Genomic DNA, 69,219 nt, shown 5'->3' with positions numbered 1-69,219 from the left:
GAGAGCCAGCAGCCCCTCACAGACCTCTCCCCCACCACCGTCAGCATCCTGGGGCCCTACGGTGACCCCCTGACCCCCACACCTGAGGCGGAGGAGTCCAGGCAGGGCCAGGAGGGTGCGGAGAAACTGGGTGGCCACGGGAAGAATGCAGCATTCCAGCTCAACCGGTGAGTGGCCAGTGAGCTGGGGCAGGAGGGGCTGGCAGGGGACAGGGGGAAAGGCACACTGAGGCAGGGCAAAGGTGATGTTGGCTAGCGGGGGGTGGGGGGGGTTTGGGGCAGTTTAAACGCTCATTAATTTCCAATTCCCTCTTTCCCCCAGAATCCCACTGGTGAACCTGTGACGCTCCCGGGAGAGGCTGAGCTGGCTCCCCCACCCTCTGTCACCACTGGCGAGCGCGGACTCTCCCCGCCTCTGCTGCCCCAGGAAAAAAAGCAACCTCCTTGTGCCACGGCCCACCACCACCACCTTTATTAACTAACCCCACCGGGATGTGCCTGGGCAAATGGACGAGCTGGGCCTCCTTAGCCTCCTGCTTGGGGAAGCCTGGGGACCCGCCCTGCCCACGCAGGACAGGGTGACGAGAGAGCAGAATGGTGGGAGGGAAGACAGCTGGTGGTGGTGTGAAATCCTGACCTCCCCAGCCCCTCTTCTAGCATATGTGCGCAGACACACTTGGATCTCCATGACTCTCTCACCAGTGCATGCCTGACATCGGGGGTAGGCAAGGTGGAAAGGCATACCCCTGTCCCCGTGGGCCCTCACCCTCCGTGTGTCCCTTCCCATGTCGTGTGCTTTGCAGTGAATGTCTGGAGTTCAGTGGCTGCAGGATTGCCCACCAGGTGAGTCAGATGGTGGCAACTTCGTCTGTTCCTGAGACCTCGGCCCTCCTGAGAGTCCCAAGGGTGGGTGAAGCTGGGGCAGAAGAGGCTCACAGAGCACCTGGGCCCTCTCTACAACCCATTTCCTTGAAGGAAACATTATCTTCCCCTTAGATGGAAGATATTCACATATTTCCAGTTTCTTTCTGCCTAACACTCCTTTGGGGTTTTTTCTCTTCAGCTTGTATCTTTCTTCCTCTCTCCATCCAGTTTTTTCCCCTCAGTTCCCACCCCCATGCCACTTCTCTTGCCACTTAAAGTTGGAAATTATTCCTCTAGCTTTCCAAATGTTTTGATCTTTGAAAACCTCCTTGTTGTCCCTCTCCACCCCTTCAGCCTCCTTCAGCAAGGTTTTTCGGAACGACACCGGTCTGTGATGATGCTTTCCAGAAAATCCGAGGTGAAGCCCTCTGCTCGCCGTGTTTCTTACCAAGTGTCCTGCACACAGCTAAAGCATGGAATGCAGACATTGCTGGGCATTGAATTTTGCTGGGCTCAGGAAGAGATTTGCTTTCAGATACTCCTGGCACAGGCAACAAGGCAGCAGACAGGACTCTACACCTGGGATGACCGAGAGCAGTTTAGAGTTGATCTTGGGAGCACTGGAAGGGTTGCCATGTACTGCTGCTAGGTCTCTCCTGGAGTGCAAGGTGACTGGAAACGCACGAGGCAGTGCTCACCAAGGGCATGAGAGAGGGGTATCTGGGCTCCCAGATGAAGCTTCACTCAGTTCCCCAGCTGGTTAGAAACCGAAAGCAATGGCACAAGTCATCTGTCCAAATTGGTTGCCTGCACATGTCCTTCAGGGCTGTGGTGGTCTGTGGGGCCGGCAGCCACTCTGTCACTTACCTGTGTGAGCAAGATCCATGCATGTCCACCTCTTCCTAGGCATGGACCCATGGGTGTCACTTTGAGGACGTGCGAGATGGCAAATTTCAGCTTAATGACAATAGTTCCTCTTAGCTTTTATGGACAACTTCAAATCAATCAAAACCCCACACTGACAACCACTGAGGTGAAAAGATGCGCAGTTAGATAAGGCTGCCCCTACAGTGTACAAACACCTTTAGCTGCTGGACTGATGTGGCCAGAGGCAGGAAAATCACCCACAATTTGAAGGCCATAATGCACCGTACAAGGTCTCTGACAAAAGTGATCTTGGAGAGAGGGAAGCGGCCTTTCATCCTTTATCTCTGCATAAAAAGCCTGTTCTTCATAGGACAAAGCACAGGGAATTTCATAAGAGGCCTGGTTCTGCCCGTTTACCCAGCTGAACCATTAGGTGTTCTCAGGTCCCATCTGACTCACTGTGAAGGGCATTTAAATCAGAGTGTAAATTACAATAAGCTTCCCAAAAACAGAAGAGATTTGGAGAAAATGACAGGTCAAATAAAATTACCAGCTTATTAAAAGCACAGAGTGGCTGAAAGATGTAGGTGGAAAAGGACTCTGGAGATCTCTAGTCTAAGCACAGGTTGATTCTGTGCTTACAGCAGGGGATATTAGTGCTTTACCATAGATCGATCTGTTGCTGAGCCTGTTCTTATTCAGGATCCATGCAAGGCTTTGGTGGACACAAACTGCAGATGGACATGGAAGGACCAGGTGGCAGTTCCTGCTCGCTGCCCCATTAATTGCTGCCCCTGCTTCCCCTCTCCCTGCTGGGGAAGGACATCTGCAGGAGGCTGCGCTGCTGATTGCTGGCAATTTGCAATACCTTGAACTGGTTGAAGTAATTTTCCAGACCAGATTAATTAGATTGTTCTTTGATCAACAGCATTTGTTGAAACAAGGCCAGAGTTTAGACTCTTCCACTTCAATGGCTGTCCTTGGACTTTCCACATGCTGCATGGAGAGAAGGCTTGTAAGAAAGTGGCAGGGGACCACAGGAGGCATAGTGAAAACATTTTCCAACACTTGATGTGGGGAAGCCTTGCATTCTCCTGGGAAGGCTTTTGTAAATTCTGCAAACAAATCAGATTTTGGCAGTTTGGGGTTTTTTCCTCCCCCTTTTACATGTCTCTGGTTTTGGTAAAAGTAGGGAGAGAAACCTTTCATGGATACTGTGGTAAGGGGAAAGCTGGTGAAGCTATGTAGAGAAAACTCTTACAACAACAGAGGCTTGGGTATAATGAACATCTTTTCTAAGAACAATTTTCCTAGCCAAATACATTTTTATGATAGTCACTCAATTTCTCACACAAAACAGGTTAGATACAGGGATACAACTTCATTGTTCTGCCCAAACATTCATTGCTATGCTTCATCCCTGGAACAAAACACTCAGAACACATGTGGACACACAAGCTTCTTCCAGTTAATAAATAATTTCACTGGATCTGTTTTCCCCATGACTGGAGCCTTATAAACCATCTTCCCCTACAGAGACTGGAGCCAGAGCATGCCTGAGGTCTTTACCCTGGCCCAGAGTAATATTTTGTAGGATGTGCACATGGATTGGTTGACAGTACCAAGCCAGGGCAGGGGACAGCACCTTCTTAGTCACAGCCCATCAGGTTTCCCTGTCTTCTACATGAATGGAGGAGAAAGATTTTTTTCCCTTTCCATTAGAAACAGAAAGTTTTTTCTTTCCATTAGAGAGAAAAGTGTGCAGGGAAACCAACTGGAAGTGTTCATAATCTTGGGCTAATTCTCCCCAACATTTCTATACTATTAAAAGGGGACATCCAGGTGGGCCAAGTGAGATGAAGTGACTGTGTCTGCTGAGCTCCTGCAGAGCCCTGGCTTTTTGAACACAAGGGTGGTCTCTCTGTGAGCACAGTGGAAGGGAGGGAAGTTCCTACTTTGAAGCAGGAACTAGAGTCTCCTTCACTTTACCCAAGAGAGTGGTATGACCACAAGGCCAAATCCTGCTTGGGCTTTCCCATCTGCTTGGTTGCAATTGGTAGGCAGGGGAGCAGACCTCCGGTGTGTGTTTCCACACCTCTCCTCCAGTACAGTTTCCCAAAATTCAGAGAGGGCTATCTACCTCTTCCTCAATGGCACCCAAGTGCCCTTGCAAATCTGGTCCCTTCATTTCCCACTCCACTTCCCGATGAAGAAAATTGCTTGGAAAGGGGTGGTTTGTTCATTCCCCACAAGTTCTCAAACAGGACCACCTTGAGACTGTTCTGAATTAAACTGTTTTGTTTTTCACTCTGACAAACCACATCTATGGCACAGCCTTAGAGCTGAGACATGCAGCACAAAAGTCTTGGGTCAAACTCCAGCTCCCCAGCTGCATCCCTGCTAATGTCCTGCTGTAGTCCTGGCCCTACCCTGGCAGGACCATAGAGAGAGGTCCCCTTCCTTCACCAACTGCTGGCTCTCTACTCCTCTTTTCCTGTTGTTTTCCCTCTCCCACTGTTTTCCCTTTTCCCACTCTTGTCCTGTACCATGGTCTCCCTCTTGGTTCTCTCTCCCTTCCTACTGTTTCACTTTCCCTACTCCTCTCTTGTTCTCCCTTTGCCACTCGGTCTCGTTCTGCCCCACCATTCTCCCCTCCAGCCTCCCTCCTGCTCCTCTGCTCAGTCTCGCTCTTCCCCTGCCCTGCCCTTGTGCGCTGTGATATATATTTTTGTAGGATTTCTCTTCTCCTTGTGGTGAAATATTCAAATCTTGTGGGATGTTAGTTTCAACATTTTTAAATAAAACTTTGCAAAATATTGAAAGCAGACCTCTTGTGTCCATGGAAGGTGCCACACTGGAAAAGCCAGGGCGGGATGAGATGTGCACTCTGGGCAGACCCCATCGGGATGAGGGCTCAGACTGCTGGCATCCCTCATTCTCTTCTTGGGAGCAGAGGGGACAATTTGGCCCCGTGTCCATCTTGTGTCGTCTCTTTGCTGACTGAGGGGGCCCTTTGACCAATGTCATGCATTTCCATGGGAGCTGGCTCCTGGTGGAGGAGGAGCCCTTCTCACGCACTTCCTCACCCAAAGCAGCTGTCCTGCCTGTGGAGCTGCTGCTTCCCAGGCACACCCTGGGGCTGCTTGTCCTGCTGGGGGCCAGGGTGTCCGGGAGAGGTGACAGCAGCCGAGGGGAAGGGAGGGACATGCAGCGCTGCAGGCGCACAAGCCTCCCTCACTCTGTTCCCCGCGGCTGCCTCCGCAATTTCTATTTACAGCCCTGCTGCCTCCCCTCCTGGCCACAGTGCTGCTGCTGCTGTTGCTGGTTTCCAGGGCTGCTCTGTAATTAAGCATCCTTGTCTTTTGCAACTCCTCCACTTCGCAAGCCCAGCGGCAATCGGGGCTGGGGCGCACCAGCCTTGATGGCTGCTCCAAAGGGCTGCTCCCTGGCAATGGTTGGAATACTACTGGGGATGGTTCCCAGCCCCTGCTCCTTCTGTCCTGTCTGAGTCCTTTGGGCACTGGAGGTGTCCCTGATCCTCTGCTTTACTGTTGGAGGAAGGAGCAGGCTTCGCAGACCAGACCTGGCCTGGGACGCTGGGGTTTCTGCCCACTGGAAGGACCCTTCCTGCTGCAGGGCCAGACCCCTCCACATGGCACCCTGCGCCCTGGACAGGATCTCTGTTGGTGGTGGCCCCAGGCCCATCAGAGAGCAGACGCACTCCTGTGGTGGCTGTCCCGGGGTACAGGCACACAAGAGGCTGAACAGCCCCTCTTCTGCCCCTGTGCTGAGTGTGGGAGGGCAGAGACTTTCACCCCTGTTGCTTTAGGTGGAAGATCCTCTCCAGTCAACAGCTTTGGGGCTGGGCAAGCTGGAGAGACTTGACAGAGATGGCAATAGGTCCTCACTGTGCTGAAATTGCACTCATGTACTCATCGATGCAGTGAGATGTTTTGCACAAACCTCATCTGCTTCCAGCCAGAGCTTCAGCCCTTCCTGCTGACTTCTCGCTGTCATCAGATGCTTTTCCTCTGGTGCCCTCTCTGCACAGGCTGGGGCTGCAGGCATTCAGCCAAACATACCCTTTTTCACCAGGACTCACTCTCTGGCTCACAGGAGAAGCTCCACAAGCTGCCCCTTATTCTTCTGACTTCCTAAAACACTGACTCCCTGGTCTAGTCCCCTCCCCTCCCATCACCACTCCCCACTACATCACTCCTATCCACCTGTCCATGTTGACTTCCCACCCTTCCAGTCTGGTCCCAGCTCTGACTCCTTTTCCAGCATCTCCATTCCTTTCCTGTCTGCAGCCTTGCCTCCTTCCCTAGCATCTCCCTCACATCCTGTTCTCCAGCAGGGAGCTAGCCCTGGGAGTTGCATTCTGAATGAGGACAGCAGAGATGGGAAGAATGAACGCCATCATTAAATCAAAGAAGAACATACAAAACCTGTACAATGACTTCAAGACACATAAAAATCACTCTAATGAGTGGCCAAAAACTAAGCATGAGGTGTTGCTGACTGCTGTGATTTCCTAGGAAAGAGAATAGTTCAGAAAAGCATTTTGAAACCATCTCAAAAATCTGGGATTCCCTCCAGCTGAATGCCTTCTATAACCTGCTACAAATTATCCCATTTAGGGGGGGAAAAAATCAGGCATCTGTCAGCTGGAAGAGTCTGTATTGCAGGGATGTGGCAGCAACCAACAACACTTGCTTACCTCCCCTGCTCAAGGACCTTCTCCAGAGTTGTGGCTGGAAGTTAAGACCCCATGTGCTCTGGCTCTGCCCTCCTCTCCAGGCCTGTGCTGCTGGATGTCATTCCTTAGTGCTCCTTTGCAGCACACCTTGTGAGAGAGCCAACCCAACACTGCGTGGGCATGAGGGGAATGGTGGGAAAACACCTGTGGAGCTGTGAGCATCCCTGTGCTCCTCAAGGAGGGTGTGGAGCAGGCAAGGCAGCGTGGACAAGCTGTGCTAACTCAGGTGTGAGCCTTTGTGCAGGGGGAGCGGAGAGCTTCAGTCACAGGTAGCCCTGCACTCTACTAAAGGGACCTGGCTGTGTGGATGGCCATTTAATTAGGAGAAATGCACAACTTGAAACTGCCATAAAGAGTCGCCCTGAAACAAGCAACCTCTCATTTCAGCATCATGTAAAAGAGTTGAGTAGTTCCCTTGGTTCATTCCTGCTTTGATCCTTAGAGGCAGAATTGAATCTTTATTGAGGGCTGCTGTGTCTCCGAGTGCACATTGCACTCAGTGAATAATAGGCCATTCAGTGACGCATTCCACATTGATCCAAAGCCCAGCTTTCTCTGGGAGTGACCAGAATGCAAGCAAAACCATCTTCAGCCTCAGATCAATCCTCACAAGGGATCTGGCAGGGAAGCAAATGCCAGTTCCTGCTCCAGGGCCCTGTCCTGCCTCTCTGTGGATCCTAGTTAGCGCTCCAGTGGCAGGAGAGCAGATGCTCCAGGGCAGCCAGTCTAGTTTGAAGCTCAGACTTTGTCGACAGCTGGACATACCACAAGGGTTCAACAAACAAGCAAGTAAACAAGCCTGGGGTGACTTGTTTTCTATCAGAGGAACATGGTGTGATGCCTACAGCATGCACTGGTCAAATCTGAGTTACAGCCTGGCCTGGCTAGGGAGCCAGTTGGTTTCCTTGTTAGTTTAACTGTGAACGGATGCACCAGAACCACAGGCACCGTGATTCTCTCAGGTGCTCTCTAAGCCTTGGTAAAGTGACACAGACTGCAGAAGCTTTCTGAGCTCTTCCCCAACCAAAGGGGCTGTCAGTGCTGGGTGTCTCTGCTAGTGTCAGGGGAGTCAATCTAGCCAGGTTAGGACCCAGTTTTGCCTGAATTAGTTCATTAACCAAATCATGAATGCAGTTGTTAAATACACCTACAGTGGATGTTTGTGTCGGTCTTAATATGTGGATTCAGACACATTTGGCAATACCAGGATGAGTTGTCTAAGCCTGAAGTGGTTTCTCTCCCATGCCTTTTTTCTGCTTTGCCAATTCTTTTCTTATGTGACATATTACATAAATCACACAAACATCACACAAATGAGATCCAATGCTCTATGCACCCTGCGTTGGCTGGATACACAGCAGGAACCCTAACAGATTCCTTTATAATGAAATTTCTCTTATATCCAACATCAGGGCCTCCATGACAAAACTGAGGACCAAAAATACTGTCCTGGATAAATGTGGGTTTCTTTCTACTCACATTGGCCAGCTTACTTGTAGCTCCCTATGCAGTGCAGTAATTCTGAGTGCAGGATATGGGGAAGAGACAGATTTTCCCCTTGTACCTGCAAGTTAGAGGAGAGCTGGGACAAAAGGGTTACTAAGCATAACACTGCCTCTTCCAGGGTTTTGGTGACAGTTCTTTGTTCATACTCAGGCAGTCCTGCAGAGAGGAACAAATTGCCTAACTAAAATAAAGGGAGCTGAGGGCTGTCAAGCACAGGCCTAAAGAGAGGTATGAGGGAGCAGGAATATGAAGGAAGACAGGAAAAGGCAGGGTGAGGAGAGAGTTGGGCAGAAGCAGAAACTGTGGCTAGGATTAAATGATGGGCCTGGAAGGAGAAGTAGGGTCAAAGCAGGGATCAGAATAGAAATGTAGAGCTAGGGGGCACTGAAAGCACTGGGTAAATGAAGACAAGGTGGGTGAAGCAGGGCTTTGGGAGCTCACAGGGACCAGGGTGCTGCCAACACTGAATCCCAAATTTAGCCTGAGCACTTACCCAGCTCTCCTGATCCTTCCAGCTGTTTCAGGAGCGGCAGTTGAATCCTCTCCTGCCTCCTGGGGAGGGAAGGGAAAGCACATGTTCATGGGTCAGCCCTCAGAGCTCAGCCTCACTGCTACAGTGCTGACCCAACCCATGTGTGAGAGATGCAGGACTGTCACAAAATGTAGGTCAGGGGCTGAAAGTCCCTGAAAAGTCTTTTGCAGGTTTAAAGGTCTCAGCCCCTGATGTGTGTTCCAAAGGATGGTACATTCCCACTTAGGGATGCTGTTCCCTTTTCTTGCTTCCTTATCGATGTTAGTTGTCTGGCCATCATTTTGCAGGAGCTGAGATGGAGTCCACTTCATGTGACCTACAGAGGCACCAGGAACTAAGCCATAGGAACTGTGCCCTGAACAACCACAGCACTGAGACCACCAAAAATGAGGCTGCCACAGTCTGCCCTTGTGCTCCCAGAGTCAATCTTCTGGCCACTGGCCTTTACCACTAAAGGGCAAGGACCATACCACCTGGAGCAGGTACTGGAGCAGTGCCTGGTGAGGGGGGAGTCCCTCACACCTGGAAATCTATACACTGGAAAGCCCAGGAAGAATGATGCATGAAGAAAGTGCTTAGCAAAGCTGAAGCCAAGGATGCAAACGTGAAGGAAGGAGTGAGTAGTAGTGGTACGAAACAGCGAGCACCATCCTCTGCACCAGAATGGCCTGCTGGAAAAGAAGTGCATGATAGCCTGACTCCAAGCATCTATCAGGACGGGGGATGAAGGAAGAAGCTGGTGTTTCACAACTTCTGAGCTCACTTTGCATCCTGGGTGGTTGCTGCCATTTGTTTTCTTCTTTGGTGATAATTGCGCGTCGTTTCTGTGCACGGTTCACTGCACAAATGATTTCACATACCCGCCCGAGCTGTGCTTTATTGTACTTTGTTTAAATATGCGAAATTGTATGCAACTCCATGTGACGTCTTATGCAAATTGCTTCTTGTGTTACTGTGCATATTTGAAATTAATTTGAGTATGATCACAGCCCTGACTCTGAAGCCATTGTTTAGACTGAGCACTCACCCAGCTCCCCTGATCCTTCCAGTTATCTCAGGAGCAGCAGCCTGAGCCTCCCCCGCCTGCCTCAGCCTTGATCCAGAAGCAACGTGCACTGGAGGTGACACAGCTTAGATGAAGGTCATGTTCCAGGCCTCTGCTGAGTTTGCCAGTTAGTGCAGCCAGAAAGTGAGTATTTAATGGGGAAGCTGGAGCACCAAACTCTTGTCCCAGAAGGGTCTGCAGACATGCACTCACGGGGGGCAAATTTTAATCCCTGCAGAGCCAGGCTAGACTCTGGACAAGGACATGCCATGCAGTGGTTCAACAGCTCACCAAGATATCCACAGGCATCTAGGCTTAGAACAAAGCACTGGTGTTACAACGTCAGGAATTAAAGATGCTTTCTGGGGAAGCATGCTAACAATCTGCCCCTTCTGGCAGTGGATCTGCATATATAAGGCAAATGCTCTACACACAGGTGTTCCATGTTTTTAAAAAGATCAGATTCCATTAAGAACATCTACTAAACACACCAGCCATAACACAGGCAGCAATATATTTTCTATGCTAATCTCTGAACAACACTGAAGCCATTTCAGCAACATTCTTCATGCTAATTTTCCCTTTTCTCCTCTTCTTGGTTATGAGTCAGCAGCTAGGCTTGAAACCCCTAACCTTCACCGCTGAGGAATGATGTAGACCTCACTCTGGCAAGGTCTTAATCATCTGTTAAAGAACAGAGAAGAGACAGTCAACCACTGAGTTTCCCGTAACTCCAGTTTTATCCCTGGCTCGTATAATCCACTGTAATCTGGCAGCGAAGTGTTTCTTGCAAGGATTTCTGCCCTGGGCAGCTGAGTGCAGGTGGGAGGCAGGGGTGGCTGGAGCTCTGGGCCACGTCCCAGGGCTGCTGGTCTCCAGGGCTGGCAGCAGAGAGGAGCGAGGCAGGCGGTGCTCCCAGGCAGGTGCAGCTGGTTCACTGTAGCACCCAGCCTGCAGCTGCCCTGGGAGAGCTGCTGTCAGCTTTTCCCTTGACAGATGCTCCTGGGGCATCCCCTTCTCTTGTCCCCTTTTCCCATCCTGTGCCAAGGTGGTCTCATTCAAGTGACTGCACACTCTGAAAGGGGTGATGGATGCACCCTGGCCCATAATCAGTACCCTGGCTGGGCACTGAGCCAGTGGGGGAGCTGACCGCAAAGCCCCTGAGTGTCCAGCTCATTCTCCCCTGTGCTGCAGCATGGAGGAGCCCTCTTCTGCTCATCAGAAATCCCCTCAGATCTGCAAGACACCCAGCCATCACCTGAAGCAATTGGTCTTGGGCCTGCCTGTCACATACTGTCCCCTCCAATTTCTGTGCTTAGCTCTCTGCACGCTGGAGGCAGGAGGATGCACATCCTCACTCCCTGGGTAATTACAGCCCTACAGCACTCTGCAGTATCCCCAGGACACCATCCCACAGCCCCACACAGCCCCACTTCCCAGCCAGCCCCAGGCACCAGCTTGGCTTGAGCTGCTTTGAGGGCAAAGTCGTTACGAAAATGTCCTGCAATTGCATAAGAAGAGAGGACTGGCACAGATCTCCTGGCCTGCGGCAGGCAGCCCCATTGCATCCTCTTGCTCAGAGACTTCCAGTCCCACCACAAGTCATCTCCTGGCCTGCTGCTGAAAGGCTGTTCCAGATCCTTGCACTGGCAGGTGGGAAGCTCCTCTTGATTTCCATCCTCAGTGTACCCATGGCCCAGCCTGTGATAACTCATTCTTGTGCCAGCATTGTCCTCAGGCTTAAATTCAATGTCAAAACCCTTTGTTAACACAGAGTTAATGTTGCTTGGTGATAGCTCATTCATTCCCAGAACATTATGTTCATCAAAACGCAAACTTGTGGAAAAACAGGGCATTTAGAGATGAAGTACATGCCCAGGCAACCTTACTTGTGCACCTTCTGAGCTGGCAGCTGCCAGAGGGACTGTGAGGTCTCTGTCTGCATTCACTGCGTCAAGTAGAAAGTGTTCTGTGATGATCACTGGGAGCGTTACCTGGGACCAGAGGGGGTGAGCAAGGAGGGGAGAGCCAGTCCTTTGGGGGCAGGCAGGGTGGGGAGTTTGGCTGCCAGCTCTGGGATGAAAGGCAAAGTGCTTCTGCCCATGGGATACCGGGTGCTTTCAGTGCACCGCTTTCAAGGACAGAAGGAGATTACATGTGATTAGGATGTCCTGGGGTAAAGATTTCACCAGGCACTCCACTCTGCATCAACACAGAAGGCAGCAACTTTCTGGCAAGTGTCAGCTCATAAAAATGCAGCCGTGTGGCATCAGTGCTTTGGGAAGAGCACAGCAGGGCTCACCAAGAGAGCAGGTCCTGACCCACTGCACTGCAGAGTCTCTGCGGTGGGGGAAAGCCATCTCCAGCAGCAAGCTGAGCTAGCCCAGCAGGTTTGGCACAACCACAGCTGGGGAGGGCTCCTGCAATTTTTGGCAGCATCGGGCTGTTTGCCCTTTTGTGCAGTTGCAGTCATGCTGTTTCTACCACAGAGGCTGCTGTGTCTAAGGTGAAGGATGCTAGGAGGCTGCCACGAGCTTCAGCCCCATCCCAGGCTCCACATTAAGGGAATTCAGACCAGGATTGCCAGCACGGCTACAGAGATGTACAGTGCACAAGGGCCAGGGCTGAAAGTTTTGGAAATTTTAATACATGGTGATTGCATAAGTCTCAAGCACAGAAGCAAAGAATGGCCAGAGGGACTCCCTCTGAACACCACTGCCCTGTTACCCACGCTGCTGCCATTTCCAGCTCACCTTTCTCACTGCATTTAAACATTAGTGCTTTAGAAACTGCTAATGTTTAAAACAAATTTTCTTACAGTGTTTGCTGCTGGGTATGTATTTTCTAAAGAGTGACTTACAGGAAGTTCAATATGAAGGACAGCCACAAATCCTGCCCTAGACAGGCTGCTCAGCATCCTTCTGTGCAGCCAGGCATTGTGCTGGGCTCCTGATCTCTAGAAGTTTTGGGGAGCAAGTAGCATTTCTCAAATTTATTCTCTACTTTCTGAAGTTTTTTGTATGTGTAGTGTGTGCAGTACCTGCCTTCTTACTGACCCAAAAGGGCAGCTGGCCACACTTGCCATAGCAAGGATGTGCAGACCAGGGGAGCTGATCTGGGGGAAGCGAAGGGCTGTCAGCTGGCAGGCCTGGAGGCCTCCCAGAAAAAGGAGACAGGGAAGGAGCAAAGAGTGATTTCTCAGGTGGCAGCTGCTCCTCAGACAGAGCCAAGGCTTCTGTGACAGATGCTCGCTCTGCCTGCAAGGCTGGAGGAAACGAAGCCCCAGGTGACCGTGGTGCTGAGAGAGTTCCTGGAAAACACAAGCATCCTTGCTAAAACGAGGCCCGCCAATGATGCAAAAGATTTTCTAGGAACTCTTGAGTATCTAGGTGAGACTGAGAACTGCCCTGAGGATGTGGAGATCATTATGCCAGCCTGTCTGGGAGGAGGAGCTCAGCCAGCTGAGTGGGAAGGAAGCACTTGAACCTGCAGAACGCTACTTGCTGTATCTCCAGACTCACCTGCCCTGATCCAAGGACTTGCTGCTTCCAGTGAGGCACTGGGCTGGAAACATGTGCCCCTGGGTCCCACACTCCTCCAGGCAGAACACCTGGCCACAGCTGTACTCCTTAAAGCCCTGTCTAGAGAAGTTTCCATGTGGAGAATCAATAAATAATCCAGCAGCTTTTGGGTCTAGTAAGAGGGCCCAGGAACAAGTTCGCAACTCTTGTGCACTCAGCTTGAATAATGGAAAAGTACCCAGAAAGCAGACAGCACTGTGGAGTGTGGAGGAACATAAGGATGGAGAGTACAAAATGAGAAAAGGACAGTGCTCTGTCAAACAGGCAGAACACGCTTATGGATACAGGCAGTTGGATCTGCTTGCCTCTGAAACAGAAGAAATGCATCAAATCCTGATGGGGTGCACCCACAAGTGCTGAGTGAGCCAGCAGAAGTCATTGTGAGGCCACTCTTGATAACTCTTGATTGGTCATAGCACCTGGGAGAAGTACCTGAACACCTGGGGAAAGCAAACATCTCTCCTGTCTTCAAGAAGGGCAAGAAGGAGGATCCAGGGTCAGCCAGCTTCACCTTGATCCCTGAGAAGATGATGGAACAGGTAATCCTGGAAATCATTTCCAGGCATGTAAGTGACAAGAAAATCATCAGGAATAGTCAGCATGGATTCATCCAGGGGAAGTCATGCTTGACCAACCTGACAACCTTCTATGATAAAATGCCTCACCTTCAACAGGGCCTTTGACACTGTCTCCCACAAAATGCTCACAGACAGGCTGCTGATGTATGGGCTGGATGAGCAAACAGTGAGGTGGCTGAAACCTGGCTGAATGGCCGGGCACAGAGGGTGAGCAGGGGCACAAAGTCTAACAGGAGGCCCGTATCCAGCATTGACTGCTGGCTCATGGAGACCCTCTGGGTGATTCCTCAGCAGGGGCAGGCTGGACCAGATGACCTCCAGAGCTCCCTTTTAACCTCAGCCACTCTGTGACTCTGTGGTTTCACAGGGAATGGTCTCTGATGAATGCCACCCCAAGCCGTGCCTGGACTTTGCCTCAGGCAGCAGTAGCTGAATCTGGCTAAAACTGCAGCAGCTGTGTGACAGAACGGGTGACTGCAGGTCCCCAGCCTGCCCTGTGTCCCATGGCTGAGAACTCTGGCACAAATACAGTCATGGCTTCAGCAGATGGCAGGCTTAGCCTCTAACAAGGACAGAATGACTCCTCCATCCCAGGAAGAGGTGGAATGAGGGAAGGATGAAGCTGGTATGGGAGAAAAGGACACGATGGACAGGGAAACTCTCAGCAACTAGCTCTGCTTCTCATCAGGAGCTGTTCCCTCCTGCCATATAGCTGCGTGCCTTGCCTGGTGGGGAAAAAGGAGAGTCCAGGTGTGTGATATGGGGGAGAAACAGTGGCAAGCTTGCAAGATGTGCTGTGACTAGCTAACACTACTGATGCTGAGCTTAGCTCTTTGGGAACTACAGCACAAGGAGGACGATGAAGTAACCCTGGGAGATAAGCTGCCTGCAGTACAGTGAGAGGAAGCAAGGCAGCTGGTGAGTTCTCCCTGCTGGTGTTGTAAACACATCTAAAAAAGTACTTCCCTGAACATGATGTTTACCTGAAACTTGGGAGCCTTGCCCAGAGGGATCTGCTCCAGATGCTGTGAAAACTCTGGGATACAATAAAGGCGCAAGCACTGCTGAAATCTGAAAAGCCACCCAGAGTGATGCAGCCCAAGCCTGTTAACTTTGAAAACCTCTCAGCATGTTTTAGTCCATAATGAATTCCAGAGGGGTTCACGGTGCACAGACTTGGTGCATCTCTGATGTTACACACTGTGAAAACACTTGTAGCAGACCGTCCTTCCACACTTTGCAGTGCTTACCCCCGGGGCTCCTGGCAGACTCTGTTATCCCTAGAAACCAACCAGTAGACTGCTAGTCCTGGCTGGAATTGCCTCCCTCACCTTCAGCTGCCCACAGCCCCAAGCCTCTCTCCCCCAGCCTCTTTCTCATCCCTGTCAGGCAGCAGCTGCATGTATGAATTAGCTTCCCCTCCGATGGGCACTTCAAACCTGAAAAAACCCTCCAACTTCAATTCATCAGGAAGATCACATTAAGCCCATCTAATCTCGCTGTCTGACAGGGTAACTGCACTGGCAGACTGGGGGGGTGTAGTAGATGTGATACGTCTTGACTCCAAAGCTTTTGATAGAGTGAAAGGCACAAACAGTGGGGAAAAAAGCCACGGTTGGAATCTCCAAAAAGATGCACATAATTGCCAAAAAGTATATACAGCTGGTTTGGGGAGATTGCAGTGTCAGGGTGGAAAGGCATTTTTCAACGGGGCTGTGGAAATCGGTAGATTCATTTTCATCAGTGAGAGCTTAAGCTGTGTGGTAGAAAAAGCCTTTTAACTATCAAGCAATAAAACGCTGGACTAGATTGGCAAGGGAGCCTTGTCATTGTAGGCTGTTGAGAACAGGTTCAACAAATATCTGTCAGGAATGAGTTGTGCTTACTTAATCTTGTCGTCGGGTCAGGAGGCTGAATTACATGATTGCCTGAGGTCTCGTCCCAATTTCATTTCCCCCAATTAAATTAAATAAACCTCAGAAATCATTGTCAGAAGCAAGCTGCAGCAAGCTATACTTACTGCAACCCCCCACCCTCAGTCAAGTGTTAGATCAGCACTAATCCCATCCAGGTGTAAACCAGGTTCAAGACCTACCACTCTTTCTCCAGCATGAAAACCAGCACAATGAAACCCTTTCAGTTCTGCTGCAGGGGCATGTGGCATATTTAGTTCAGACTGGCTTTTGTGTATGTCTCCAAAGAACAGAGCCTTTTCTGAGATGCTGGGTTTTAAACTTCCTTTCTGAGAGAGCTTATGGGAGCAGGCATTGTGTGGGAGAAGCACCAAGAAGTCACCTGCATAAAGAGCACAAGACTTCGGACTGATCTCTTACCCTTGAAGGAAAAACTCTTTGGAGGAAGGAGCAGAAAAATGTGGGCTTGTGGGCCTATGTTCAGCACATCTTTTCTTATAATGCTGTGCTTGTCGTGCTAACCTGCTCTGCCTGCCAAGGAAGCACAGCAAATTGCAGGGAGAGGTAAATCTGTGCAGCCTTAAAAAGAGCCAAACTCAGAAGAGAAAAGGACTGCCCAACTAAATCATGGCTGAGCACCTTCCCCTCTATAATGGCTCGTTTCGCTGCCCACATCCCTGTGTATAAAATGGGGTTTTAGAGAGGAGTTCATCCATTCCAGCCTTTTGCTAAGCTAAGGAAGGCTCCATGTCCGCTCACATGGAGAGCAAGGGTAGGCACAGAGACAGACTCTGTTATTCCAACTCCCCCACACTGCTGCCAGCCCCGAGCCCACTTCTGAATATGAGTGACAAATTGTATACAGCATCCTAAATAAGATTAACGTAATGATCTCTTTAAGGCTGTTGTCTTTGTGATCACGTCACATCGGGGCTTCATAATCACCTAGTGAATGATGAATGCACCCAGATCTGTCTCTTCCTCTGTCATTTCTAACCAGCGAATCTCTGTGTGTAAAAGACATTCCTGTTAGCAGGAGCAAAGAACAGGACCTCGCACTTCTCTGCTTCAGACTGTGAGTAATTCTCCTAAATGCATTTAATCAGCAAACTTCCTTTTCATGCCGCTTTTTGCTGAGCTAGAGCCATTACTGCAAGGAGAATTATTCCCAAGGCCAGTGACATTCCTCCATGGTGGCAGTTCCCTTTTGACTCCACACATGATCTGCCTCTCCCCGGCATTTTACCCACCTAAAATTCTCCTACTAATTCCTTTCACTTCAGCTTATCTAGCTGCCTTCCAGCCCTTACTGCAACAAATGCCCTACTGAAATCCAACTAGATTAGATTTACCAATTTCTTTTTTCACCCAGGTAAGGGAAAGGAGGTAAAGAAAAGGATCAAGTTAAGGGCACATTGTGCTTTTGTTGCTAAACCCATTTTGTATTTGATTCCATTTTCCACTTACTACTGTAGCTTTAATTCTGTTTTCCTTCTGTAATTTGTTCTTAACCTTATACTCTGTTGAGACTAGACTAATGGGTTTCCAGCTGCCCAGAGTACTTTGTTTTCTCTCTTCCTGAAATATAGCTCCTTTTTCCCAGGCCTGACATGCTTACTCTGAAGTTGATGGATATGCTGCAAATCTTTGCTCCCAAAACTGCTGCTTCCTCAGACGGCTTTGAAACACAAACAAACCCACAAAAATCAAGGTAAGGTGGTGAGCTCAAGTCTTGCTTTTACAGATCTTCTCGAAGTTTGCTTTTGCCTAATACATCAAGTTACTGTTCTCCACCCTTTCTTCTATCCTCTTCTCCCACCTTTTTCAGCATCATCCTTCTTATTGAGAAATGACAGGAGGCAGCTGTAAAGACCCAGAGGTGTTTTAGCAGCACTGTGGTGAGCACTGAAGGTGGTGTGAGAAGTGCATCAGCCGAGCACCCACCCCTCTGCTCTCCTGGTGAGCTGAAAGCCACAGTTTAGGATATCACAGAGGCATGTTTCTCAGAAAGAGGGGGGCTGAGAAGCGACTGTTTAACTTCTGAAAGGGAACAGAAATCCCCATCACAGATTCTCTGACTGCAAAGCAACATGCAGACACCTAAACCAAGCATTTAAAGCAGTTATTGAAGGTTCTGAACAGGTGAGGGTTTTGTGTAGGGAGGGAACTCTTACATGCTGCAATGTAGTTTTAAATGACATTTCAGTGATTGCCGCTGTTCAGAAAAACATGGGTGTCACAGCTTAAGGAGTCACCCCCAAACCAACCAGATCTTGCTGTTAGGAGATTCATCTGTGGTATAAAATGGGACAAGCTGTGCTAGAGAAGGTGGTGAGCCAGCTGGAGAAGAGACATTCGTGCAGAAAGGCTTTGCAGATGCTAATGCTGCTGTCAGCACAGATGCATTTCCACGGGGCCAAACAAGCACACTGACCTTCTGGCTCCCAGCATTGTGAAGACACTGAACACTGGCTCATGGCAGATCAGCAGCACAAAAACACTGACCCACACAAAAAGTCAGGTAGGAAGGGATTTCTAGAAGTCTCTAGTCCAACTCCCTGCTTATAGCAGGATAACTCCAAAGCTAGACCAGCTAGCTTAGGGCCTCGCTCACACAACTTCTGAACATCTCCAAGGGTGGAGATATCCCAGTCTTTTAAGGCACATCTTGCCCTTCTGAATTGCTCTCAAGGGAAAGAAATTTTTTCTTACACATGTTTAGAATTTCTTTGTTTCAACATTTGTTCCTTGTTTCTTGATCCTTGCTTGCTGCCTTCTCAGAGTCTGGCTTCCCCTTCTCTACAGCATTCCTTTAGGTAGGAGCAGACAGCAACTAGACACCCCCTCGGTCTTCCCTGTTTAGCAAACCCAGCTCCCCCAGCCTTCTCCTTGTGCATTGTGTGCTCTGTCCTCTTCCATGGGGGCCTTTTTCTGGCCATGCTGCAGCTAGGGTGTCATCTTCCAGGTGGGGCCTCACACTGCTCAGGTGGATGGGAATAATAATTTCCCTTGATCTGCTGTCTACACCTTTGCTAATGCAGCCTAGGGGGCCTTCATTGATTGAAGGGCTCACTGCTGAGTCATGTTTAAAATGCATCTTGATAACTTTTGTGGGGATCTAATAAAATACAGGGGCTATTGCCACATAGAACTTATCATCCTACTGGAGCAAGCTTTGCCTTTGCCCGTGTGCTGTGTTTTGGCTGTGCCCACTCAAGAGGGACCCTCTCAGTTCTGATGTAACTGTAATTTTTGGTCCCCATCTGAAGGTCCTCAGTCACTATTGAAGTCCTGACACATCTAATGAGTGATACTTTTTCCTATTTAGAAATTATGGGATTTGTATTCATGGCACATTGGCCAGAAGTTTCAGTAATTAGCTGCCCTTACTACACTACAGTGGCCAAATGAACTCGGCCTGGAGGCAAGGCTGATCCAATTACAGGTTGTTACATTCCTGCCCAGCAGGGACCCACCTCCAAGTTCCCAGTCCTCCCAGTTTCTCCCAGTTCCAGAGAAATTTACTTCTTTCACTGAAAAAGGATTGCACTGTTGCTGCATGTGCTTCAAATTCCAGAGTGTATCCCAGGTGTGCAGTTTCTGCTCCTTGCCCTTAACAGAGCAAGATGACACTATAACGAAATGATTCAGGCAACCAAGCATGTGCAGGATAACATGCATGTATAACTCTCCATTACCGTCTATTTCTAAAAGCTTAAACAACACTAAGCAGAAAAGTTACCAAGCAGGGGAAAATGGAATCTATTTCCATGCAGCAGGAGAAAAACAAAACAAAACAAAACAACCCCCAAAAAAAAAAAAAAATCCAACCAAGAATGATGTGCTGAAATGCTCTCTGCTGTGTGCTGCCAGGGGATTTAATCAGCCGATTGCCAAAGAGATGTCAGTTCCCTGAAAAGAGTGAGGACAACACGCCTTGCTGAGAAATGTACTCTCAAGATTAAAATACCAGCTTCAGAATAAACCAAATATTGTCCTACAATCAGCTAAAAATTTGGGTGAGAATGAGCAGCCGCTGTCCTTAAAATGTGTGTCACTACATCATCGCACCTTCCAAGTCTGTCTGTCCATCTCTTCCTTCTGGTCAGTACCCCCAACAAATTCAGGTACCACTTGAGCCAGCTTAATGATGCCATGAGGCCTCATTAAGCCAGGTTTACCAGCCCTAGGAGCCAGCCCAGCAGGATCCTGTGACACAGAATACCACCTATGTTACCAGGACAGCCACCGTGACCAGTGCAGTTTAAACACAGACAGCAAACAAAAGGTGTTCAAGCACGAGGGAGTACAGTGGCACCACGGGAGGATGGTCTGTAATCACAACTGAAGGGCCAGGGGTGTGTGCTTTGTGTTGGGGTGGTGAAAAAAGAGAGAACTGGAGAAATCAGGAGAGTAGATAAAGAAGGAAAGTGCTGAGGTGGGAACGTGACAGTCAGATGTGATTGTGGAGGAGGCAACAAGGATGGGAGATGGAACAGGCAGCCAGCGTGGAGGTGTGTGTTTGCCACTCTCCCGGGCCAAAGCTGCACAGCAGAAGTTGTTACAAAGGTTGTGAGAGAGCAATTGTCGTGGTAACCGGCTGGCTTTCTCCACACATTTTCTTTTCTAAGCTTGTCAGGAGCTGCAGCCCTCAGCAGGAGGTGGGAACCCGGCTGTGTTCTTCACATGATTCTGCTCCCAGGAGGGAGGCCCCACTAACCTCCACCTACCACCTGCTCCAGGGCTCTGTTACCTCCTGCAGTCACTCGGCATTGCTGCTGGTTTATTTCCTTGCTGCAGAATTGTGAATCTCTCAGTCACACCCTGCCCAGCTCCCAGCCTAGGCTGGCGGTGCTGCTGGGCGAGCCCCACGGCTGGTGCAGCTTGGCCAGCCTTCCTCACACAGCTCCCAGCAAGATGGATAGAGGGAGGCTGTACCAAGGCTGGCCTTTCTAAAGAAATGAGCTGGTCTAGAGAGTGGCCTGGGCCCGGGGGTCTCCACTACACCCATCATGCTGGGGCCAGCTCTCAGCCAAGCCTGTCTCTGTGCATGAGCACAGCGTAAGGAGGGCACCTCTTCATCCCACACTGCTCCTCCTGCCCCCAGCACCAGCGGTTTTACACAGGTTTTTATTCACCAGGCTCCTCAGCTGAGCCCAGCCTGCCAGAGTTATGAAATCCTAGAAGCCCTAAACACACACACACGTGGGACACGGGCATGTCTCACCAGGACAAACTTGTGGTGGCAACCAGGATGCTCTTCCCTTGTGTGGAAAGGAGAAAGAGCTGCCAGCATAAGTAAAGTGAGGGAACAGAGAGCTGGGAAAGAAGGTAGAGATCAGCTGTACTCTCCAGAGACACACACCCGTGTTTCTCTGACTTTGCCTCCTCCGAAGGAAAGGAGATAAGACAAATCAAGTGTCTGTGGCAGATGTTAGTCACGCTGCTTCACGTGCTGCTGAAGGGTGCTCGGCAGTGCGGGGTGGGAGGGGGAGCCGAAAACTCCAGGCACCCTAAGAAAAATTAACCACTTTGTCCCAATCCTCAAGTGACACTCTCCCTTGCCAGGTGTAGGGCATTCTGACAAGCACTCCCCGTTATCAAGTCCAGGCCAGCCCTCTTCGAGGAGACTCATTCCTGTTTCTTCCTAGGCAGCATGCAGGAAGGAGGCTATAAAGGACACCCTGGCAAAGAAGAGAGAAGTAAAAGAGATGTCGGTGCCAGGATGGAGCTCCTCTTCCAAGGCATAAGATTGAATACATTTGCTGCGTTGCAGAACGAGGAGAGAAATGTCACCTTCAGAGGTGATCTGACAATCACAAAAATAAATTACATAGAGGAGAGGAAAAAAAAAAACACAACAAGATGAGCATTTGTGAATATTCATGAGCAAGTCAAAACCCCCAAATTAACAAGGAAATTAATTTCCAAACTGATTAGCCTGCCAACTCCTTTTATTTAAATAAATCAACAATTGCCTTCATGTGACTCCTGCTGAAGAACGCAGAGCTAATCCTGACTCCTCCCAGGGGGAAGTTTGGTGCCGGCTGCGATGACCAATAGCCCAGCACGTTGTGGGGACGGGCAGGCTGTGGCCGGAGCCGCCGGCAGGTTTCCCTCTGCCCGCTGCTCCGGATGCTGCGGTTTCACGATCGCCCGAGCCGATCTAACCGCTGGCTGCTGTGCTTGTGCTCTCCCTGGTCCCACCCTCTTACTCATGCTGGCTCGGAAAAGCTGTTCCAGCATGCCAAGCTGGCAGTAAACTCACGCAACAATTAAAAAAGGAGGTTTCTGTCAAGTCAGAGCACTGGAAACAGCTCAGCCAAAGGCGCGGCGCGCAGCCCCACAGGTGAGGAAGGTAACCCAGCCTGACCTGGAGGTGGGCCCAGCGCCAGAGTTAACCCTGCTACGAGTAGCGGAACGAAGCCTATCTTAGCCTTGAGTGTCCGAAGCGGAGCAGAGCAGCAGCTCGGTGATTTGGCGGGGTGTCTGCAGTGCGCTGTGTGGCCGCCCAGCCGGCCGGGCTCGGCGGTGTGCTGGAGCGGCTCCGAGCCGTGCTCCCGCAGGAGCCGGGGCACCCAGCGCCTGCTGCTCCGCCCGCGGCGCGCCAGCGCCAGCGCACGGGAGGCAGCGGGAGACTGCCAGACGGAACTTGGGTGGGCTGAGGCTGTGAAAGGGAGAGCTTAGAGACTGGAACGAGGGTGAGCTGCAGCCCCCGCTGGGGTCGAGAGTGCACGGTTACAAACGCGAGGACAATTGGTGTTTGGGGGAGGTTACACGGAGCCGCCGGCTGCAGGGACAGGGTTACCCTGCTGCCCTCCACACCCGGCCTTGCCCTCCTGCTCCCGGCAGGGAATGAGATGGTCCGGTTTGCCCATTCTGGCACAAGGCCAGCTGGCGGGAAGTCCTTTCTGTTGGCTCAGCAGGACAAACACGTTTAGCAGCGTGCCAGAAAAAAGCTCGAGCCAGCGCGGGCTGGGACCATCCCAGGCGCTGGCAGCCAAACTTTGGGACAACTCCCCTGGATCATCGCGGCGGGCCGGGGCCGTCCCAGGCGCTGGCAGGCACAGCGCTCGGGAAAACTCCTCTGAATCAGCCTCATTCCGCGCCGACCCAGAGGCGGCGGCGGCCGAATTACTATTCACGGAGGCTCATGAATATTCACGAGGGGGCTCAGCATCTCCCCCGCCCGTGCGTCACGTGACGCTGCGAGGCCGGAAGCGGCCCTGCCGGCCGGGCTCGGGGACGCCGCGCGCCCGCCCGCCACAGGCACTTCCGCCCTTCCGCCAGCCCGGGCTGCCCCGCGCGCCGGCGCCCTCCGCGCTTCCGGTAAGCGCGCGCGCGCGCGGCCGACCCTCGCCCCGACCTCCGGCCGCGGCCGCCTCGCCGGTGCCCCCGCCCCGGGCAGCCTCCCCCGGGCCGCAGCCGCTGCTCCGCTGCCCCATTTTCAAGCGAAACCGCTGATGACGCCGTTCCGCTCCTCTCAGCGACCCGGAAGCGCCGAGGCGCGGCCCGCCCCCTGACCCGGAAGCTCCTCCCCGCTGTCTTTCCGGTGAGGAGGCCGCCGCCGCCGGAGCCGGGCCGGGGCCGCCGCTGGGGGGTAGCCCGGTAATGTGCGAGGCGGCGGGACCGCAGGCGGGGGGGCGGGCAGCGGGACTTCCGGGGCCGGGGCGATCTGGAAGCGGAAATGGAGGAGGGCGAGCTGTCTGTCTGTCTGTCCGCCCGCCCGTCTCTCCCGGTGTTCGGGGCTCCGCCACGGGGTAGCCGCGCTCCGAGCCGGCCCCGCCCTCTGCCGCCGCGCAGGGAGGCGCGTCCGGGCCCCACGGGGAGCGCCTGCCCCGCATATGGCCGGGGTGCCCCGGCCCGCGGGCCCCGCGGAGCGCCGCCCGCTGCCATGCGGGGCCCTGGGCGCCCCGGTAACCGAGGCGGTTTATTTGCAGAGCCGGCCCTGGAAGGAGGAGAAATGCAAGAGGAGGGAGAGTGAGAGGGGTAAGGAGCTCCCGGAGCTGCGTGAGTGACTCCCGCCTCTCAGCCGGGGGCTGCCGCGGGCTGGGAGGAGATGGGACGGGCCGCGGGTGCCGGAGTTGGGGGAGTGAGGGCGTTTGAGCTGTAGGGTGCGGGAGCAGGGATTGACAGCCTGGAAGGAGCTGAGGCGCAGGGTATGCCCGCTGCCAGGCACCTGTTCCAACAGAGGCTTGCCCGGTCGGGGTGGAGGCTACACAAGTGTCGGGGAACGGCACCAAAGTTCTGTCTCTAGTGTGTGGGTTTGGGATCCAGGACTCTGTCCGGTACGTTTGGGATATTCCTGATGTGTGTTCAAATGCACTTGTTCTAAAGGTGTAACACCGTTTGAACTTTCTGGTGCTTATGATTACCGGGGAAACATTTTTGCTTTTGTTGTAACAGCCTGTGTGGCTTTCAGCATCCTTGGTATTTTGCAGCAATTAAGCCTAAAAGCTCCTTGTCATTGAACAAAGATCTTGGGCAGAATGAAACAACAGTCTAAATTGTTCCTGAGCATTACTCTCAGGGCCTTATGTTGACTGAAAACTCCATGCCAAATGGGAAATAAAAGCCCGGCATCTGGAGAATAAAGAAACCCGTGTTAAAAGTCAACCTCTGAACAAATACCTGCACATCCAGCCTTGATTGTGCTTTCCAGAAACACAGCCTGTATCTCACAGTGTACTTGCATGTGCTTTTATCTGTCTGTTTACGATTAAAGTGATGAGCTGCCAAGACATATAAATGCAGCACGTTAAGTACGTGATTCTGTGAGATCTAAACTCCAGATCCCTTGTCCCTTGTGAGTTCTCTGGTTCACTCGGTTGTTTATTTGGTGTATGTACATTTGTGGTGTGTACACAGAAAGTGTTTTTGGTTTATATCAGGAGGGTACGTTGACATCTGTCTGATACTAGACTGGTGAATAGGAAGAAGGTCCCATCTCTGGCCTGTTTGTGGAAGCTGGGATGATGAAGGCCCTGCAGTGGGATCGTGCTGTGGTACAGGGTTGAAGCTCCAGCCCATGTCTGGTAGTTATAGAGCAATTGGAAGGGTTACGAGCAGAGTTCTGGTAAAGTAAGTGTGAGCAGCGTCTGAGTGGGGGCTGCCAATAGGGGTGCATGTTTTCAAAATACCTTTTTAGCTTGAAAATGGGGTAGGGGAGGGACAGCTCTGGGTACTAGGCCGGTAGGTTGGTGGAGGAATCCTAACCTTTGTTTTCTGCCTTTGGAAGATTGGCTTGCTAGTGAAATTGCATGAAAGCTTCAACTTTTACACCATTTCTCCTTTTCCTCCACATTCTTATAACTCCATCACATTTCAGCCTTTCAAGCCAGAAGTTTGAGGCCTGATAGGTAATATGGTCAAGTATTAAGATTTTTGGATGGGGAGGTGGATTCTGAGAGAGTCTAATGAAATCAGTGTAGCCGTCCTTTGAAGAATCAGTATGAGCCGTGTTTGACTTGCACACTTTGTAAGCTGAGCAAACAAAAGTTAGATTCTCTGTGAAGTTCTGGTGGAAGACAAGATGGAGACAAGCAGCCACTGAGCGCCCTGGCCTCTTCTGGTCTGGATTTTGGAATCTGGAAATGGACTTGCCTTTTATTACTTGTTCTCTTTAAATAAGAAAGCTGTTGTGAGTTTTTCTGCTTAAATTGGCATCTTTCTGTTTAGCTCCTGAAGTTTGCAGTTGCATCCAAGGGAGTCTTGGACAACTACAAAGTTTCTCTGGAAAATGCATCTGATTATTATTATATGAGACTTTGTGGTTTTGGACAGTCAGGTTCACTTTGGTGTCTTTGATGTGGAAGCTAAGCAAATAACTGCTTATTTATTTTAAAAACAAAACAAAAACCAAGCAAAAAACCTCAAACTAGGAAATTACAAACAAAATACCCCTCTTGATTCAGGTCGTGCTCAATTGCCAAGGATGTGTTATCTCCTCATGTGTGCCCATCCTGTGGAAGAAAAAAGTCATGTAATTAAGTGTTACATGCAAAGGGCTGTGCTGCGGGCAGTGTACTTAATAATTAATTTGGCTCAGAAAAGAAAGCAGAGGAAGGAAGGTACGAGTCTTGCCCCATCAGCCTCTGATTGAATCACAGCGGTGCAAATCCAGAGTAATTCAGTCAGGCAGCGAGCAGTCTGACTGCATGCCACCAACGTAAGGTAAATAATTTATCCTTAAGTGTGTTTATTGGTTGATTTGCAGTGAGTGAGTGAGGCAGGAGTACTTGGCCTTGCTTTTGCATGAGCAGTTCATAAATACAAAATTATCGGGTAATTTGGTTCATTTAAATACTGCTTCTCCACATAGAGGAAAATTATCTTTGCATTTTGGCTCACACACAGCAATTCCACATGTATTTATTCTGTCTTGATATACTTCTGTAATGTGCTTCATGCTACTGGGGACATCCCTCTGAGCTCCCCTGAGGATTGAGATAGACCCTTCAGAAGCAATATTGTTCAATTATTAGACCACTGACAGACCATAACAGAAATATGAGTAGACAGTTTGCAGGTAGCTGCATGAAAAACCTACAGTGGTTGTGCTCTCTGCCAAATGTATTCTGAGTATAGTTTTTACCTACCATTTTTGCCATATTTGTTTAGGAATAGATGTATCTATTTTCAGAAAATATTGTTTTGTTAATTTCTTTTAGGTTTTGAGTAATGTTTTTGCAAGTGTAACAAACTTTGTCCACTAGTGGTTTCACACAAAGGAATGTAAGGATTAGAAAGGAAAGTGCTTCTTCAGTCAGGTGTTCCCAAAGAGATTATAGCTCTGTGCTCAGGAGACTCTCTTTTGTTGTCTAACTCGTCCTCTGAATGCAGGGAAAGTTGAGATGGAGCAGTGGGCACTTGGCTGGGGACAGATTCCTACAGAATTTTGTCCAAAGATGGGAAGAAAATGGGCAATGAAGAGCCATGACATGATCTTGCTTGGAAATAGGGTATCTCAGGAGCAGAGGAATCAGGTTATTTTCCTACTGCTTAGTCTCATTGGAGGAGAGCAGGATTATTGAATGATATTTCTGTGTTTCTTTCAAGAGTAGGGCTGGGGTGGCAGCAGGAAGTTAGGAGCCCTGAGTTTGACTTCTTGGTCTGCTGTGGCTGTCTGTTATCTTGGGCAAGTCTGTTTCCCTCTCTCTGCCTGTCTTTCTTCCTGTGTAACATAATGCTAATGTCCCTTTGCTGCATCTGGGTCCTTAGTCTTGAGCTGGGGTGGAGGGACAGGCAAGGTCCAACATTTTCACTGCCTGTGGGGTCAGACTGTCTGTGGTGGTGAAAAACAGTTTTCATCTGTATTTGCCTGCTTGCAGATGCACAGACTTCATTTATGCCACATACTTGGGTGGATGATAATTGGGGAAATTTGGATGTGTTGTGGGTTTCTAGTCAGTCCTGTTTTTTGCATGAAGGACTTCTGGGCAAGGGGCATTTCAGATGGACCCAAGCCCATGGGAATAACAGTCACCTTTTTCCCCTGAAAATATTTCTTTATTTTGGTCAGATAGCTCAAAAGGGGGGAGAAGTTGCTCAAGAAAGACAGGGGAGATTAAGGAACTGTCACAGCATTAGACTGAGTCAGTTCCATGTTGGAGTCTCTTTGAGTTTAATGGGTTTTTTGTGTGTGTTTGTTTGTCTTCCTTATCCTCCATTCCTCTTCCCTTCCCCCTTCTTCTTGCCCCCTGTGCCCAGCTAGGATGGAAGAATCTCATTTCAACTCCTCCCCGTACTTCTGGCCAGCAGTGCCCACCGTCTCGGGACAGGTAAGATCTCCCAACCTGTTATATTCAGAAGTTTACAATGCGTGTTGCATGATGCATATTTCTGTTGCATTTCTCGTTCAGCCAAATGCTGGGCAAAGCCCTGCCAGGGTATGCTAAGACCTGTCCTTCCTCTGTTTAGATTGAGAACACCATGTTCATTAACAAGATGAAGGAGCAGCTATTGCCCACAGAGAAGGGCTGCAGCCTGGCTCCCCCCCACTACCCTGCCTTGCTGACAGTCCCCACCTCTGTGGCGCTGCCCACTGGAATCTCCATGGACTCGGACACCAAGCCGGAGCAGTTGACACCGCACAGCCAAGCCCCCGTGACTCAGAACATCACCGTGGTACCAGTGCAGTCTGCTGGGCTCATGACAGCAGGTAGGACACTCCAAAGGCTTCGGCAGCTACAAAGGGGACCATGGGATGGGGAAACAGGAGGTCCTGGAGAATCCTTACTGGCCTGTAGATTATTCCTAGCCTTACTGATGTTGTGGACTGCCTTGGTGTGGTTTCACTGTGAATCTCTATGCGCTCCATACATCCACCCTCTTAATGGAAGTTTGACTGCCAGCAGTGGAGACTGGGAATGCTTTGGGAGGGGAAGCTACCCTTCTGTTTGTGTTGCAGTCAAAAGTAGATGCTTCTGTGGGATAAGGAGGTTGGGCGTAATTGGAGATGTAATAACTGACTTCCTCCACCTTCCTTTGTTTGTAGGTCCTGGTCTGGTGATAACTTCCCCGTCAGGTTCTCTGGTGACCACAGCCGCCTCTGCCCAGACCTTTCCCATCTCAGCTCCCATGATTGTCTCTGCGCTACCCCCTGGCTCCCAGGCAGCCCTTCAGGTGGTTCCAGACCTGTCCAAAAAAGGGACAGCCACCCTCGCTGAAGGTGGCGGGGGTGGGGGAGTTGCCCCCAAACCACCCCGGGGCCGCAAGAAGAAACGATTGCAGGAGTCAGGACTGCCGGAGATGAGCGACCCCTTTGTGCTGACAAACGAGGATGATGAGGACCAGCACAAGGATGGCAAGACATACAGGTGGGGAGTGGGGTTAAACCTTGACTGTAACATTGCATGGGGATGGGGATGTAACCCTTCAGAGGGTTACATGGGGAAGAAGAGATCTCTGCCTTGTACCTAGAGAGTCCCTGAGTAGAGAATCTTTAAGCTGCAGAAAGAGTTGAGTTTTCTTTCTGGTCAGGAATGTACACGCTGATGGGTTGACCCAAAACTAAGGATTTCCTTATAGTGGACAGTTTTGATTTCCTGAATATATAGTTGTTAATGTTACTAGATTAGTTAATGACCAGGATGTTACGGAGGCTAAACTGCATCCTTGATGGCACAGCCAGGTAGTATGGCTGGTGTACTGAAGAGTGCAGTGATGGCTGGTGCAGCTGGAGCACTTCTGGTGTAGCTGAGAGCTCTGTTATACCTGGGTGCTCCTCAGTTAGGACTCCAGTCCTTTACAGTATAAAGACTACAAACTGGAGACACACAGAGCAGGAAGTGAACTGTGGTGGTAGTGTCTGCTCCTGTGTGTATTGCCCCATGTGATCTCCTTCTATCTCAGCACTCCAAACAAAACGAGGGAAATAAAATGTAATTCTGAATTAAATATTAAGGGTATTTCTGAGCCCTAAGTGTGTCAGATAAGAGGGAGGAGAGTTCTGAGCCCTGAGGTTGGGTTTCTGAGCTTGGAGGGATGTGGCTTGAGTTTGCAAGTGATGGGGAGGGGAGAGATAAGGTAGGAGGGAATACTTGAACCAGAGGATAAGCAGTGTGGGTGTTTTAGAAAAGGTGGGAACTAGACAGAGCAGAAGTGGTAGGTAGTAAATGTGATGGTCTGTCTTAGGCCGGAAGCAGGAGCACTTTTGGGTGATCCAATGATAGGTGTTTCTGGTGGATGATTAAGATAAATAAGAGGCGAAGTAGTAGCCAAATTGAAACAGAAACAGGAGATATTCCCTAGGTCTTCTCACTTGCCTATAATGTGCCCAGGATCCCATATCAAACAGTTTTCCTTTTATCATCCTAGATGTTCTTTGTTTTGGTACAGATTTAGTTACCTTTCTGGAATTGCGCCTTAGGAATACGAAGGCATCTGCATAGAATCTGTGCGCCCACCCCAGGCATTTTTTCACTTTTAACTATAGCACTTTTTTAATGTTTACATTTTTTGAAATCAACACAGTTAAATGGGTACAAAAGCAGAGCTTGGATCAGCCTTTTTATCTTAGCCAATGTCCCAGTTCTTCTACTTTGAAAATATAATCAGCGTATGGTGAGGAAGGGTGGGAGTGTTAGGTAGCTTGCTATTTGTAATCCCACCATTTATTTTGGGCCATAGCCACAGATCCATACTACTCAAGCTGCTTACAGTCTGGGTTGCTAATTAGGTTGTTAAATATGTATTTACAGGGGACACAATTGGCAGTGAACACTAGAATTAAAGCTGAACCAGGGCTTTAATTATAGCTCCTTGTTTACTTGTAAGTTTGGAAAAAAAATGCCCAAGACCAGGTGGAGTGACTCAGCAGAAACTTTATGAACATGCATAGTCTGTGTAACAGCTCATGAAAAAGGGAAAAAACAGATGAGTATATATGTGGGAACATGTAATTTCTTTATGTTTAAGATTTCTTTATGTTTAATCTGAGTGTGGTACTTCTTTCACCAGCTCCCACCCTAAGAAGGCCTTCCTCTGAGCAGTGCTTAGGTGTGAGAAAGCTAAATTGAGATTTATTGAAGACCCCCAATAGTAGTACTTCAGGAGGGAGTGCTTCTGCCCTCTTTGAGATCTGCTCTTGGATGATGCATCCCATGTGCAAGTTTGGAACTAAAAATGACTGTTGGAAAAATAAAGGAAAGCACTATCTTCTCTTGGAGCTGTGGGAGAGAAGACCTTTGTGCACCATAGTAAAATCGTTTCTCTATAATATGCATATGAATAGACTCACAAGTTCAAACTTTGAGGAATACTGGGATCCTTCTGTATTCTAGAGGATGATTTCAGTAGTTCCCGTCACTACAGTATGCAGACATATGCTAGCTAAATTAAGACTGTGGGTGAAGTTCCTCTACTCCTTCTTCTTTCTCAGGCTGGAGGAGGAGTTGGTTTTGGCATTCATATGACTACATTTGTATGATTTCACTGATTCCCATGATGAGACACTGAGAATAATGTACTCAGATTCCTGGAAGGAGTTGTACTACATTGATCAGTGTGGGGTTTTTTGTGTTTTTGTTTTTTTTTTTTTTTTTTGTTTCTTTTTTTTTGTTTGTTTGTGGTTTTTTTGTTTTTGTTTTTTTGTGGTTTTTTTTGTTTTGTTTTATTTTGTTTTGTTTTGTTTTGTTTTTTTTAATACCCAATTCCTAAAGCTTGGGATTATTTTGTCAGATTTAGGGGTTTTTTTTTAAGTTTTGGTTTTGAGCTCTGTGAGCTCTCTTGTCATGAGTGTCTGGGCAGGTGGCTAATATTTGTAATTCCTGTCTCCTAGCGTGGTGATAAAGACAGAGTAAGGCCTTGAATGAGGAGCACAGCCAGGCAGATGTGGGAGGTGTTGGAGCATAAACCTTGATACATGTACTGCAGCTCATCCCATTCTCTACTAAATGTAGAGATGCCTGCTCCAGCAAATAGCAACTGTTTTACTGCTGTATCATCTCTAGAAGTGAATTAGTAGGCTGCTGTGGAAGTGGTGGAAGAATCTCTATGACCAGGGTTTTTTTTTTTGTAAGAAAAGGTGCAAGGCTTTTGCTAATGATGGCAGTACTTGCAGATCTTCTACGTCTGTCCTTAAGATTAGTCTGGCAGAGTCCTTGGTGCTTTGCATTGTGCTGCTGGAAGAATGCTTGCACCTGTAGGGGACAGCATCTAAACCCAGTCCTGTGAAACATTTTCTTTCATGAGTAATGTCACATCAGTCTTGTCTGAATTCACCATCAGCTCTTTGTTAATCTTCCCTGACATCTTTGTAGAATTCCCTTTTTCTTTGGAAAATGAAATCAGCATCAAGAGTCTTTCTAGAAAGATGCTGGCACTGTGGAGCACATGGCTTCTTCCCAGTGTTTTAAAAGGTGCCGAGGAAAAGGTAGCAAACAGGTCCTGGATACAGTAGGATTGTTTTTTAGTCCTGGTGTGGTGGCTGCACCTGTGCACTTTTAGAAGTCTGTGCTGTGATGTGGTCAATGGACAAGACTGATAAGGTGATTCAGCCGCTCTGGGCCAGATCATCAATTCTCTTTCTCTTGACAGTCCTCTAAGCAGTTTCTTTGTAAGAGGAAGAGAGCTCTGTATAGGCATTGCAAGGCTTTGGTACTAAGTAAAATCCAGGATGAATACCAGTTTTATAGTCTGGAATGTTTTGCAGGCTGTGCTCTGGAGCCTTGGATACCAGCAGAAAAGTTGTCGGCTTGAGAAGGGCCTCACTGTCACAGTGTAATCAACAAGCTCTGTCTTCTCCACTTCTAGTTTTGGGTCTTCCTTACTTTCACTGGGGAACAGCAGGAAAGTTGGGAGACAATAAGAAGCTGAGGGACAGGAAACTTCAGAGATGAGTCCAAGGTGCAAAAGTGTACAGAAGCCTGAGTAAACTGAGCTGTAGAAGATGAGGAAGCTTAATGGAGACCCTCATTAGAGAGCAAATTATGTACAGAAAGGGAACCAGTGGTGAATACAGCAGGTGGGTATCTTCTCAGACATGTCTTGTTTTAGGCCTGTTTTTTCTCCCCTGTACTGGATTTAGCATTACTGTTTAGTGAACTTCTCAAAGTTTTGAATCAATTTGTAATGTGGTGGCTATGAGTTTAGTATGCCACATGTGTCTGTGACAATATTGTTGAATTTGGCCAGTTTTAAGCTTGGAAAAAATCCATTAAGCATGCTCTGAGATGATTTATAGTTTGCAGGTGGAAATATGTGAAGGTAATATTCTCTTTGAGGCTTCTTGAGGCTTGCACCACTCCAGGCACTCAGCAGACAGTCCATCTCCACAGAGGAGACAAATACTGCCTAACTTCTCTCAGTTTCTGTGTGAGGCTGGACTATATAGCTACTCTTTCTGCAGCTCTAAGCATCTTCTAGAGTTGCACCGAAGGGCCAAACATGCTTTTCCTTCAGGCACAGCTGCTCCTCCTTCTGCTTCAGAAGGGGTCTCTAGTGCCCAGTGTGAACAGTAACCTCCCTCTCTGATGGACACAACAGCAAAGCATGAGAAGACACTGCTTAGTTCAAATGTGGTAGGGATGAGAATGAGGTAGGGGCTGGAGGAATGGGCAGGGATGGAGTTGTTTGTGCTGAGGAAATCTGGAAACTTGGTAGAGATGGGAATCAGAAAGGAGGAGGGAAAAGACAAGCGCATACAAACTAGGGAATGCAGCAGAGGATGTGATGGGGAGCCTCTTTTCAAGGGAGAGAGGGGAGAGCTAGCACAAGAATAAGCTATAAACAGCCAAGACTGAGAGGTGGAGGAAAGAACCAGACCTGCTAGGTGCTGGAAAATGAAGTACCTAGAACTGGCAGAACAGAGGGACAAGAGTATGGGATGTGGACAAACAGAAGCATGAGGGAGAGGAGATAAGTGTTAGGTAACTGAGGGAATGAAGTAGCAAAGTGCCCCTGCAGTAGAGGATCAAGAGGCTGGGGCATGCGGGTAAAGAGATTGGGTCTGGGCCTTGGTGCAGGAGAGGGGATTGCTCTGGGCTAGAAGGCTAAGGGCAAAAGGGGAATTAAGTTTGAAGTGTCAGGCAGAAAGTTTGACCACATTCCCTCCAAAGCCTAGAAATATTAAACCCAGTGTTTCTAAATTTTGCCATGGCTTTGATGTCAGTGTAAGAATGTGACCTCCTCTGGCAAAGAACCTCATCTCCCTCTTAGGCTAGAAAAAGGTGAGAAAGTATTGTTGCTGTCATTTATCATCTTAGCTGCAGTGGCAGAGGTCTGTGCAATGGATTTTAAGATTGCTGATGACCAGCGTGGGTGTCAGTGTGATGCCACACGTTGGAATTTCTGTTTGCTTTTTTTAACAAGTGGTTCCGTGAGCAGCGGAACTAATGATGCCTGGTTTCCAGCGGCTCTCTCCTGTGTGGATTCTCTGATGTCTAATCAAGGGTGAGCTTATTAGCCTTTCCCTCAGCAGAGGACTCCAAGAGAGTCTCTCTTCTTTCCTCAGCTGCATATTTTTGAGACTTGTCTTGATTTTTAAGATCCTTACCCCTTTTCCAGAGTGGCTGGCATTGTCTTATGATCTCAGAGCTCTAAGGAATACTGTTGCACATGCACATTTACATATATACATGCAGTTTGTACACATAATCCTTGCTTTGTATATAAATGCAGTGCTTGGAGCTTAGAAAATGACAGTTTGACTGGCCACATGCCTGAGAGTATAATGAGGTAAAACTTTGTGTTATGGTAAGTTTTCTCCCTTCTGCTGAGATGTAACTGTGAGTGTGTGCACGCATGTGCTTTCCCTTGGCAGTTCCTCATAGTGCCAAACAGAAGGAATTGACAGGAGAAGTTCTGCAGTCACAAATTCTAATTTTGGCATGTTACTTGTCAATGGAATGAGTGTGTACAAGGGAATGAGGAGGACAGTCACAGTTTCAGCTTGGGAGAGAGGGAACTTTAAAACTGTATTTTGTGCCTCTTACCTGATTACACCTTAGTTTGGCCCTATTGAGTCAATGCACTTTGATACCATCCTCGATTAGTTATTGGTGCACGATAGCCTGTCAGAGACCTGCATGTTTGCTCAACAAACTGAAAGGAGTATTCTGTGAAAAGAAAATAAAATGCATTGACATGGGATTGTGGAATTGAGGAGGATGATCTGGGGAAGGCATTTGCTAGTATGAAGAACTGTTGATTACATTTGCCTCTGCCACAGTTTGCTGTTGTATCCTACAGCCCTACAGATAATCTTGCCTTGAAGTGTGTGCAAGTATGAGTTAGGTTGAATCTTCAGTGGATTTGCATTTGTCTCAGGCTACAAATGACCACAGAGAGTTACCCTAAAATAATTAACATTTGGTGTTTCCAAAACCATAACCTCAAGTATCATTGAACACTCCTTAGTTACAGGTCAGACACTGTTCTGCTTTGCAGAAGTGTTGGAGCTCATAGGAGTAGCTTAGAAATCTAGAGGAGCAGTGATATGAATGTATGTAATAGGAATTTTCCTTTAAAGGAAAAAAAGAGGTCACCGATATCAGTTTGGCCACTTGGAATTAGTGGGTACAAATCTTTTAACTGTGTTTCACTGTGTCATTTATGATTCCCTTCCCTTACAAAACATAAAAAAGGGACATTGTGGAGATAGATGAGTGCTTATGGAGCACTGATATTTCTGTGGTGGGTACAGGAGATGAGTGATCTGCTTCATGAGGTTGGAATTGCATGTTGGAATTGGACAAGGCTTAAGGCTGTCCAGAGTGGTGATATAAAAAGCTGAATGCTTGCTTGTTAAGTATCTGTCTGTGCAACATAATAAGAGTGCAGTTCTGTGGAAACAGTCAGTAAAGCTGTATCAGAATGCACCTGCATTGCAGAGCCAAATTATGGTGACATGGATGACCTTAATCCTGGTGTTTCCAAATTTCCTAGTGCTTTCTAATGGGCCTTTTGTATTCTTTTAATTTTAGCTCTTGCATGTTATCACTATAGAGGGAAGCACATTATTGTGTTTTATTGTTTTGTTGGTCTTTTTTGCTAATGGTGACTGATTTCAAAAATTGGCGGACAGTGTCTTACGTCTGATGTTCAATGATTTGGAGGTCAACAGAAAGTCATGGCTGATAACCCAAAGATAAAAGCAATGCTGGTGGGTAGCTGTAAAGCAATGGGATCTTTATGTGGTTGTTATTGTTCAGAGAAAATATATTTTAATACAGTCCCATGGAAGACTTAGCCTTTTGGGACAGCATGATGTCTCCAGCAGCCAGGGACTGAGGTCCAGATGTTTGGACACAATGGCAAACATTATCAGACAGAAGTGTTTTGTTGGACTATTTAATGTCTCTGGTCTAAAGATAAGGAATATGGAGGAACAGTATCCTGGAAAGCAAAGATTATGAAAAAGACTTTTAGGAATTAAGTGACATCATGAAAGCTCCCGGTGCAAAACTGCGACAGAAGAGGTTTAAGGTGCAACTGTTGAAAGCATAAATGATTGAGTCATTGAAAGAAGACAGGAATTTGTGAAGTATGCTGAAATAACACAAAATTCTGGGTCAGGTATTTTTAGGGTCATTTGGAAAAATGGACAAAATGCAAAATTTGAGTTCCCTCAAATCTGGGAACTGGGAAAGTGCCATATGATGAGAGCATTTTGAACTGCTCTTTGCTTTGCCAGTATATGAGAATATGCTTTTCTGCAGCCTTACCAAGCCACCAGGGGACTGAAGGACTGTGGGAGTAAGTTGACCAAGATCTCTGAGCATAGGTGATAGATTTGTTACACACTCCAGTAGTGTAAACTGTTCAGTGGAAGCATAGCCTTGGCTTTGGAATAGGAGCTGATGCTGGGTGGGCAGTGTGGAAGCAGAGGTACAATTCCTGTGCCTTCGTTTGGCATCTTCGTACTCACTGGCTTTAATTGGATGTTGCCCAAGTGTACATGTGTATCTTGGATGTTAGTTTTGTCTCCTTTCTCCTCCTCTTACAAAATATTAACAAGATAGTGTTTAACTTCAGCTTAAAAAATGAGGGAATGTGAGGATCAAGCATTTATCATGAACTGTACATCCATTATTATGCTATGCTTGCATTAGTTACTTCATTAACTCTGCATTGCAAAGGCAAGACATTTCCTTCCTTTTTAGATGAACTGCTGACTCTGACAGCCTAAACTTATCATCTAGTCTAACTTCAGACTTTCCTGGTTTGATTTTTAGTTTTACTGATGGTCTAACTTGTATATGTAGCGTAACACAAGGAGCAAGGACTCTATTAACTTGTAAGACTACTCTCAGTAAATACTTGGAATCCGAATTCTCAGAGCCATATAAAAGCTTACATAGTTTTCACAACTGTGATACTGATTAATTAAGCACTTGATTGAAAAAGGCTGTTAATCCATGTTGGGCAAATTTTACTATGAGCTGGTATTTCAGATGGCATTTTATCTCCTAACAGCATCTGATGAATGAGGCGGAACATTCCATGAAAAGTGGAAAAAAATACAGCACTGTGTGCCACAGAGTTGTAGTCTAGTTGCTATAAGCATCATTTTCTTTATGACTCATTGTGATGACTTTCATATGGGAGTAGAATTAGAATTGTACATCTACCTTTTGCTGGCATTTCATGATTTTTTGAGAATGTCTCTGTCTAACATGAACATTTTTTGAATGCCTTTATTTCCTATAAAAAAGAAAGCATTGTAGACATTGGAAGGGGTTACTTTTGATCTCTGGCATATGGCTGAGTGCTAATTTAACTGTTGATATGAACCTCTGTTTTATTAAGGATATTTTCTCCAAGGCTGTCTGAATTTGCAGAGCCGTAACAAGCAGCTGCAGGGGATGTTGTGTCACACCATCAATGGGAATGCTGCAGTCATTTCTGTTTCTTGCTGTCAGAAAGAATGCAGCCAAAGGAGGGGTAGTTTAGAAGCACAGTGGGGAGACTATTAAAAATGGATATTAAACAGAGGGGGGGGAAGAAATCAATTATTTCATATAGTGTTTCATTCATGCTTAGCAAGGAGCACTCCCTATTTTTCCTCTCCCCAGCCAGAATTTCACTGAAGTAGAACACTGAAATGCTGCTGGTGTCAGATGGGATATTCTCATTATCCATATAGATTTAACATTTTTTTGAATCCATATTTGCCCACTAGAGGGCTGATTGCATCTTCCCCTTTAATATTTGATGTTGTCTGAAGCAGAATGCAAAGCCCTTAATTAAATGGATCATTTGTTCCCATGAAAAAGCCTGATACCACACAATATAAAATTCTGGAATGCAGCTTTCTGTTATATTCCAGGGCTTTTTTTAACTCATAAGGCTCATGAATTTGTTAATGCTGCATAACATTCTTGCTCTCTCAGGGTTGATGCTAATTAGATGATTAGAAAATGAGTTCTTGCAAGATTTTAATTCTAAATGTTGTTTGAAAAACAATATCAGAATGTCTGTAGCTGCTAAATTCAGATTATAGGGGTTGGTTGGTTTGTTCGTTTGAGGGTTTTGTTTTGATTTTGGGGTTTTTGGGGAGGTTAGGGTTTTGGGGGGTTCTGTTATTGTTGTTGAGGCCTGTTTTGGCTAATAATCAGGTTTATCATTGTCATGCAAGTGCCAGTGATGTTTTGAAAACTTCTTTATAATTTTATTTTGAAAATAGAAAAGGACATGCAGTCTGTTTCTCTTCATTAAAGTTTATTTTAGAGAATTTCTGACCTGAAGGCAGATACCTGCCAAAGCAATTAAGTAAAGGAAAGGGTGCACAGGAGTTATGGAAGATAAAGTTGATGGCTTTATGGCACTATAGATTTAATGCATGGGACTACATGGACTTGATGGCATGGTAAAATTCATTAATTTTTCAGAACAGAATAGACTATTTAAAATATAGAGTCCTGTGCACAGCACAGAAGAGATTAGTGTCCAGCATTCTCTTTAAACTAGAGCAAAACCCTTATAAAGGTATTTCTCTCAGAAAGGTATCTGGATTCTCAGAATGCTGATTGTAGGGGCTAAGTGACTGAGACCATATTGTACCCTCCAAGCCTTGTTCCTAAGATGCATTATTCTCATGGTTGGAAAAGGCCTGTTTCCTCTTTTTTCCACTTTTGGTGTCAGTTGTTGTTCCTCTTTATATCTGACTTGTTCATAAAATAAGCCCCTAGTAATTGATATTTTTCTCCCTTCGTAGATTTATTTGGCTATTGACCAAGTTATCTTTTAAGCTTTACTCCAAACCTAGATCAACTGGAGTCAGTGAATCTTTCCTGCAAAGCCAATTTTCCACATGCCATCATTCTTTAACTTGCTGAGCCTGTGTGAGTTTTTCAGTAATTGTTGAGGACATTGACTTCAGCATTAGACGTGCTGTTGGCAAGAACAGTCATTCCCCTCCTGTATACAAAAAGGATACCTGCTATTCCCCTTTGTTTTGCTGAGCCATATTAGCACAGCATCACACTGGGAGCTTGTTCTCAATTGAATGGTTCCTTATCAGAGGGCCAGTGCTGTGGAACGGGGTTCAGTTGAGAGTAATGGAAGTCAGCATCTGCTGAGAAGGAGCTTGCTAAAAGTCAAGCATGGGATTATGCTGTAATTGCTTGCGGTAGCAGGGAGCTGGACTTGGTGACTGAAAGGTATTTTTCAGTTTAGTGTTCACCTCAGTTATTTCTAACATTGGTGCTTTCAAGGATACACAGTCTTCATCATGTAAGTATGACTTGATTACTGCAGAATACATATGCTCTATTCAAGTCTAGCATTTCAGGAAGTCTGGAACAAACTGTGTGACTTGAGATAGTTTGGTTTGTAAACCAAGGGCTACTTTTTTTAAAAAAAGATTATGCTGATATACCTTTTTACTCCTTATATCTTTAATTGATGTAGAGATAAACAGTCAAATTGCTTCTGTTTGTTGATTCCAGCAAGGATTGGTGTGTGTGTGTGTGTATGTGTATTGAGGAGGGATTTATGTAAGGATGTACTTAGCTTGCATGTTCTGTTAGGGCTTGCAATTAAAATGGATTAAGAGAAAGATGAAGGTAGGACACGTGGGAACAACTGTTAGAGATGATAATGAATGTAAAAGAGCAAAGGTGGAGAGGAGGGAAATGTTATGACAGGTGTGTGTTAGAGTGCTTGCTAGGGAGGCATGGCTTCCAGCTAAATGGCTTGGAATCAAGCTGTGGCTCGGAAGGGCCTGTGGAAGTTAAGGTAGGTGCTGGATAAATACTGCTTACATGACATATGCTAATCAGACTGCACACATCATAAAGCTTCTGGCTCCAACAGAGTCACAACAGTAGATGTAGTGAAGTATCCTCCTGAGAGGAGATGGATATGGGGAAGAGCAGGATCAGCTCTGTGGCTTGTAATACCTGCAGAGACTTCGGTTGCTGAGCAGTTTTGTAAACACTGTAAAACTCAAGAAATTCCCAGACAAAACCAATGTGAATGTTGAATTCGTGTTAACCAGCCATTCTCTGGCTGGCATCTCTTCTCTCAAATGTGACCCTGGAAGTTACATGTGGAGATTCTATTTTGTCTTTAATGTAAATGAAAAAACTAAATTCAGATAAACCTTTACTCTGCCCCTTGTTTGACACACATGGGGGGTGGGGAAGAAATGGAAGAAAGAACTTGGATGCAGCTTCTATCTCTCTGTCAAATTAACAACCACAAAAGCTTTTACCATCTTGAACTGTAAAACAGTATGAGCTTCTCTTAACAGCCTGGTGTTGTAGCGGAGGAACAGTTTTTAACAGCAGCATCCCTAGCAGAGCGATGCCAACTGCTACTTCTTGTTCAGAGAATCTGTGTGTTAACAAATACATTTCTGATCATTATGGGAACAGATGGATCCAAACACCCAGACAAAACATTTTGCATCACATCAGTAAGACTGAAATGATGAAAGCCCACTAGACCAATGAAATACCACATTTGATATCCAGAGTATCTTTGTGAGACCCACTGGGAAGGCAGCACTGCTGTTATTCTCAGCATTTTGTATCCTAAATATTTGCGTGTCTTCTCCAGAAATGGGAGCAGAGTTAAGTGGATTTAGCCATTTCTGCTCCCATAGACTTCACAGTACATGGAATTAACTTCTAATACAAACTATAACCTGGAATTTACAGGTTTTCCAAGTTTTTTTTTACTGAAATAAATCATAGATTAACAAAGTTGGGGTTTTGTCTGGGAATTATTCCTATCCTCTTAGGATTGCTGTTGGAAAATTTTCAGAGTGCTCCTCTGTCTCTCGCAAGCCAGTTAGTTCCTTCCAACACCTTCACTTGTCTGGCTGTGAAGTATTGTTTGTTCTGTTACACCAGTTCCCAGCTTAAATTTGTTCCCCTGGGAATGAACCACTCACAGCCAAGCAGTGTCCCAGGTGAAACCTCTCCAGTATCACATGGTGGGAAAACACCCCTTCTTCACTCAGTGTGGAAGATCCCATCCGTTAGAGTTGGTCCATATTGGGGCTTACCCCCATGTGACACTGTCTCTTCCCCTCGCCCCGGTCCCAGGTGCCGGATGTGTTCGCTGACCTTCTACTCCAAGTCGGAGATGCAGATCCACTCCAAGTCCCATACGGAGACAAAGCCACACAAGTGTCCTCACTGCTCCAAGAGCTTCGCCAACAGCTCCTACCTGGCCCAGCACATTCGTATCCACTCAGGGGCCAAGCCCTACACGTGCAGCTACTGCCAGAAGGCCTTCCGCCAGCTCTCCCACCTGCAGCAGCACACACGGTAAGGGCCGGAGGAGGCTGGGACCCTCTGCACTGCATGTTGCCGTCATCCCAGCATGCTGTGAGCACCTCAGTGGGCGACTGCCTGGGCAGTCCTGGCTGGTTGTCCCAGGCTGGTCAGGTCGTACGCGCGTCAGAGTGGTGGTAGCGGTATCGGACACGTGAGCCTGGTCCCCGGCTGTGAGGGGCTGGGCGCGCTCAGGTTAGCGCTGCTTCGCTGGAGAGGCGTCGGCAGCGGAGTGACGCTTTCTGACAGGAGCTAGGGCTGGTTGTGTCAGTGTGAGAGTAGAGAGGGCATAGGAGGACTGTTCCCTGTCGCCCCAGCGTAGTTCTGCCAAACACCTCAAGTCCAGGCTTGCAGCCCCCCTGCTATTTCAGCCACAGGCTTCCCACACACAACTCTGCCAATGCCCCTCAGTCCAAGCTCTATAGTTCCTCTCTCTGGATCCTCCCCCGGTGCAGACAGACCATGGTCTCTTGAATCCAAGGGGAGCACAGTTTGAGACCAAGAGAGCTCATGCTGTGTTTGGAGTTCCTTCATGTAGCAGATAGCATGGTGCTGTCCCACCCCCTTTGTGCCCTCATTCCATCAGCACTAGCCAGATGGCGGTCATGTCCAACTGCTGCTGCTCCTCCTCCTCTTCGGCAGGATCCACTCCAAGCTCCACACGGCGATTGTCAAGCCGCACAAGTGTCCTCACTGCTCCAAGAGCTTCGCCAACACATCCTACCTGGCCCAGCACCTCCGCATCCACTCGGGGGCCAAGCCCTACACCTGCCGCTACTGCCAGAAGGCCTTCCGCCAGCTCTCCCACCTGCAGCAGCACACACGGTAAGGGCCAGAGGAGGCTGGGGGCCTGGCCCTGGTCCCCCCGCGCTGCCGGCATGCACCTCTGGAGCACGCGCGCCAAGCATGCGGGGGGCGGGCGGGGAATGCGGCCGGCTGCACCCCCAGAAGGAGGTGACCCACCTGAGTGGACGGAGTGGAGGCTGCGCAGGAGACACTGACCACGTCAGGGCTGAGGTGGACACATGCTGTCCCTGGGGATCCTTGGTCTTGCACCGCGGGCGGCACAGAGAGAGAGCGATAGAGAGAGAGGCATTGGCTGTAGGGGATCCCGGCCTGGCACCACGGGGGTTGGACTGAGTGTGTGGAAGCTGCTCCTGGCATTGCAGGGGGACAGGGACAGATTAACATTGTAGGTAAAATCAGCCTGTTAAAAAGTAATAGTGTTGGTGTGTCTATCCTGGAGGGAACAGAGCTGCTTTCTTGGTACTGTGGAAGCAAGAGAACAGATTCCTCTTGGTCATTTGGGACTCCTGAGCTTGGAGCAGGGAGCCTGTACCTCCAGACCCCTTCCCAATACATTTTTAGGTAGCTCACATGCTGAGCTGTCCAGGCATTCCTAAGCTCTTGCTCCCCAATCCTAATCACTCTGAAATCTGCTTGACTGCCTGTCTTCAACTTCTTATTGGACACGGGAGCTGGGAAGAGCTCTCTTTGTCCAGCTAGAACAGCATCCGGAGGCAACATCATCCCCTTCACACAGCAGCAGGCCCTGGCAGTCTGCCCTGTCTGCCTGCTCACTGCCTCCCATTTGTGCTCTTCCTCCTCAACAGTATCCACACCGGGGACCGACCCTACAAATGTGCTCACCCTGGGTGTGAAAAGGCTTTCACCCAGCTTTCCAACTTGCAGGTAAGGGGCTGGGGCTGGGTGTGTCCTGCTCGCTGACAGGAGTTGGCAAGGCTGCCTGTGGTAGAGGAGGTGGGGGAAGTGGGGCAGCTGGGAGGAGGGTAAAAGAATGGAGAAGGCTGTTGAAGCCCTGGGCAGGGAAGAGATTCCTGACTTGTGGCACTAGTGGCCCAAAGAAGTCGCATAAATGGTTGCATCCTGTATAATTAACTTGACTTGAAAGCGGTGAGACCTTCGAAGTTCCCCCCATCTGTTTTGCAGTTTTCTAACTTAGCTGGGGCGAGACTTTTTGTGAACTGTTACACCCAATAAAGTCTGGGTGTTTGGGTGGGTTTTTTGTTTGTTTTACAAGGAAATGGAGGGTGTAAGGGTAGGGATATAGGAAGCAGAGGTGGTGTGTCCTGTTGCAGTACCCTGGAGGAGGGGCACTGTAGAGTGTGCCAAAGAGCAGAGAGCTGTAAACACCTGCAAGCAGTTAAAGCAAATCCTGCCCTGAAGGTATTAGATGCAGGGAGCAGATGTATAGGAGGGCAGAAAAGGAAAGACCAGGCAAAGACTGAGAGTTGCATGGAAACTGAGAAGATGGGGGTTGTGGAGCATTAAGAGTCTCTGCTCTTCAAATGCCTAGTATGCATGAGAGGGAAGGGCATGTGTGGGGAGGGCGTGGTGGGCTGGAGGGAGAAGTTCTGTCCCTATGCTAGGAGCCGGGTGTACCTTCTTCAGCAGCCCCGAGCTTGGGGCCTGGCTGTAATGGGGTATTTGAGGTAAAGCTATCTTCAGTACTAATAATACTTGCTTCCTTCCTCATGCTTGCTTTCTCTTTCCTCCCTGCTGCTGCCACCCCCCAGTCCCACAGACGGCAGCACAACAAAGACAAACCTTTCAAGTGCCACAACTGCCACCGTGCGTACACGGATGCTGCCTCGTTGGAGGTACACCTGGCTACACACACGGTGAAACACGCCAAGGTCTACACCTGCTCCATCTGCAGCCGGGCCTACACCTCGGTGAGTGTTTGCTGCCCTGGGGCTAGCAGAAGTGGTCAGCTTCCCAGGGAGCAGCTTCTGTAGATCCAAGTGTGAGCAGTCCCCTGGGTTGCCGTGTCCCTCCCTATTGGCTTTGGCTCTTGCGAGCGTCGTTCCCTCCTCTCACGTGCTCCTTCCTGTTGCAGGAGACGTACCTGATGAAGCACATGCGGAAACACAACATCCCTGACCCACAGCAGCAGGTGGTTCAGGCACAAGCCCAGGCCTCGCAGCAGCAGCAGCACTTCCAGCCACAGGGCGGGGGGGCAGCAGGGGGCCCTTCTGGAGACACTAACCAACCCAACCCTCCCCCCCAGTGCTCCTTCGACCTGACTCCTTACAAGACTTCAGAGCATCACAAGGACATCTGCCTCACTGTCAGCACCAGCGCCATCCAAGTGGAGCACCTCTCCAGCTCCTAGAGAGACCTCAACCCAGGGAGCAGAACGCCTCTTGTGCATAGCCTGTGCCAGGGGCACCGCTTGTGCAGCGGCCCTCCTCGTGCAACAGTTTCCGGCCTCTCCTCCTGCAGCAGCCTCTTCTGGCTGTGTAACCCTGTTCATGGCAGCCCCTTGCACAACAGCCTGTCTCAAGGGGGTGCTCCTTCTGTGCAACAGCCTGCCTGGTAGGAGGATGCTTCCTTGTGCAAGAGCCCCTTTCCTGTGCTGGGATCACTTCCTCATGCAAGAGCCCCTCCTTTGAAACCCAAAGAAAGGCCCCTGTTTTGCCTTCTCTCTCACTGTAGGATGTGTACGAAGCGGGGTTGCGTGTTGTGACACGCATGGTGGATGGGATGGAGAGACAGCCCTTGTATATACAGGGGCTTGGACACGTGTTTTTAGCAGGCCACAGAAGGATGTGGCAGGGTTCACAGCTGGATGGGGTTCTTTGAGGATTGCCTTGAGTGTCTAAGAGAGAAATTCCTGTCCCTCCTGCTTGTGAAAGGGAGGAGGGGGTCGCTCGTCCTGGCCCAAGGACTGGATGGGAGAAACATTCTCCCCAGTGGAAGGTGAGACCAGTGGAGGGGGGAGAGGTGAGGCATGTTCTCTGGGATGGACAGGTGCCTACACTGCCTAAGGGCTGTGGAGTATTGCATTCTTTCTCCTCCCCTAGTGGAGAGCAGTAGAGAGGAGTCTGTCTGAACTGGCTGCTGCCTCTCTCTCACAGCTGTCTGAGCAGCACAATGGCCCCGTAGGAATGTGGGTTCCTGCTCATTGCCCTTCCTGCCTGTTGTGGATGATATCCTAGCAGCTTGTACTCCTCCTCCTCCTCCTCTCCCTCCTGCTTTTCCCCTCAGAAAAGCCTGCAGGCATCAACAACAAACCAAAAAGCAACTGGAGGGAGGGTAAGAGACTGCCAAAATAATCATCACCCTTCTCTCTACTCCCTTTCCTGAAAGGCGGAATGACAGCAGTTCTGACACTCATGTACCTGTCCTGCCCCCAGTTTCCCAAAGGGAAAGAGGAGGAGGAGGAGGAGGAATAGACCAGTCTTTTCAAGGGGCTGGCAGGAAGCAGGGAAAGGCTAGCTTCTCCTGCTCATCTCTTGCCAGAGTGCTCTCCCAGGCTCCCTCTTGCCAAGACGGGCTGGACTCACATGGCAGTGGTGGCCTCTTCTGGACCCTGGTCATGGGAGAGAATCCCCAAAAGGTGGACAGTGGAGAGAAGGGGATGAAGATCCCCACAGAGAGACCAATCTAATGAGAAGGGGGAGCCAACAAGAATAAACTGAAGGCCCCTTGAATTTATATATATATATATATATAAATATCTATTCCCCACCCCTGGCCCGCTCTGTCCTTGCTGTAACTGTTTCTATCTCTGTGTTTATAAAACGCATTATCCTGGCGAATTTTTATTTTCAATCTTTGTTTGTTTTTCCCTTTCTCTTCGTCTTCAATTCTCCTTCCTCTTTTATTTTTTAATTGGTCCACATGACTGCTAGTCTTGTGTGTTACTTATTAGTTTCTTTGGATCATGGAGGCTGACTTGGAAGAGAATGAGAAGGCAAGGGAAAAAGCATGTGTTGTTGGGTTTTAAAATCAGTCACCCACCCAAAGCCTATAGAATCCCAGACTTCTGTATGAACAACCAATAGGGGCTTCTATTTTATTTTTTTTAACCACCCTGTATAGAAATAAATTGGTGTAAAAGGCTCCTTGAAGGTGCTGCTGCGAGCACCCTGCCCCTGTGACGTGTGTTCCTTCCCCCTGCAGCCGAGCCCTGCAGGAGCCTCTGGCTGCCCTGAGTCTGGAGGGGCCCTGCGGGCAGGCGCAGCGCGAGGGCGGCACATCCCTGCCTTTGGCACTTTGCGGTTTGCACAAGGAAAGCGAGGGGCTCTGCACCTGGGGAGCCTGTGGCAGAAACCTTTTTCTCTGCGTTTAGTCACCAGGGTTGGCTGCAAACAGGTGGAGTGCTTGGTAGGTGCATAGGCTAGGCTAGAAGGAGCTGTCTGGTTTGACTCCTGCATTTCACAGGTGACATTTCAATCCATTTATACTGAGCCCCAAGAACTGATGAGTATTTGAACTGTGTTGACAAAATGCATTGGCTTGATTTTGAGGCAGTGGGACACAAAATCCATTGGTAGCCTGCTGCAAGGGCTTCATGTTTTCACTGCTTAAATATTTATCCAGATTTCTCCTTGCTTGGGCTTCTGGTTCCTAGTTCTGGAAACATTAATCTCTCTGATTCAGAGAGTCTGAATGGGACTTTTTCCCCCCAGACTTGCATTTATTTAAACACTCTAATGTCTCTTCTCAATCCACTTTTTTGACAAGGTAAACAGATAGAACTCTGTAAATCTTCCACTGTAAGGGATTTCTTCCAGTTCATGAATTATTCTTGTCTTTTCTTTCTACATCTTGTCAACTTTTTCATTATTCAATGAACAAATTCATTTTGGAATTGTGTTGAAGCCCCAGTGCCATGGGTGAGGTCCCCCTGGCTCTTTGCCTTAAGTCTGCAGAGGACTGCATTTTCCCTCTTCTCACAGCATGATAGAGGAGCTCACAGTGGCTGCTTGTCTGGTCAAGTCTGATCATCCAAAGTCTCGGCTTTCCATGATAGTGTTTTCCCTTCTCTACAGGAATGCTCTGGGTTCTTGTTTCCTGGGTACTTCACGTGCGGCTGTGTCCAAGCCCAGCTGTGTGAATGGACCTGGCTGGCTGATGGACCAGGTTACTCACAGCTTTCATTGCTCTGTCACCCCTAAACTGTATCAGTTGTTATTTTTACTTTCAGATCCAGGTTGAAATGCAATATTGCATCTTGCTAACTTGAAAAGCATTGAATGCAACTTCTCATTAGCTTTTTTTTTTTGAGACCTGCAGGCTGAGCATTTCTTAATCCTCTTAGTATTTGATTATGTACAGTTTATCTTTCTGACTTATGGTGCTAGGTCAATGCCTTATAAAAATTTAAGTATGTTGCACCTATGCAGTCCCCTTTGTTAAACCAAATGTATAATGATGTCATCTAAGAATGAAATTAGGGTTTGGGTTTTTTCTTTTTTTTTCTTTTTTTTTTCTTTTTTTTTTTTTACTACAGAATCCATTTTGTAAAACCTTTGTGTTATAGGTTTTATTTTTTCATCCACTAATTCTTCATCTCTACAGTTTTTCCATCAATTTATCATTGAGTCATTTCATTTGCCTTTTGGGAGTACTGTCATGTGTGTCTTAAGGTATTTGTCTAATATTCCAAGTTTAATTTAAAGATCAGATTCACTGGGCTAGAGAGTTAGTTACTAAACTCTTTCAGGCCTCCTGTTTCTTTGATGATTTCAAAATATACATCCCTTGCAGGTATTGTCTCATCTACTTTGATACTATGGTACTAGATAGAAGTTGCTATTTTCATATGACTGCTACATTCTGTTCCTTTCTTTAGATGGAATTGGAAGTATTTCTTGACTGGTTTCTCTTGTTCCATGTCACTAGCATTTTCACCATTTTTATCTAGCATAGATCAGTACTATTAATAAGATTTCTTTCTTTATTTTGTGATTGAAAGGTATGAAAGAGCAAAATATTCCTTTCCTTTTACCACTAGTTTTTGTAGTCACAAAGCTTTTCTTAAGAATTTTCTCTATTTTTATTGTGTCTAATTTATGTTGGTTGCTGTCTGGCCTTAACCTTTTCCATCTGTTATGTTTCTTCTTACAGGAGAGTTTAATTCATATTCCTCTGCCTTCTTTCTTTTTTTTCCCATGGACAGCTCTGTTGATAGTTTTGCTCCCCTTGGAAGTTATCAGACTCAGCACAGGTTTATTACTACTTGTGGCTCTCCTCTGCATGTCCGTGTTCCACATGGACAGGACTAAACTGCCAGCTTCACTCAAGTTGTTCTCTCATCTTGAATGCATCATCTTGAAGTCTGAAAAATTACTTGGGTTGGGTGCAGTGTCTTGAATTAAGCTGGGAAGGCTTTAAAAGTCAAGAGTAATACCTTGCTGACTGGTTGAATTCCCCAGGGAATGGCTCTCAAGTTTAAATTCTTTGCAATGATTTTTCATTTTATATGTTAAAGGTGCTTGAAATCACCTTTCCTGGTCCCTGGTTTGAGGTGTTGTTTTCTGATGTCTGCTACCCTTTCCCTTCTTGGAATCTGATACCTAGCACGGGCATCCATATGTATTTGAGGCTGTACAATTCCTGTTACCAGTCATTTCAAAAGTGTTACTGTTCGTGTTTGTGCAGTTTGCTGCTGACCCTATAGCTTTTACTGTTGCCCAGGAAGAAACTAATTTCTTACTAAGGGACTTTTCCATGGAGCTTCAGAAATGCCACTTTATTCTGCACCTCCTTTTTTTCCTTATCAATGAGAATTTCTGTTTATCCTGTTGCTTATGTGGAAATAATTGAAGATACCTTACTGTCATTATCTCTTATTTGAGTTTGTATTAGGTCTTCCTCTTTGGATTCCCATGGTTTAACATATTCAAAGTGCTCCAGATGGTTTAAAAAGTGCAGTAGCTACCTGTGAGACACAAAACGTATCAACTTGTACAAAATTCTTCCTTCTTTAGATGAAGCCTAAGGTTCTGCAGTCTGCAGCTTTGTGCACTCAAGCCAACAACAGTTCAGTTATTTACCTCCCACTCACAAGAGTGGAATATTCTCTTAACAAGATCCCATGGTCCTGCTTTAGCTCCATGAATTCTTTGACCCTGCATTTTCATTGTGCTGCCAATCCATTTGTTTCTATATGTTTGTACCCAAGAAGACTTGACAATGACTCTGGAGTTCTGTATTAGGTTGCATCTTGTATCTTTACTGAAAGGCAATAGCACTTTTTCTTCTTGTCCTTTTTCAAGCTGATTTTCTGTTCTTAGTTGGATTTTACAAATTATCATTGCTTTAAAAGGAAACATCATGTAGGCTGGAATCATTTAGAAAAGTCACCCACAAACAGTAACAGAATCTCAGCCATGACTAATGATAGTATTGCTGGTCTATAATTCAGTTAAATTTTCAAGAAAGACTTAAGACTTTTATAATTTAAAGCCTTGTGGTTAATCAGCCATGTCCCTTATTACAGTTTTTTGTTAGTTATCACTGCCATTGAAACTGCCACTCTATAGTACTACTTTTTTTTATTTTAATCCATATGGTCTTGCTATGCCTTTGTTGAGTACATTAAAGTCTTCTGCTATAAGAAGTCTTTCTTCTTGTGTAATGAATTACAGACCGTGATCAAGTCTGTATTCATCTTTCCAAACAGCTGAATTAAATTGAGCTGGCTGAGGTGTCTCACGATAAGGCTTGGCTCCATCTTGTAGTTCTTATCTGTTGCCTTTCTTTTCCCTTTCAGTGACCCAGCTGTGTAGTGTTCCGTTAAAGTCTTGCTACATTAGGCCTAGATGGCTATCTTCAGCCACCAAATTTAGACTGCCCTACAAGGATATCCAGTTCTTTTAATGAGGTCTTTTCCTTCAAATTAAAACAAGCAGCAGTATGTTTCTTACCTTAGCTGAGTGCAAGCCCTGTCAATGCCACTGTGATTTTGCCACATCAGTGTTAGGTTAACTGCCTTACAGCAACCTGGATGAGCCCACTTGCTTTGCAAATACTTTTTAAGTAAAAGTATTGGCTGGTCTGGAACACATTCAGAACTTCAAAGTTGTTTGGAAAAGAAAGCCCATTGCTTCCATCTGCTTACCAGATAATTCTTTTCAAATTACTGATTGTCAGTTTCTAGCTATGCAACTTCTAGGATGTTTTATTTAATGGGTAGAACTAAACATCTTCCTAAATCTCATTGGCAATAGGTAATATTTCATTACCTCATGGATGTGTCTACATCATCCAACTTTCTTCCTAATATAGAATATAATTATGAGATTCTGTCTGTCTTCTATATTTTTATTGATTATTTTATCATCTTTATATCAACTAAAGGATATATATCATGTTTAGGATTTTCTTCTGATATTTTGCAGGTAATGTACCTGAAAGCTGCCCAAGTTTACTAGTGCAGTTTCAGAACATAGAATGAAATTGCTCTGTACACTTCCTTAACTACAAGATAGGTACCTGTCCAATCGTCCTTTCAGGTACAACAGATTAAATTTGTGTGCATGGTTTCTTGTTTCTGTATAGTAGAACACCAAAGTACTAGAGAGATGTAGTAACTTGGTCCAACAAACATTTCGATTTCATGTAGTGTCTGTGTAATGAATGGAAAAAACTGCAAGAAAAGAAATCGTGACACCAAAGAACTAGAGTCTACGCCTAGTTTTGCTACTGAAATAGGGTATGTTTCTGAAACATGGACACAGTTAAAATTTGTGGCCTTTGGCATCCTCTTTCATTTGTAAAGCTAATTAACCCCCTCGGGGCCAAGTGCTGCAGATCAATCATTTGCCGTTTGTGAGAACAAAGTGTGGGTACCTCTTGTGTTTCCTGAAGACAGGAAATTAAAAGTTCAGGGACCTCTGAACTGAGAACGTTAAAGAGTGAGAAGAGCTGAACATACCTCAACAGCAAAAAGGTAACTGAACACGGGTCGGAAGTTACAGCTGTCCTGCTGGGTTCTGCACGAGGATCCCTCCCAAGCACTGGCCTTCTCCTCACAGTCCTTGGACAACATTTAAGAAGTCTATAAGGTAACTAAAATCTGGAGGCTTGAATTTGGTATGCAGATGTTTACATTTCCAAGGGAAAACACACAGGCATCTGTAGATCAATAAAGGTTGAGAACCACTCCTGCAGACTGCTTCCATAGGCCGTGCAGCTTCCCTGTGGGAGGTGCCGAGGCCTGGGCAGCACCACTCATCCTGCAGGTCCTCTGTGAGACCAGGAGCTTCCTACAGGATTAACTGCAGGATGGAGCTGTAGCAGCAACCCGGGGTGAGGGGGAGGAGTGTGATAACCACAGGGGGTAGCGTGTGAGGCTTTGTTCCTGCAGCACTTGCCAAAGGATCAGCATGTGAGGCTGGGTGAGGGTTAGACATCAGTGGGTCTCCAGAGCTTGTTTCAGCTGGGAAAGCGCCTTCCTGCACAGCCATCTGCGCCCATGCTCGGACTGCAACAGGCAGAAATGCTTAAAAAACATTCCTTCTCTCGACAAATAACTGCTATGCTGACACTTCCTCTGTTGGTGAGGATGCTTCTGGAGCCCTGAGCGATGCAAACCCTTTCTTCAACTTTGTAAAGAAAGCAAAATAACAAGCTTTCCGGGACTCAGAGCTTAGGAGCTAGTTTTTGCTGGAATGGTTGAGTTTCTACTGCTGTGAGACCACACAGGCACACAAAACTGCCTCTCCCCTTTATTTTGGAAATTCACAGTGGCAGTTCATGCCGTTAGAGACACAATTGTACATTTTACTGAGATTTGCCATTTAGATTTTAGGCAAGTGCCTCTTCTTTGCCCTATCACTTGTATTGGTGGTGGCAAGAGGTCCAGAGGGATATTGTCTTTCTGGCATCTTCCTAGCCTTGGCTTAGAGGATAAGATGGGGTTCCCAGGTGGTCTCCTAAACAAATTAGTGATGTCTAAGAATGTCTGATTTTTAATATCAGCTCCATTCAACTTGGTAGCCCCAAGCAGGATGTGTTTGGGAGATTCTGGTTTAGAACTGTGACATGGTATAGGGAGCAGATTTTTTTTTTTTTTTTAATGTAACAGCCACATCCTTCCCCTTAATTAAGAGTATAAGGCATTTTCTACGAGAATTTTGAAGTACTTTAAAGAGGCTTAACAATAATGTTCAGCTAACTGAAGCCAGCTGCTCCACATGGGAACTGAAAAGACTAAGAAATGTGTTTTGAATAATTAAAAATATGTCATAAATAACTTAAATGACTGTAGGAAGAGGAATGGAAAACTCCATCATCAGAACGCAGAGGCTCTCTGAACTAACCCAGTAGTTTAACAGCAAGATGGTTCATAGTTCAAACAGCTGCAGTTCCTTTATGTAACAGCTCCTCAGTCTTGCAGTGCAGGCTGCTCAAAGACTTAATCCTAGTATATCCATATAGATGAAGGCATGGTGTCTTGGAAGATCTTTGGGAGGAAAAGAGAGAAAAACAAATCTAATCGCTTCGCCTTGCGGCCAGAATCTGGGAGCATTCAGTCCTGAGCAATGGCTGTCATTACACAGACTGTCAAGAAAGGATGGTGTAAGTGGGTAGGCAGGAGAAAGGTGGATGAAATTGAGTATTTACCAAACTCAGTGCTCACAAGCTGTATAGGATGCTAAATGAGCACTGACCTCTTGAAAAACCAGTCCTGCATATCTTGGAACCTAAGGATCAACAGAAGTTAATTTTGTCTCAGTTTCTCCATAATCACACGTGACTTCACAACACCACACAGTGAGTGTAGCAAAGGACCGCTGGGGAGGGGCTCTAAACCTTCAAGTGGCTCCTGGTGTGTGGTCACAAAAGTGGTTTTGGCATGATGAACAGAAAGAGAACACGGTGACATGTTTAGTTTAGTTGCCTTGTTAGTCTGTTACAAGTGTTAGGGTGTACCAGTCCCGTACAGCAGAGACCATCCAGCTCCACTCACGACACAGCAGCAGCTGCCCCACACTGGCGGATTGCGAGGTGAATGGAAAACCACGGTAACAAGTCAACAGCACTTCCTCGCCCAGACCACAGAATGGGCCAGGCTGGAAGGGGCCCCAGTGTGCCACTGCTCCAACCTCCCTGCTCAAGCAGGGTCATTCGTCCCACAGCACATGGCAGGATTGCCTCCAGAGGGTTCTCCAGTGAGGGAGACTCCACAACCTCTCTGGGCAACTGTCCCAGTGCTCAGTCAGCCGCACAGTGAAGAAGTTCTTCCTCACGTTCAGGTGGAACTTGCTGTGCATCAGTTTCTGTTCTAGTGCTTGGCACCACCGAGGAGAGTCTCACATTCTCCTTTCAGATACTTAGAGACATGGATGGGGTCCCCTCTCAGTCGTCTGAGCCTCTCGGGCTGAAGAGGCCCAGCTTCCTCAGCCTTTTCCTGTAGGAGCGGTGCCCCGGTCACCCTCGCCGCCCTCCGCGGGGACCGCCCGGGGCAGCCCCGCAGAGCCCGAAATGGCGGCGGGAGCGGGGCGGAAGTGCCGGGGCAGGCGGGCGGAAGCGGCTTCGCAACCGGGCAGCGCCGCTTCCGGGGGCCGCGCGCTACCGCTTCCCGCCGGAAGCGCCGCTGTGTGGGGCCCAAGATGGCGGCGGGGATGTACCTGGAGCACTACCTGGACAGTAAGAGCCGCCGGGGCGGGGCCGAGGCCGCGGCTGAGCCGGCCCGGGGGGCACGGACGGGCCGAGGGGCGGGGCCCCGCGGGGGCCGTGCGCTGCCCAGGACGCCCGCGGGCTCTCCCCGCCCCTCCGGCGCAGCCCGGCCCGGCTGTCGGGCGCCCGGTGCCCGGGCCGTGCGGAGAGGCCTCGTCCCTGGGGCAAGGCTCGGCTGCAGCTGCTGCGGGAGCCCTGACACCGCGGCCCCGCGGCTGGTTTGTCCCATGAGAAAGGAGCCCGGTGCAGCTCCAGCTGCCTCTCGGGAGCGGGAGCTTGGCTGTCAGTGGTTTTCCGGGATAGACATCGAGCACAGATAACTTTGGGATCTGTGGGGCAGTGGTTATGGTAGTTTTCTACGCTGCCAGTTTACAAATGCAGCCCCGCTTTTCTGGCCGAAGAGGAGCTCTGTAAATGCTAATGGAGTTGGCAACGTTATCAGAGCCCTCCTATGGTACCTCCTATTTTACCATCCTGCCTTAAGGTGCTTAAAACTTCGTCAAACTCTGCCCTTTGGGGATGAAACTTTCAGTGCATGTTTTACCCACGCGTTCTTAAAATAGCCGAGCAGATCCATCGGAGGAGTTGTTTTTCAATGAGTGGGCTAATGCGTTAAGATTGAATAACCTGTTCTTTGAGGAATGCCGTTCTCACGTTTTCCTGCTGGTCTGGTGTTGGCACTAGAGACAGGGGAGGATGTTCACGGGATGGTGTCTTTAAAGCTGGGTGGTTGTGGTTAAGTGTCTTCTGCTTCACTGCACCCAGCCAGTTACATCTCTCACTGAATGCTTGCATATGCATGGAAAAAAAATGGAGTTTGGCTCTTCAGATGTCCTGCTACACCGGGTTTCTTCCAGCACAGAAATGATGAGGTGCTGATATATGGACACAGGGTGTCTCGTTCCTTGCATCTTCAGTGCTCCTTTTGTCTTTAGGAAAGGAAATGTCTCTCTAAGAATGTTCAACAACCATAATAAATTTCAGTGAAAGCTGAAAAGAAGCTGCAGTTGAACAGACAAGGATCTAGGAGGTGCAAGGAAGGAGGCAAAAGCCAGGAAGAAGAGTTGAATGAGGAAGCAGGTTGGAGAGGAGCGAAGATTTGTGTTTTTGTGCAGTTCTCTCACTCAGTTGCAGAAGGCTGCAGTTGACTGAGGCTCCTCAGCTGGGAGGAGAAGGGCTGGGAAGGAGGAGAAAGAAGCAGATGGACAAGGAGTAAGTGCTTATGGGGGATGCAGGGTTTTCCTGCTGGGAGGGCAGAGGTGTATTTTGGGTAAGAGCTGCAGGGCAGAGATAAAGGAGCAAAAGCCTGGACTCTGCACTTGGTGAGCAGAGACGAGCAGAATGCAGCCCTGAGTGGGGAGAGGTACTGTAGGTACACAGCTGGAGAGAAGGGAAGGTTGGTGGCTGGAGAATGCTCCTGCCAGAGTCAAACACCCCAGGTTCAGGTCATCACAGTCAATTAAAATCAGCCAGCCTGGGAACTCTTCCTGCCTTGTACAGGCATGCAGAGGAAATGCCAAAGTCTTCTCTCTCAGCTGAGGTTCGTGGTCCTGAGATTGGATTAGAGATTGTTGTCCTGGTGAAGGGGGATATTAATACAGGAGAGTCACTGTTATGGTTGAGGTGTCTTGCTTAAAAAAATAATGAAAGTGATGTGCACAATCTAAAAGTCCTTAAAGCCATCTGCATACAAAGATTTTAGGAAGAACAAAACATTCATTCCTGTGATGGTTTAGCTTTTTTTGCTTACCCTTAGATCTCTTAAGGCCTTTTTCAGTTTTGCCTGGTGCCACATTACTTGCTGTTATTAGCCACTCATAAGACACTTGCTGTGCTTATTCTAGATTTCTTTCAGGAGAGCATGTACGTATGTATTGTGATACTTGGCATCAAAGAGCACCCATCACAGTCTTCAGTAAGTTAGGCTGCTGATAGGTAATAGCCTATATTTCTGATTACCCATATGCTCTTCTCTAAGCCTGCTCTGCTCTCCTGACCTTCTGCCTGAACTCCTGACTCTGTGGAAATGTATACAGCATTTTAGACACAAGACTTCTTCTTGATGCTATCTGATTGACAGCATTCAGTTTCCTGCTTGCTGCTCCCCTTTTTTCCCCACATTATTTCAGTGTTTTAAAAACATTCATTTCCATTTTAAAGTAGTTCACTAATATCCTAAAACTTCCTGAAATTTGATAGAAATAAACAGTTCAGAACTTTTGGTCATCTCTTATAAAAAGTGTCTAATTCTTAATTTACATCTGTGTCTTGGAACAGGATTCTTTTAGTAGTATAGTGTTCTTGCAGACACAGTTTTCTGTTGAATATCTTTTTGCTTCCCACAGAGATTCTCTTTCCTGTGGTTTTCTGTCTGGATCTGCTCAGGGAATGAATGAGGAATGTGATGAAAGAGGGCAGTTATTTGTAGGACCTCTTCATGTCTTTGAATAAAGGAAGGTGTGTAAAGGAGTTAAGTGAAAATTGTAGGAAGAAAAAAGGTGGCCTTCTGTTTGAAGCAACTGAATGTCACTCTGACAAAGTGGGTTTGGTGGGTTTTTTTTATGTTGGGAGTCCCACTTTGTACAGGTTTTCCTTGCTTGGATTGTGCTTCCCTCAGATTACAAGTGGAAATTTTTAGTCAGAGGAGCAGATGTGCAGAATGCTCATAGCTGCAGCTGGAGTCTGCCTTGAACAGATAATTCTGAAAAGCCATGCTATGGAGCATTTTTGCACACTTCAAGAGGAGAGTTTGTAATAAGCTGGCCCTTTGCCTTTAATCTCCTGGCCTCAGTAAATCTCGTGGCCTTCATTCTGTTGGTGAGGGAAATGGGCCACTCCACTGCAGCATTGTGAAAGCACTTTATTGTCTCAACAGTAAACACCTTGAAAAGCTGGCTACAAAGTCAGTTTTCAGGTTGAACTCTGGGTCTCAGCATGTGACTCTGTGTTGAGCAAAGAGAATAAAATAAAACTTTGAATCAGTGCTCAGTCACTGGGAATGAGAAACACCTTGTATGAAACATCATGTGAGTAGGTAATTAAAAACTGTATGCTAAAATGCATGAGCAGTCTGACAAAGTTAGGCATACAGCCCCAGTTGTTTCAGTTCATATATTCTGAGCCCTCTACTTTAGACATCTAAATTTGAATTTTTTGTGGAATAGCCAAGTTAAGAAAAGTTCTCTTAGTAAAAGGTGTCTAGAAGTTTCTTAGGTCAGGTATTTCAGCAGCTTTTAAGTCTTGCTGTAATTTGAAACTGAGTTTAGACCTAGGATTAGGCATGCCCTTTCCTTGGCTTTAAGCTGTTAATCACAAAGCAAATCTGTCTGAAATGTGTTATGCTCTTGGCAGATGTTTTTGCAGCAGAAAAATACACACATTCCTTCTGTGCTGAGCATCCTGACAGAGAAACTTCATATCTTGTCTACTCTGATCACCTTCACTCCTTCATCCTACTTACTGAGCCAAAGGATTTGGGGAATGGGAGAAGAGGAATGTGTCTTGTTCCGCTTTTCTTCCTGAGCGTTTTTCTCCAGTGGCTGAATTTAAACATAAAAAGATTTCCATGTCTTCAAAGATTGCCCTCCTTCTGGTTTTTAAACCATTTTATGCCTGGTTTTGAAGGGAGAAAGCAAGATTAAAAAGTGCTTTCCCTCAAGCAGTAGCACAGTGCAGCTTTAGTAAGGGAAAACCTATGGGTGCAAAGCAGTTAGAGATGTAGAAAAGGATGGAAGAAGAAGAAAGAAAACAGTGTTTTGTGATTAAAAGGTGGAATGTGCTTAAAGACTCATGAGAAGAGTTTGTGCTTGCTCAAGCTTGAGTTACTGTGTTTGGCTCAGTGTTGGCCCTTGAGGTTAGGAATACTGTTGTGGAGGTGATGGAGATGACAGGCTGAGATGAGGAGATGGATTCAGCTGGTAAGTCAACATGATACTGTGTAGTCAATATACCTTGGGTTTTTCCCCTATTTTACACTGGTTAGGGAGGCACTGAGTTTCCTTTGCTCCTTCTATTTGCATTTGTCAGTAAGCACATAGAGATGCACCAGTTTGGGGCCTGTCACTGCTAGAAGACTTAAGCCAGCATAAGCACAGAGCAGTAGAAGGACATGTCCTCATGGAAATCATCTTTCTCTTACAACTGGCATGGGAATGTCCTTTTGTTCCTTGATAACTAGTTAACCTGGTAAAATAGGATTTTTCTTTTCTCTTGGAATGGCCACATCTGTCTGGATTTTCTTCTGTACAGATTCATCAAATGAGGGTGTGATGAGTGTCATCATTTTAAAGATCTTGGAGGACATGGGTGTGATGTTGGAAATTGCTGTAGGCAAGCCCTTGTTTCCTTCCCAGACCTGGCTGTCTTCCAGTTTCCCCAGCAGTTCTTTTATCTCTTGCATTCCCTACCTTCATTACTCTTATCCCCTCCCCAGTGTAGCATGCAGCCATACCCCTGTCCTTGCCTCTACAGTTTCTCACATCATTCTTCAGAAATGCGAGTCTCTTAAATCATTTCTCTACTTGTCACTGTTCTAGTGTAGTGAAAGATGCCTTTCATCTTACAGAGACTTTGGATTGGTTACACCTGTGATGCACCACACATGATCTATGGAAAATTACAAAAGATTTCACGCAGGGGAGAGAATTTGGTGATTCATAGGCATCATTTGTTTCTGTGTGAAAGCTACTGGCACAGCCCACACTGAGCTGATACATTTAATGACCAATTCATTTTGAATTGGTTTTGTTGTTGGCTGATATTTTTATTGGAGCTGATACAAGATAGCTTTACATGGCAAAGCCTGATGTGTTTTCTCTGTAGTTCTTCAGTTACCCAACTGCAAATCTGATGTCATTGTTTTGGCAAACAGCCCTGTGGTCTCTTTGGTTCTTGTCCCTGCCTTTGGAGGTCTGTGGCAGGCTGGAAATGCCAGGAGTGTTGCGAGTCTCATCCATTGTGTCAGTCTTTCAAGCCCTCCAAGATTTTCAAATTCAAGGTTGATCTTTGAAAAGAAAGATCCCTTTTCTGACACTTAACAACATTCCCTGCTATCTTGTCTGTGGATGCTGTGGCACTGAGCTACTGTAATAAGACAACAAAAAGAGCCCTCCCTTCCTAAGAAATGGGCCCACACTTTGGGGGAGTATTGGGTTTCCATGGCTGACTGTCACTGCTGACTGGTGCCCGTTTCTTTGGACAGTGTCTGAAGCAGATGTGCTTGGGTGGACTGGTGTGCAGTGCATTGGCCCAAAGCTTGGGATATGTGGTATGGCCACAGAATTCCTGGATGGCTGTGGCTAAGTCAGTCTGCCATGCACCTAAGCACCCTCTTTGTAAAACTGTAGGTAGGGTTATCCCTTACCAAGGTGTTGTGAGGATAATGGTACAGGTTAGGATTTTTTATTGCAGCAGGGCTGAGTCTCTGAATAGAGGGAAAGGAATATATTGTGCTCAAGCACCAATTTCAATAGAGGTGCTTGTGTAAGTTTCAATAAAAACTTGTGTAGGAAGGTGATTGATTACTTGAGAGCGCAGGACAGAGTAGAAGCAATAGTTTAAAAGGGTGATACACTCTGAAAGGAGGGATATAAAAGACACCCTGCCTCCTAATGAGGGAGCAAGGAAGTTCCCGAAGATTGCTGCAAGCCAGTTGTCCTGCAGTATACTTCAAGTGCTGCAAAATTAAGAGAATTGTGGAGTACCAAAAAGTCCAGTGTGCTTCCCCAGCAAGATCCCAGCCAGTTTGCAGTCTTCAGGGCCAAAGAACTTAGCCCCTCATTGTGGCAGTCCCTGGCACAAGCAGGATTTTTTTAAATTGCCTTCAGCAATGTGGTGTCTAAAGTGTTTGCTGAAATCTATGCTGTTCAATAAAGCAACTGTGGTTATGTTTCAAAATGTCTTTTCCCATTTTTCAATAAAATTTACACATACATCTAAACACGGTGGGTGAACAGATGTCTTGGGAAAGGTGCTGTGTGTTTGGATGGTCCTTGGTGCTATTGATCTGTTTTTAGGACTTTGGGCACAGCACAGACGTGCTGCAGAGGATTGAAGCACAATTGAAGTTATCAGGCTGTGTAGGCTTGCTCTCTGCGTTTGTGTGTCACAGTTAACATCTGAGTTAAGGAGCTGAAGTTTAAATATCAGTTGCCTGCACCTGACAGCCCACGTGCGTTTCTAAAAAGAAGTAAATAAAATAATAATTATAGGAGAGGGAAAAAAGTGGTGTTGGATTCTGACTTTTGGAGAGAGAATGTGTGGTTCTGAAGGGAGAAGACAGCATTGTCATGGATGCCTGTGGAAGAATGAACAGGGGAAAGAGTGACAAGGAAAGAGGAGAGTGAAAGAGATGAAAGAAGAAGGGGCTTAGTGAAGGGATAATATGTGATGAGAGAAAAGACAAAGGTAGGTAGAGAGACTTTAGCTTGTGATCAGAAGTGAAAACAAGGTAAGAAAAGGAAAGGATGAAAAAGATTCATGCAGAGAGCTGTACCAGTGATTTTCAGGATAATCAGACCATGAGAGGAATCAGTAGGGCCACACCAGGCTTCTGTATGGATCTGTGCAATGAGTCCATTAGGAAAAGCCTTGCCAGCAGGTTGAGGCAGGAATCCTGCCCATCTCCTTAGCCCTGGGGAGGCTTCTCTGGAGTGCAGTGTCCAGTTCTGGGCTCCTTATTAAAGGGAGACATGGAGCTCCTGGAGCCTGTCCAGCTGAGGGAAATGAGGATGATTTGGAGACTGGAGCATCCCTCTTGTGTGGAAAGGCTGAGGGAGCTGGGCCTGTTCAGCCTTTAAAAGAGATGTCTGAGAGGGGGCTCGTCAATGTCTATAAACACCTGCAAGGAGGGTGTGGAGGGTGGATCCAGGCTCTTCTCAGTGGTGCCAACCACTAGGACACGGGGCAGTGGGCAGAAACTGATGCACAGGAAGTTCCAGCTGAGTATGAGGAAGAACTTTACTATGTGGGTGACCAAGCACTAGAAGAGATTCCCCCACTAAGGTTGTGGTGGCTCCCTCTCCGGACATATTCCAGAATTGTCTGGAGGCAATCCTGTGCCATGTGCTCTGGGGTGACCCTGCTTGAGCAGGGAGGTGGGACCAGATGATCACTTTGAGCCAAGCTGCTGACCTTGCTGGCACTTTCTTCCCTGTACGTTTTCACCATCCTCCTGTTCCTCTCCTGCTGCTGTGCCATTTGTGTGGAAAGAGGGCCTCGCTTTTCCTTATTTTGCTCTCTGTTGTTGCGTATCATCACTCTTCTTTAGCGATCAAAGATGTCTCTAGGGAGTTCTTTCTTTACAATTATCAGTTTCATAATCTGAGAATTACGTGGGTATTTTATGATAGATAGTATTTAGTCATGATGATTTTAGGTGAATCTTACTAAGATGAAAGAGCAAAATTAATTGAGAGGAAAAAAAGGAGAAAAGCTGGAGGAAATGAAATTACATAAATAGCAGGAATATTTTTTTTAGAAATAGTGAGGGAAAGTGTGGTGGTAGGAATAAGGAAATGGAGACTCAAATCTAATTTTTTTTTTTAATGGCACTTAGAGAGTGATAATGTCTGGTAGCCAGCACAGCACAGGTCAAGCAATTTCAGCAAGTGTTCTGTCTCCTGTGATAAATTCTGTGGTGCAGAGAATCCCTTCTGTTTAAGGCTATGGAAGAGCTTTGGAGTTAAGCTGCAGATAGTAGAAAACATCCCCACAGCTAGATTAAGTTATGTACCATACAAATAGTTTGTTGCTCAGTTATAACTTGCTTATCTGCAGCTTTATCTTGTTATGCTTTTTGTTATTGCCAGACTCTCTCTGGATCATAATTTGTAATGGTCTGCTCAGCTTCCTTCCACGTTCAGTTGAACAGATAAAGTATCTTTGTAGCAGTTGTGATTATAAAGTCACTGTACTGTCACTTGTTTCATTTTCTCCATTTATTGACGAAGCAGTGGCAGAACATTTGTCCAATAATAGATTTGCAGAGTGGAATGTTTTGCTGTGGTTGTAGGAAATAATTTTGCTGGTTTTAGCAGGGAAGGAATTCAGTTGGCAGGGGTTTGTCTCGTCAGCCCCAGTGGAAGCTTGCCCAGCTAATGAGCCTCTGGAAGATCATGGCTCAGATGTGCATAAATGATCTGCCCATGGTGCCTGAGCTGAGCATTTGCTCAGCCAGAGCCAGAGCCAGGTGACAGCCCTCCCCACACTGCCAGAGCTCTCAGTTGCAGGGGGCTCTGCACACCTGGAGGCAGGAAAGGAGGCAGGGGAGTCACTGGCCTGGCTGAGGGGCTGGCACTGAGGGGAGCAGGCTCTGGGGAGAGACAGGCTCTCAGGGGTAGGGAGCACAGGCTGAACAGACAAGGCCAGGAACGTAGAGGCAAAAGACAGACAGATGTTGTCCAGACAAGGGCATGTGCTGGCATCAGTGGTGGTGGCAGATTTTTACAGTGATGGCTGTAAAAACTAGAGCACAGTTCCTTTCAGGTTGTGTAGCCGAATCAAACTCCTGCTTGAGTTTCTCCTGGTGCAAGAATATCACTGTGAAATATGACCCTAACCTCATGTGGGGTTGTTCTGCCCGCACAGTAGCATCCTACTGGTTTTTGTGCTGGCTCAGGAGCTTGCTCTATCTAAAGGCTTCTAGCCCTGCTGAGGGAAAGCTGACAGTACCTGGTGGAATTTGTGCTTTTACCATCTGTCCTTTTCAGAAGAGAAAAAGAAATTACATTAATCTTTTCTAAAAACCACAAAGTCCAGAATTTAGAAGCTGTGATCTTCCAGAATTAATAAACTCAATATAAATTTGACATATTGTGTGCAGTGCAGGAGTAGCTTCTGTTTTCCTCTAGAGAATACCTGTCTTGTCTTCTGCAGCAGCTGCTTTGGAGAGGAATGAAAAGCAGCGTGCTGCAGTATGACCCATGTTTCATTTGCTGTATAAATTGAAAGGTTTAGAGTTGATGAGGCTGGGGATTGCAGGAGGGAAAAAGGCATGGTCTCTAGATTCCCAAGCTGAATTTCATCCCTGCCACAAGCTCCCTCTATAAGCAATAATAATTTTCAGCATTGTGTCCCTGTCGTGTTCTGAGATGCTTTTTCGAACCAAAGGGATGTAATCCAGTAGTCAGCTGCTTAAACCTTGTGTGAAGTCTGTCATGCTGAACAAACATGGAAGTATCAAATTCAGGATGTGCCTACAGACTTAATTTTGCTGCTTAGTAATTTTTCAGAATTTGAATTTGCGCAGCTAACTGTCCTTGAATGCAGAGGGGTGAAGTGTATGTGCTGTGGATTATATATCTGGGTACTTAAGGACACCTACTACTTGAGCATTTCTCAGGTAACTAAATCAGAAATGGCAACAGAAATCTGTTAAGTCAGCAGCTGGATTGCTCCTCAGTATTCTGTATGTAACTTCTTATTATGCTGTTTGGGCAAAAGTCTAAGTAAAAGGAACAACTTTAGTGCTCAGCAAGGCCCACAGTTGGTTTTACCTCTTACAGGAATTAATTTCACGTCCTGTTATGTAGTACTTGTTAAAACTTGTTAAAACATACAGAACCTTCCTTGTCAACTGGTTGCTCTTCAGGGAAGTGGAAAGGCATTCATTGCTGTAGAAATATGTGCAGAGAACATCGAGATTGCTGCCTGGACTGATGTGTTGGACAGCTTTGGTGATGGCCAGACACCTCCAGTTGCACTCCATGTGAGCTGCAGGGCCAGTTCAGGAAGCTCAGACATGCTTCTGTTGTGTTTGTGAAGAGCTTTCCCCAACACCTTATTTTTTAAACCTTCAAGAGAGATTTATTATTTTCATTAGGTATAAAGGTGACAGTAATCAGGCTTAGACTTCAGGTTAATGCAGTGACACTAGATCTCGTTTTGATTAGACAGGCATGGAAAAATGAGAATTGTTTTTACCAGCTTTGCCAGTTGAGCATCTGGTGATGCCTGGGGGGTGAGTAGCATAGTGCATTGAAAATTAATTGACTATCAACTTCACATTGCTCATTCAGAGCCCTACAAACGTTTATTATTCACAATGTGTGGCATCCTTCCAGGTGTTGGACACACCACACTGAGATGACAGTGCAGAAAGCACAACAAGTTACAAGTCACGAGGGGTTAAGGTTGCTCTCTCTTCCCCATGCCATCTCAGACCTGATCTTTGCTCTGCCCAAAGTGTCTACTGACCCCTGTATATTAAATGAGTGCATTAAACAGACTCACTTTTCAGTGAATTAGCATTTGATCAACTTAATTTTTACATTCTTGTGTAGAAATAACGTGTTTTTTTCATTACTGAGTGGAGTTTTCGGATGGAGATGTTGTGTTATAATGAGTGACACTCATTACAGATTTTGGGTTTCTGCTTTCTTAGTGTGGACCTTTCTGCATGGCAGCAGTTTTTTGCTAACTAATATGTATTCTAGAACTATGCTTCTGCATTAAATGTATCACATTTTTATAGTCTGTCTCCTTTGGGGCCAGCAACAAATGGAAGCAGGCTGATGTGCACCAGGGGGGTGTGTGTGTGTTATTGGTTAGCTTTGTTCCTGCCTTGGCATCGTGGACAAGAGCCTGATTTCTCCATGTATTCTCCTTTCTCTGCAGGTATTGAGAACCTGCCATTTGAATTACAGAGAAACTTCCAGCTCATGCGAGATCTGGATCAGAGGACAGAAGGTGAGGATCAGGGATGGTTTTGTTGCCAAGACAAGGAGTATATAGCTTGACCAGCTTTTCTTTGCTTTGCCTTTGTCATGGGGATCTCCAGGCAGGGGAGGAGACCTGGAGCTGCTCCAGTCATTCAGTCTCTCCTGATGGAGAGAACTGTGGTGTGTGTGGTGCTTGTGTATTTAATGTCTCACTTCTTTCAGACCTCAAGTCAGAGATCGATAAGTTGGCCACGGAGTATATCAGCAATGCACGGACTTTGTCTTCGGAGGAAAAACTGGGGCTTCTCAAGCAAATCCAGGAGGCCTATGGGAAGTGCAAGGAATTTGGGGACGACAAGGTTCAGCTGGCTATGCAGACCTATGAGATGGTATGAAGGGAAGTGTCTCGTGCTTATCATGTGAACGCCCAAACTAAAGCCGCCCATCTCGCAAGGCCCTGATCTCTCATTTTTAGGCCATGCCCACTCTTGCTCCTCGGCTCTTTAGTGCAAGCCCCCTGCCCCTTTGTCCCCTCTTTGTCCTCTCTCTGCCTTCCTGGGCTCTGTCCTGTAGTAACCCCTCCCACTGCTGTCCTTGCAGGTTGATAAGCACATCCGGCGGCTGGACACAGACCTCGCTCGCTTTGAAGCAGACCTGAAGGAGAAGCAGATAGAGTCGAGTGACTATGACAGTTCTTCCAGCAAGGGCAAGAAGAGTGAGTACCACCACTGGGCTGCAGATTGATTCAGGAGGCAGCCAAGTGACTATGGAAGTGGTGGGGATGAAGGCAGGCACTGGAGTGGTGCAGATCAAAGACTGTTGCGCTGGAGTCTGAAGGACAGGTAAAAAGATGGTGACTGGGCTCTTCTTGTGTGAGCGTTTCAAGGCTGCTAGATAAATTAAGATGGGGTGCACGGCCCAAAGCCAGTATGCATTCCAAAGCAGGAGTGTCAGCAGCAGGAGTGCTGCAGGGGTTGTCACTGTCAGGTGTCTGTTTTAGTGGGGTGACAGATGCAACACCTTTTTCTCTCCTTACCAGAGGGCCGAGCCCAGAAAGAGAAAAAAGCTGCCCGCGCTCGCTCCAAAGGGAAAAACTCTGATGAGGAAGCACCAAAAACTGCCCAAAAGAAACTGAAGCTTGTCCGCACGTAAGTGTTTAAGGGACTTGAGGGAATGAGAAGCAGCACTGGAAATCAGACCAAGGCAGGCCTAGCCAGGCTTCCCTGAGATCCCCAGACTGGAACTGTGTGTCCTTTGTCCCTTCTTGGGAAGCAAGAGGAAGGAAACTTTTATTCTTTCAGGGGAGTGTGGGTTGGAGGGGAAAGCAGGTCCCTTTGGGTGTATGTACTTAAAAAAGAGAACTATCTGTCTCTGGCAAGCAAGGGCACTGTCTTGGGACACACAGAGGTACTCAAAGGCAGTTACTTTGCTGACTTACTTTATTCCTGTCCTGCAGTAGCACAGAGTACGGGATGCCTTCTGTCACCTTTGGAAATGTGCACCCCTCGGATGTACTGGATATGCCCGTGGACCCCAATGAGCCCACTTACTGCCTCTGCCACCAGGTCTCCTATGGGGAGATGATTGGCTGTGACAACCCAGATGTAAGAGCCTGCACATAGTGGAAATGGAGGGGAATGGAGTGGAGATGAGTCTTGCATGGAAAGTCTTGTCCTGCTTGGGTGGGCCCTGGGACAGCAAGCAGTGACAAGGAGAGGGCTGACCTCAGGTAGTTGGGATGGGCAGAGGTGTGGCTGGCAAAGATCTCTGAAGTGCCTCTCTTCGGAGTTTTCCTTAAAATGTTTCTTGTTCCTAAACTTAGCAAGGGAGAAGGGGAGTTCTCCTTGCTAACAGTGTGTAGGTTGGGTGTGAATATTCAAACCTTGATCACTGCTAGGGATTTTGGAGTTTGTGATTAAATGCTGGGAAACTCTGGTAGCCCAAAAGCAACAATTTCCAAAGGAAACTGCTCTTTAACATGCTGCTCTTCATCCCAACAGTGTTCCATTGAATGGTTTCATTTTGCCTGTGTGGGTCTGACAACAAAACCAAGAGGAAAATGGTGAGTGAAGCAGCCTGGGGGGCCCATTTGACCTTTGGAAAGGGGAGGTCCTTGGTGGCAGGGGAAAAATACTATATATACACACTTAGAAGATACCATTAAAAGGAAAATTTGAATTAAGGTTTTGTCAGGGACCTTGGAAAAGGTCTTTTGGGACCATGCACTTGAGGCTCATGTCATGCCCTAAATGTTGGCTTTGTACTTCCCTTTCTAACAGGTTCTGCCCTCGCTGTTCCCAGGAGAGGAAGAAGAAGTAAAATCACAGGAGACCTCAGTACTGCTGCAGGAGCTCTCTTCCCCCTGCCAGGGCCTCGTCCCAGTTCCCCCAGCCCTCGGGGCCTTGGCTGAAGGGAAGTCTTGCCCTGTTTGTGGTTTGGGCCATCCCTGGAATGGTGTGTACCCTCACGGTAGTTCCTGTGTGTTCTGTATCCCTGGTTGCTTCTGAGTCCTTAAGGGAGGCCCTCTCTGTGTACTATTCCAAACAGGTCTCTGAACCTCAAAGGGAATGAATGAGGGCACCAGGGTAGCCACCAGATTCCCAGGGATTCAGGTAGCCCCTGATTTTCCTTGGCTTTCCTTCAGCCTCCTCAGAGTTCATTGCCTGTTCTCTGCTTAGAGAACAAGGCTATGGGATGGGGGAAGGAAAGGAGGTAAGTCTTCAGCATTTTAGGTTATTCATTTTCCTGGATCTTTTTCAGGAGAGAGGGAGTAACCAGGCTACTTCTTAATCTAGTGGGCTGGTTGAGAGACTGAAAACCTGATGTGCTCCCTGTCTTTAACCATTCCACTGCTGGCATTGAGCAGCCTCTTTTGTTGGGGAGAGGAGGAGGCAGAGGGATGTTTAGAGCTAGCTTTGTCTCTTTTATTCCTGGGGTAAACCTGCTGGTCTGGGAAGCACTCTCTGTGAAGGAGGAAGAATTTCTGACCACGTGGGGAGAAACGGCTTGGTCCAGTCTGTCTTCCGGCTTCCAAATTCTGCCTTCCTCTTGTGTAGCGGTGCTTCTCCATGACGCTGATGATGGGAAGTTTGGGGATTCAGATCCCACTTGTATAATACAGAATGAAATAAAATTCATTGAAACCAATGCTCTGTTTGTCACCTTGATGTCACCTCCAAAATAAACTGCAGCAATCGCTCTCTAGTTTTTCTTTCTCTCTTAGCTCTGCATTTATTGTAAATGGTGAATGTGGTGCAGCTTTTTCATGTAGCAATCCTGTCACTAAAAAGTGACATTCTGCATAAGTCAGGCTTGAAAATGTACCTAATGTACTTGCAGAAAGCTACTGAGCTTTCTCGTGCCTGTGAAAAATACCTGCCCCTGCAGTCATGCCCTCACAAGAAGGTGAACATTTATTCCCACTCTAGTTTGATCATTTACTTCATCAGTTGCCTCCTCCTCTTAAATGAGGAGTGGAGGTGGCAAAGGCCAACCCTCACTGTCTGTTGGGCAGCATGGCTGAGAAGATAAGCCATCAGGACAAACCACATGCCTCCAAGAAGGTGGATAGGTTTTCCAGACACACTGATAGCTTGCTTCCAGTAGGTCACAGTCACCTTGCCAGAAACTCTGGCTGCTGTTACTAACATAACATTAGGCTCCAAACCAATTCCTGAAGATCTGCAGTCTGAAGGTCTGTAGTGTCTGCAGATAACTGTGAGGAAATGGCCCATACTGAAGCTCCTCTTTATGAATTCCATTGGCACAGCCTGGAGACTGACAAACCAAGTCTTCTTCCTCCTTGTGGTCTGCTCACCAGGAAGGTTTAAGCCTTTTACCTGAAACATGGAATGTTTTCCTCACCCAAACTACTTGTATGAGGATCCATGGAGGATTTTGCTGGTTTAGTTCTGAAGCCAAAGCTCTGCTTGGGTTCAGAGGACAGTGTGGGTTAAGATCAGTGCTACTCCCACCTTGTCATTGCACAGGGACCCTGGCAGCCCTCAGCTCAGAAGCTGGTGGTGTTTTCTGTTCGAGTTAGCACTGAGTCAGTCTTTGCCTTTGCCTCGAGAAGGGATGTTCACTCTGTTTTTCTGTTCATTCTGCACAGAAAAAAGGATGAGTTCTTCCCCGGGCTGTGGCTTATATGGTTTGTAGTACCCCTGCCACAGTCTGAATCTCGATCCCCAGATTGTATTACACCACTTCCTGGGGCTTCCTTTCTTAAAGAGAGGAGAAGCAAATTCTGGAAGGTGTTGGCTGTGTCTTTGGTATGGCTTTGGTGACAGGGAGACTCTGCCATGATCCAGTGGGTGAGCAGGCTGAGCCAGGAGAACTCATCTCTTCACCTGGGGGTTACTCAGACATCCATGTGTGCTCCACTGACAGAAGAAACGGTGGATGTGGCCTGAACTGGAAAATGGGCTTTGGGCAGGGGGCAGGGGTGATGAAGGATGGAAACTGCTCCAAGCAGCTTGGTTTGGATGGATAGGACACAGGATTTAATGGCCAGCATTAGCAGCAAGCTCTCTAGGAGCTGTGGGCCAGAGAGGTGTTTAAAGCACCAGCCAGCAGCAAGGAGCATTCCAGGGACTTCTGCTTCCACGGAGGGAATGCTCTGACTTGTACAAGGAGACAACTTAGACCAAAGTTTGGATAAAACCTGGGCATTTTTCAGTGGCTTGCAAGTATAAATGCAAATGAAAGCACATTAAAAGCTAACCTTGGAAGAGAGGGAATAAGGGCAATAGCTGTGCAATATTTAATCACCAGAGGAGGAAAAGAACCAGCAGAAGCTAGAAAATACAAAGTACAAAAATGAAGCCAGTGGGAACAAAGCCTGTAAGTGACAAGGCTGGAAACATGAGCAGCTTTTTTTAGAATGCCTTTTGTTTTTGATATAATTGAACATGGCACTTGTCCATTACTGACTGGAGATAGCAGAATTGTTTGTAATGAGAGGAGGGGAAGTGTTCTGTAAACATTTATTCTGTGTTGGTGCTGGTGTCATATGGGGATGGTGTACTTCCTAGGCAAACAGTAAAGAAGGGTTTTAAATGGCACCTCTCGGGGCAAAGACTTTTTTGATCATCAGTCCTCAATAAATGATGTTTGTCGTCCTGTGAAAGCCACCTGGAGGCATCTGTGGGTTGATCTCTGTCAGACTCTGGACTGCTTAGGAAAACCTATGAGGCTGGAAAAGAGCCAGCTCTTTTTTGGTCCTTAATGATGTCAAGAAGGCTGCCACAACAG

At 47.3% G+C, this 69,219-nt stretch overlaps 3 protein-coding genes across 18 annotated transcripts in view; all 3 read left to right on the top strand.

Moving 5' to 3' along the window:
* The window catches only part of PIANP (PILR alpha associated neural protein), a 12,388-nt gene extending 7,836 nt beyond the window's left edge, over positions 1-4,552 (top strand). The window contains exons 5-6 of the mRNA XM_059838202.1: positions 1-167; positions 322-4,552. The exon at positions 1-167 is cut by the window's left edge and continues 61 nt beyond it. Of these exons, the coding sequence (XP_059694185.1) occupies positions 1-167; positions 322-343 (189 nt within the window). The 3' untranslated portion in view covers positions 344-4,552. The remainder of the gene's footprint in view (positions 168-321) is intronic.
* An 18,397-nt stretch (positions 4,553-22,949) lies between these two features.
* Positions 22,950-45,739, top strand: ZNF384 (zinc finger protein 384). Of its 11 annotated transcripts, none has more exons than XM_059838189.1 (11): positions 23,024-23,196; positions 23,585-23,633; positions 24,536-24,725; positions 27,358-27,424; positions 27,564-27,804; positions 28,141-28,462; positions 40,640-40,864; positions 41,513-41,695; positions 42,484-42,562; positions 43,408-43,566; positions 43,731-45,739. In XM_059838189.1, the coding sequence occupies exons 3-11, from the start codon at positions 24,673-24,675 to the stop codon at positions 44,004-44,006; spliced, it is 1,605 nt and encodes a 534-aa protein (XP_059694172.1). In that variant the 5' UTR covers positions 23,024-23,196; positions 23,585-23,633; positions 24,536-24,672; the 3' UTR covers positions 44,007-45,739. The 11 variants fall into 11 exon arrangements, with proteins under 11 accessions (XP_059694170.1, XP_059694172.1, XP_059694174.1 ...); XM_059838191.1 differs by having other exon boundaries at positions 23,585-23,654; XM_059838188.1 differs by having other exon boundaries at positions 23,024-23,252.
* Positions 45,740-53,018: 7,279 nt separating this feature from the next.
* On the top strand, positions 53,019-67,113 carry ING4 (inhibitor of growth family member 4). Of its 6 annotated transcripts, XR_009485293.1 has the most exons (10): positions 53,182-53,278; positions 63,923-63,994; positions 64,189-64,355; positions 64,567-64,681; positions 65,006-65,114; positions 65,423-65,570; positions 65,967-66,028; positions 66,246-66,420; positions 66,514-66,578; positions 66,727-67,113. XR_009485293.1 is itself a non-coding variant. In XM_059838201.1 (8 exons), the coding sequence occupies exons 1-8, from the start codon at positions 53,242-53,244 to the stop codon at positions 66,283-66,285; spliced, it is 750 nt and encodes a 249-aa protein (XP_059694184.1). In that variant the 5' UTR covers positions 53,019-53,241; the 3' UTR covers positions 66,286-67,113. The 6 variants fall into 6 exon arrangements, 3 of the variants coding, with proteins under 3 accessions (XP_059694184.1, XP_059694182.1, XP_059694183.1); XR_009485291.1 differs by having other exon boundaries at positions 66,514-67,113; XR_009485292.1 differs by having other exon boundaries at positions 66,246-66,578.
* Positions 67,114-69,219: the final 2,106 nt, after the last annotated feature.

The sequence above is a fragment of the Haemorhous mexicanus genome, chromosome 2 (assembly GCF_027477595.1).
Source record: "Haemorhous mexicanus isolate bHaeMex1 chromosome 2, bHaeMex1.pri, whole genome shotgun sequence".
Classification (NCBI taxonomy): Eukaryota; Metazoa; Chordata; class Aves; order Passeriformes; family Fringillidae; genus Haemorhous; species Haemorhous mexicanus.
Note: the sequence above shows the minus strand (reverse complement) of the source record. Positions and strands in the feature narration are given on the sequence as shown.

Coding starts and splice junctions, on each gene's coding strand:
- ZNF384 (XM_059838189.1), top strand. CDS start 24,673: ATGTCTGGTAGTTATAGAGCAATTGGAAGGGTTACGAGCAGAGTTCTG. Junction 40,865..41,512: donor CACCTGCAGCAGCACACACG/GTAAGGGCCGGA, acceptor CCTCTTCGGCAG/GATCCACTCCAAGCTCCACA. Junction 42,563..43,407: donor CCCAGCTTTCCAACTTGCAG/GTAAGGGGCTGG, acceptor GCCACCCCCCAG/TCCCACAGACGGCAGCACAA.
- ING4 (XM_059838201.1), top strand. CDS start 53,242: ATGGCGGCGGGGATGTACCTGGAGCACTACCTGGACA. Junction 64,356..64,566: donor CTATGCAGACCTATGAGATG/GTATGAAGGGAA, acceptor CTGTCCTTGCAG/GTTGATAAGCACATCCGGCG. Junction 66,029..66,245: donor ACAAAACCAAGAGGAAAATG/GTGAGTGAAGCA, acceptor CCTTTCTAACAG/GTTCTGCCCTCGCTGTTCCC.